The 69,933-nt window shown below is 28.8% G+C and overlaps 7 protein-coding genes and 1 long non-coding RNA gene across 15 annotated transcripts in view; 1 reads left to right on the forward strand and 7 right to left on the reverse strand.

Moving 5' to 3' along the window:
* The first annotated feature begins 2,136 nt into the window (after nt 1–2,136).
* On the forward strand, nt 2,137–2,968 carry LOC112714496 (uncharacterized). Its single transcript, XR_003811946.2, has 2 exons — nt 2,137–2,471; nt 2,730–2,968. It is a non-coding gene; the product is annotated as an uncharacterized lncRNA (long non-coding RNA).
* A 422-nt stretch (nt 2,969–3,390) lies between these two features.
* LOC112714494 (GDSL esterase/lipase At1g31550) lies at nt 3,391–5,318 on the reverse strand. Its single transcript, XM_025766100.2, has 5 exons — nt 4,760–5,318; nt 4,453–4,689; nt 4,213–4,361; nt 3,793–4,066; nt 3,391–3,675 (listed from the first exon to the last, which is right to left on the reverse strand). Exons 1-5 carry the CDS (start codon nt 5,043–5,045, stop codon nt 3,440–3,442), a joined length of 1,182 nt encoding a protein of 393 aa, XP_025621885.1. The 5' UTR covers nt 5,046–5,318; the 3' UTR covers nt 3,391–3,439.
* Nucleotides 5,319–17,181: 11,863 nt separating this feature from the next.
* LOC112714497 (GDSL esterase/lipase At1g28590) lies at nt 17,182–31,759 on the reverse strand. Of its 6 annotated transcripts, none has more exons than XM_025766104.2 (7): nt 31,002–31,139; nt 24,175–24,514; nt 23,738–23,971; nt 22,139–22,290; nt 21,776–22,049; nt 19,891–20,076; nt 17,182–18,747 (listed from the first exon to the last, which is right to left on the reverse strand). In XM_025766104.2, exons 2-7 carry the CDS (start codon nt 24,452–24,454, stop codon nt 18,710–18,712), a joined length of 1,164 nt encoding a protein of 387 aa, XP_025621889.1. In that variant the 5' UTR covers nt 24,455–24,514; nt 31,002–31,139; the 3' UTR covers nt 17,182–18,709. The 6 variants fall into 6 exon arrangements, with proteins under 6 accessions (XP_025621889.1, XP_072060495.1, XP_072060494.1 ...); XM_072204394.1 differs by lacking the exon at nt 24,175–24,514 and adding an exon at nt 31,421–31,759 and having other exon boundaries at nt 18,079–18,231; nt 31,002–31,235; XM_072204393.1 differs by lacking the exon at nt 24,175–24,514 and adding an exon at nt 31,421–31,759 and having other exon boundaries at nt 18,505–18,747; nt 31,002–31,235.
* Nucleotides 31,760–40,600: 8,841 nt separating this feature from the next.
* On the reverse strand, nt 40,601–42,766 carry LOC112718432 (GDSL esterase/lipase At1g28610). Its single transcript, XM_029289516.2, has 5 exons — nt 42,377–42,766; nt 42,083–42,313; nt 41,390–41,538; nt 41,030–41,303; nt 40,601–40,946 (listed from the first exon to the last, which is right to left on the reverse strand). The coding sequence occupies exons 1-5, from the start codon at nt 42,756–42,758 to the stop codon at nt 40,690–40,692; spliced, it is 1,293 nt and encodes a 430-aa protein (XP_029145349.1). The 5' UTR covers nt 42,759–42,766; the 3' UTR covers nt 40,601–40,689.
* Nucleotides 42,767–43,925: 1,159 nt separating this feature from the next.
* LOC114924598 (GDSL esterase/lipase At1g28610) lies at nt 43,926–46,274 on the reverse strand. Its single transcript, XM_029289517.2, has 5 exons — nt 45,586–46,274; nt 45,105–45,335; nt 44,797–44,945; nt 44,390–44,663; nt 43,926–44,257 (listed from the first exon to the last, which is right to left on the reverse strand). Exons 1-5 carry the CDS (start codon nt 45,872–45,874, stop codon nt 44,025–44,027), a joined length of 1,176 nt encoding a protein of 391 aa, XP_029145350.1. The 5' UTR covers nt 45,875–46,274; the 3' UTR covers nt 43,926–44,024.
* A 1,604-nt stretch (nt 46,275–47,878) lies between these two features.
* On the reverse strand, nt 47,879–51,136 carry LOC112714498 (pyruvate decarboxylase 1). Its single transcript, XM_025766105.3, has 7 exons — nt 50,445–51,136; nt 50,170–50,333; nt 49,268–49,829; nt 48,958–49,046; nt 48,743–48,860; nt 48,342–48,530; nt 47,879–48,241 (listed from the first exon to the last, which is right to left on the reverse strand). Exons 1-7 carry the CDS (start codon nt 50,874–50,876, stop codon nt 48,071–48,073), a joined length of 1,725 nt encoding a protein of 574 aa, XP_025621890.1. The 5' UTR covers nt 50,877–51,136; the 3' UTR covers nt 47,879–48,070.
* Nucleotides 51,137–52,997: 1,861 nt separating this feature from the next.
* Nucleotides 52,998–55,950, reverse strand: LOC112714499 (ribonuclease 3-like protein 1). Of its 3 annotated transcripts, none has more exons than XR_003159279.3 (5): nt 55,890–55,950; nt 55,010–55,822; nt 54,532–54,644; nt 53,937–54,068; nt 52,998–53,561 (listed from the first exon to the last, which is right to left on the reverse strand). XR_003159279.3 is itself a non-coding variant. In XM_025766106.3 (5 exons), the coding sequence occupies exons 3-5, from the start codon at nt 54,533–54,535 to the stop codon at nt 53,402–53,404; spliced, it is 273 nt and encodes a 90-aa protein (XP_025621891.1). In that variant the 5' UTR covers nt 54,536–54,644; nt 55,010–55,822; nt 55,890–55,950; the 3' UTR covers nt 52,998–53,401. The 3 variants fall into 3 exon arrangements, 2 of the variants coding, with proteins under 2 accessions (XP_025621891.1, XP_025621892.1); XM_025766106.3 differs by having other exon boundaries at nt 53,960–54,068; XM_025766107.3 differs by lacking the exon at nt 55,890–55,950 and having other exon boundaries at nt 53,960–54,068; nt 54,532–54,625; nt 55,010–55,374.
* Nucleotides 55,951–68,957: 13,007 nt separating this feature from the next.
* Nucleotides 68,958–69,933, reverse strand: part of LOC140175447 (uncharacterized) — a 3,726-nt gene continuing 2,750 nt past the window's right edge. Inside the window, exons 1-2 of the mRNA XM_072203998.1 lie at nt 69,352–69,933; nt 68,958–69,160 (exon numbers count right to left, since the gene is read on the reverse strand). The exon at nt 69,352–69,933 is cut by the window's right edge and continues 2,750 nt beyond it. The gene's annotated coding sequence lies outside the window, so the exon portion shown is untranslated. The remainder of the gene's footprint in view (nt 69,161–69,351) is intronic.

The following is a 69,933-nucleotide window of genomic DNA, read 5'->3' on the forward strand; positions in this document are numbered from 1 at the left end:
TAAAAAATTTTATTAAAAAATATTCATGAGCTATTAAAAATAGACAAAAGAGTATTGTATGGAATTCGAATTGATAGCTCATTAATATTTTAAAGAAATCTCATAATTAAATATTTTGTTAGCTTTTTTTAATGTATAAAATAAAAAATATATTTTTTATTTTTTTAATTATTAATTTTTTAATAAGTTTATAATTCGAACCCAGATGGTTCGAATTAGTGTGTGCTTGTGTTTGTGTATAATTCGAACCAAACTGGTTTGAATTATGTAGAAATGGAGTTCGAATCAGACTGGTTCGAACTACATATAAATGTGCATTGGTGGATTTACCAAGCAGATTTTGGTTTGACAAATTTGTATAAAATTTTGTTTCCCTTAACTTATTTGAGTTTTTTACCCAAATAAATAATTTTGATAATTATAAAAATACATTTTTTTAATCCTAATATCTCTCCACATTTACTCTCGTCTAGGTTAAAAAAACACTTTTTCAAAACTAAATTCCACTAGTAGTACATCTTTCAAGTATATTTGTTTCTCCCATCACATTTAATTTTAGAGTTTTATTTTCTAATTTTTTTATGGTTAATTATGGACAAAGTAAAGAGCTAAATGTTTAACTATTCTTAAATTAAAATAATAAAATTCATATACAATAAAAATTACAAATTTAATAATAATAAAATTTTCATTTTTTTACTTTACCAATTTTTTACTATATATCCTCTCAAGATTTTTTCGCCCAGCATCAAACCAAAAATTTCAAGTGCATTTTTTTCTGTTTAGATTAATTTTAGAGCATTATTTTTTATTGTTTATAGTCAATTATGAGTTTTATTTTAATTCTAAAATTTTTTTAGTTATATGTAATTGCAATAAAAATGTCTTGTCTTTGTATAATTATGAATATAGTTTAAAAGCTTTTTAAGAATAAAAAATCATACAAATTTTATTTTTTAATATGTCTTTTATGTTACTTAATTAAAAAATTATTTTTTTATTCAAATAAAATTACAAATACTTTTAATATTAAAAAAAATTAAGTATGATCTAAATGTTAAATAACTTTTTAAATAATTTTAAAAAATATTGTTTTTCCCAATATCCAATTGGGAAGTGATTCTTCCCTTCTCTTTTTTAGGTCAGAGATTCTTCCCTTTTCTGTTTTCAACGCAATTTCAAATCCGGAGTGATTTGCTATATAAATTGCGAAAAGCACAGCATTCGATTTCAATTTCCAAGCCTGGATAAGAAGAAGAAGCAGAAGCACACAGGGAGCAAACCAAAACAGCAATCGACGATGGAGAAGAAGAAGAAGAAGCAACAGCTGAATGAGAATCACAAGAGCAAGAGCATTGACGACATTCTCCCTCTTGAGCTGATTCACAGAATCCTAGTGAGGGTTCCGCTCAAACATCTCGGTCGCCTCAAGTGTGTTTCGAAGCTTTGGAACGCTCTCATTTCCGATCCCGACTTTGCGAAATCGCATGTTCACCTCTCTGCCGCACCCACCCATGTATGCCTCTTCATAAATGAAGACTCCCAGGCTTGCTTCGTTGACATTGACGCAGTATTTCACCGCCACAAGCGTGCTACTGCAGTAAAAGAGGTATCTCTCCCTTTCAAGACGAACACACCTTTTGATTTTGAAGTTATGTGCTCCTGCAGAGGGCTTGTTCTCTTACACCGAGCCCCGCATTTTTTTATCGTATGGAACCCACTAATTGGATCCAGCAAAAGAGTTTCCTACTCTCACATTGTTTCTCGTAGTGGTCGCAAGAACTTTGTTTCCCGGTAGTGCGTATTTGTATGGATTTGGTTATGATGTTTCACAGGATGACTACTTAGTTGTTGTAGCTTCTCAGGATAAGAATGGCCAAGAGCACTTTGATTGCTTGTCTTTGAGAACCAATTCATGGACTAATCTTGATTTTGCACTCTCCAAACCCTTGGGTAGGAGGAACTGGCAATCTCGTGGGTTCTTCTTGAATGGCGCTATTCATTGGTCATCCTGCACTCGTAGAGGTAGAGATTATAGTATTCTTATATTTGATTTGAAGGAAAGAAGTTTCTCAACCATATCTATGCCTGAACAAGTGATGGGTTATCTCAATACCATTTTTCTCGCCGTACTAGGAGGGTGCCTGGCCTTGTATTCTTATGAATTAAGTATAATTACCATATGGATGATGAAAGAATATAAAGTGCATTCATCTTGGATTTTCTATCAGATTTTTAGTGGACTGTCTCGGCCTCTATGCTTATCCAATGGTAGTGACATTGTTATACTACAGTATTCTCCGGTATCTAACTTATGGTTTGCCAAATATGATGTCAGACGAGAACTCCAATTCCAACGTCTTGAGTATCGTCATCCGGAACAATTTGTAGGTCGTTCTAGTCGGTACATTGTATACACAGAGAGTCTCGTGCCAGTCCCTAGTGAGATTAAGGATAAGAAGAAGAAAATGGTATGTAACTATTCTCCTAAGGATTGCACTATGTTATTCCTCATAGTTTTCATTGCTTTGTGATTAATTAAAAATACCTAGCAAGATGCATTATGCATCAAGTTGCAATCAGATGCGGCATTTGGCTGTTTGAATTTATCAATGCTTATGGAATAATTGATCACTGTCTTGTCTTGCTTCCTGAAGCCTATTCTTGTGGTGAGGGGTTTTAAGCTATTTCTTTTTTCATGTCTAATGCCGTGCTTCTCTTTTCTATAGGCCATCAGAATCACAAGATCGATGTCAAACAAGAAAAGAGAACGACTCAACAGAGACACTTAATTATGTTGTAAATAAAGTGTTGGCAAGTTCAGCTGGAAGAAGCTTCTAGAGAACTTTGTTTAATTTTGCTTTTGCATTAAAGTATGATTTCCCTTCCAACTATGAATGTGAAAAATTGGAACATTTGAAAGTGCAGATAGAGTTTCCTCTAATGAAATCCAATCTCTTATATTTTCTGCTTGATCTTTATTCAATATTGCCTTGGTTGAGTTACCATAATCTCACACATCAGAATGAGAGATTTAACATGTAAACTGATTGTTAATTTGTCAATTCAGTTTGGTCTTTAGTAGTAAGTATTTCAGTATCTTGTTTGTTGGGATTACAGCTGGGATATTTGTGCTTGCCACTTGAATTGAATTCTTCACTGTTCATAGAGCATGTGCTTCTAGGTCTTTCTTTCACCGTAGGTTAATTGAACCACCTTAAATTTCCTATTTTCAACTTCTTGTAGCATGTTGATATAATTGCTATAATGGTGTAAATTTTACATTTTCATGTATGGCTTTCAACTTTATTTTATTCAGGTACTTCCTAGTTTATTTGTTGGTTGAGATATGTGCTTGATTACCTTATTAGGAAACAGAAGAGACATGCATGCTAAAACAGAACAGGCTTTTATTATTTGTGTGTACACATTAAGTATATCATATGTCTGAATCACATGAGATCCCAATTTTGGGGTTAGTAAATGATCCTTTTAGTAAACCTTTGGCAACCCATTTATATGCTGCTTCAGTTAAGTGTACACCATCCCAAGTTATGAACTGGGATGGATCATTACAACTAATCAACCCCGGCTCACCACAGTGCTTCGCCGGTGGATTGTGATTGTTTGCATTCTCAAGTGGACAGCAAGAATATAGAATCGATTTTGTGAATCCTGATATCACAAACAAACCGCAACTTATGAGGAATAATAGAATCATATGTGATATGTGATTGTTCACAGATGATATATCATTCAAGAAATTATGCAGAAAAAAGAAGAGTTAAGTACCAAATTGTGTTGGAGATTGATATAATTGCAGGGAAGCATGGTAATAATCTGCATAGATGATATTAACACCGGGGCGAAGCTCTCGAAGCCGATTTAGTTCAGCAAGAAGTTGGTTGTTATAGTAGTCAGCAAAATTGTTATAGGACTTCAAACATCCAGCTTCATCATAATCCTCCACATCAGTACTGGAGTGATTTCTCAAATAGACAAAGCTGCATCCGAGAGCGAAGTTTCCGGGAACCACGAGAGTTTGAGCCCCCAAATCAATCAATTTCTGACCAAGGTTCAGTTATATATGGATTATGATTCAAAATAATTCTTAAATGCTGGCTTCATAAGATACTCTCAGATTTTATATAATTATCTTAAATGCTTGCTTCATAAGATATTCAAATGTATTAATGCTTCCAAAACTCTTACATTGATGGCCCAAGAGATTTTATTAATCACAAGTGGTACATATGTGGTGGCTTCTTCTATAGGCCTGCCTAGATAGAAAAGATAGTTGAAATCATTTCCACCAATCTCACCAACAAGAAACAAAGAGCTCCCAAAAACTTGTTTACACCCTGCAAAATTAGAGGACTATCCCATAAGTTTCAATTGGAGCATTATTGCAGCTTGCATGTGCCCAATTGAAAAGAAGAACTGGAAGATTACCTGAAGAAGAGTTACAGATAGAAGGAAGCAAGTCCATGAACCAATCAAACTGGACCCCCAGAGAATAGTTGGTGGGAACAAGAACGTCATAGAGACCCTTCTCCGCAAAGAAGCTCATATCCAAAGCAGTGGCACCTCCAACTGCAAAGTTCACTCCCTCCAATGAGTTCCAATCTTTTATCTTCCCTTTCTTGATTCCCAGGTAAGGTTTTAGCAATGGAACCCCAATCTGCTCAGCTGCAAACACAAAGAAGAACATAAGAACAAGAGAGAGAGAAGGGACGACGGTTATGTTATTAGTTATTACCAAGGAAATCGATGATAAGACGGCCATCAGAAAATCTTCCAGTGGGAAAATGAAAGAAGGTGTCTCCATATGGAGGGTTCAAAACCAGATATGTGGAGGGTGATATGTCTTCAGTGTCATAGTATAAGTTTCCGGTGTCAGCAATGGAATCTCCGAAGCTGTATATTGCACTATAGCACCGGCTTGAAGCAGTAGAGGATAATACCGTGCGCGTATGAATAAGAGCTGCTACTGATAGAAACCAAACCAAAGAAGAAGAAGCAGCAGCCGCCTTAGCCATGCGCATTCTGCTATCTAATTCTGAAGGTAAAGTTCTTACATTATATTTCTATTTTCTTTATTCGGATTATTCTAAACTCAGGAAGCACCGAAGCACGTTGGTAGTTGGTACGACTAACACGATATATTCTAATAATTTTTGTCTACCACCAACTCCCGAGTCCGCACCCTTCACACGCTAAACATAATGGAAATATATTTTCTCAATGTTTGGTTGAAAAGAAAGAAAAGAAAGGAAAGAAATTGAGTAGATTTTTATTTTCTATAGATGTGTTTGGTTGGAAGGAAAATAAGAAGGAAAGAAATGTTATAAAAAGATAATTTTATTCTTATATTATAATATATATTGAAAAAAGTAAAGGGGTAGTATTGGAAATAGAAAGAGAAACATTAGTTTTCTCTTCATTTTCTTTCTAATATTGGAGAGAAAAAAAATTGGTGGGTCCCACCAATTTTTTTTCCATCTATTTTCTTTTCTTTCAATTTTCCCCTTCAACCAAACAATAAAAAATAATCATTTTCCTTCCCATTTTTTTTTCTCCCTTTTCTTTCCTTCTATTTTCCACTCAAACAAACATATAAGAAAATGTTTCTTAATAATTTTAATAGGATTAACCTGTTGACATTTTGATATTATTAAAACTAAACAAAGCTTAAACAGCAAAAGCATGATTGGATTGGAATGGTGAAGAGAGCAAAGCACACAAATGACACATGGGTTTGTAATACACTAATAAGTTTCAATCTTCCACTTGTGCACCCCATTTTCCAACCAATAAAAAACAAACAAGAGTCATTAACTCACTTCTTCCTCGTGAATTGCCAACTGCTACAAGGCTACAACCCTCTATGCATGGATGCCGTGGTCAAAGGTAGTTGGTGGTGACCAGATGTTTTCAGTGGCCAGCCGCACTACAATCGCCTTTTTTTTTTTTTGGACATCAGAACAATGACTTTCGGTTAAAGGCTATATTATTAATTCGACTCGTTACCCATGAGGCCCAATTTTCATATACAGCTTATTTATATTTTTTATTTTTAAAATTTATTTTATATTAATTTTAAAATATAAATATCAATAAAAAATATTTTGTATTTGAATTTAAAAAAAGTCAAAAAATCAAAATAAATAAGTGTTTTAATTCAAATTCTAATTAATTGACATTTTTACATATTTATAAATATATTCAAATTTTGTATTTTAATTTAAATAAATCACTTGTGCAGGGATATTTTTAGTGGCAAATTGACAACACTACTGTACGTTAGTTGATATCAACATGTGAAATTCTTTTAGAACAACTCTAATGGTATAATGGTATAAAAGTGAAGGCCCTTCTCCGAAGCATTGGAGAGAGAAGGAATTAAGTTTCTTTCACGTGGACTAAGAAGAAAAGTCTCTTCTCAAAGAAACTTTTGCATTCTAATAAAATTTTGACACCTGACAAATAATTAAAAAAATAAATTAAAATATATAATATATATTAAAATAATAATTAAATTATATTAAATAATTATATTTTTATTTAATTAAATATTTATATTAATAAATTAAATATGATTTAATTATTTAATATAATTATTTAAATAATAATTAATTAAATAATTAAATCATATTAAATTTATTAATAATTATAATAATTAATTATCTTAAATAATTATATCTTTATTTAATTAATAATTTATATTAATTATTTAAATCATAATTAATATAAATAATTATACTAAATTAATATTAAATATTATTTATATTGTTATATTAAATTATAATTAATTAAATTTATTTACATAAAAAAAGATTTGATTGAATACATATGTCAATTTCATAATATTTATTATCAACTATAGATTTTTATTATATTTTTTTATATTAAGTAATTTTATAAATTAGTTTAATTTCAAATTATATATTGTGTATTATTGTTATATATGAAGTTATTAATTTTTTAATATTAATATTTTTTAATAGTAAATTATTTTTAAATTTATAAATTTTAATAATATTATTATAAAAAAATAATAACTATATTAATTTTAATTAATTAATTAATTAAGTGAGGTCACAATAGAAACTAAAATTAATTTCTCTTAATAGAAAAAAAATACTTTAAATTTTTATTTACTAATTATAACGCAAAAATTAATATAAAATTATTTTTTATAATATGTGAAACATAAATAAATAGAAATTTGAATGAATCTTTTACGGGAGATGATCTTAAAACCTCCACGAAAAGGAGTTGGTTGAGATATGTGCTTGATTACCTTATTACAAAACAGAACAATCATACATGCTAAAACAGAATAGACTTTTGTTGTTTTTGTGTACACATTAAGTATATCATGTGTCTGAGTCACATGAGATCCTATTAGTAAATGATCTTTCTAGTAAACCCTTAGCAATTCATTTATACGCAAATTAATAGTCAAATTAGTTTTTAAAAAATAAAATATTTTTAAATTTGTTTTTAAAAATTTTTTTAATTAAATTGGTCCTTTAAAAATTATAAATTAATCATATATATTTTTTATTTTTTTATTCACAATTTTTGTCAACAATTGATAATATAAAATACTAATTGATAGCATATATAACATATAACATATTTAGTTAGACATTGACTAAATATGTTTAAAAATAATCTATCAAATTTAGTTAATATATCATATTAAGAATAGAATTTTTGTAATTGAAAAAAATGACTAAATTAATAAATTTTTATAAATATATTTGGTCAATATCTAATTAGACATATCAGATATTATATATGTTATCAATTAACGTTTTATAATATTAATCTTTAAAAAAAATTGTTGATGGAGTGAATAGAAAACAAATATACTTAATTTGTAATATCTAAAAGACTAATTTAATTAAAAAGTATTTTAGAAAAAATTAAAAATATCTTATTTCTGAAGGAGTAATTTAACTATTAACCCATTTATATGCTACTTCGGTTAAGTGTACATCCCAAGATATGTACTGGTTTCAACTAACAGGCAATTTGTGTGCAATTCTTTTATTTTTTTAAGTTTTGCTGAACACTTTATTTTCCACCAAATTAATTATCATTTTATAAATATTTCTCATATTTAATTTACTAGAAGTGGACCATAATTCACCCCTTTTTTATGGCAACCATACAAACACTGGCTGGTTACTTAGATCTGTCCATGGGCATGGACCTTTCTATCTGCATTATTGGCACGTGGCAAGTATGAAATTCAAATACAATTAACAATTCTCAACTATTAATCTAACGGATTAATAGTCAAATTAATTCTTAAAAAATAAGATATCTTTTTAAATTTATTTTTAAAAGATTTTTTTAATTAAATTTATCATTTAAAAATTACGAATTAATCATATTTATCTTTCAGTCACTTCATTAATAATTTTCTTCAAATATTAATGTTGTAAAACGTTAATTAATAACATATATAATACCTCATATATTTAATTAGATATTGACTAAATATATTTATGAAAATTTATTAATTTAGTCATTTTCTCCTATTACAAAAATTCTATTCCTAAAATAACCTAATGACAAAATTTATTATATTTTTGTAAACATATTTAGTCAACGTCTAATTAAACATGTTATATATCATGTATGCTATCAGTTAGCATTTTACATCATCAATTATTGACGAAAATTGTGAATGGAAAAAATGAAGGACATATACGATTAATTCGTAATTTTTAAAAGAGTAATTTGATTGAAAAAATATTTTAGGGGCGAATTTGAAAAATACTTTATCTTTTAGAGACTAATTTGACTATTAATCCACTATCTACTAAGTTAACTTTATCTGAATTTTTATCTTTGAAGACCCACGTATAATTATATTCACGTATGATGGTTTTACAGTGGCTAAGAGAAGGGGGTTGAATCTTAACCCCTTTTTCATTTAATAACACTTGCAGGTCTTTGAAATAACTTCTGGAGACTTTTTGATTTTTCTCTCGTACCCAGTCACGAGACTTTTTCTTTTTATATCGTAACCCGGCACGAGATATTTTTCAGTTTTATCTCCTGTGCAGCAGAAACAGAAATGGAGTAGAAGAGAGAGAATTACACCAAGATATATCCTGGTTCGGCTGCTAAGTGCAATGCAGCCTACATCCAGTCTCCATCACAACAATGATGGAATTTCACTATAATCATCTTTGATTACATATACCAATTCTCTCTAGAAACTACCCTTCCTATCCGGAACAAATGCAAAATCTAAACCCAATCCTGAACTTGACTTGGTCACTGCCAAGCTTTCAACTGTAAAGTGCTAACCCAACTTATAAGGAAATTTTCACAGAATCATGATACACAACACAGATGTACAAAGGACCTCTAAGGATATCTATGGCTTTTTCTTTTAATTTTGCACTCTCTGCCTTTTTCCACTCTATGGCTTTTTCATACAAACCTCACTGTTTGCCTTTTTCCATGAGACTAAAGACAGATAAAATTAAACAGAAAAATACAAAACAAAATACATTGAAGGAGAAGAATTTCTGTTAGCTTAGGTAGCTATGAGAATCATGTGCTTTGCACTCTCACTCCTTGCTTCAAGCCCTGGCTATTCTCCCTTATTTATATAGGGGGAAGTCTCCACGGTTGAAACCAAATAAACCAAGCTAAACTTCTTCTTCATCAAAAAAACCAGTTCGGTCAGAGAGAGAGGAGAGGAAACCAAATGCTTTAACCAATATTCAATTACCTCTGTATCTTCCCTTTACACCAAGTTTCATCAGTCCGAGCCATCCCTCCTTGCTTGCACTCCAAGAATGACTCCCTAGCCCTTGATGCTTCTTGATGCATGACAGCTCCTCCTGCTCCACTTTTGCTACCTCCTTCACGTAGCCACCTTAGCTACCTTCTGTGATGAGAAAACCCAAAAGCAGAGACGAACCATCCCTCTAAAATCTTCTTTCTCTGACCGAGATCTTATTCTTTCATTTTTGGTATGGAGAGGTTGAGCTTACTTCACCAAATCTTACCTCCTTTGGTGAAGATCTCAGCCACAGCATATTTTTTGTTTTCTTTTTTCTTGCCATCATTACAATGGTCTTTTTACTGGCTCCTTCTTCTTCTTGTTGGTAGCTTGCTAATGCTTCCATGTTTCCTTATGAAAATAACCGAGAGAGAGAGAGAGAAAAGAGTAGAAAAAGAAAAGATAATGCAATGGGTATAATGAGTGTTATCAAAAAAAATTAATTAAGATTAACTCTCCATGCTTCTTGTGTAGTAGTGTGTAAGCTACACTTAGTGCCATCAAATCACTTTGACACTTTTCTCTTTCATGTTTCTAAGATCTGCATTAACTTCACTTAATAAAATTTGAATTCCACCACAAGATGAAAAAAGAAATCCATTGAAAGCATGCAGCTATGAATCAATGAATTGGGTTTCATTACTTTAAAAGAGTAACTTAACCATAGTACCCCAATTCTATTTTTCTTTCGAACCAAGCCTTTTAATTTTGCATCAAAATTTTATTTTGGCCTTGTTTGTACTTATTCTGGCCCAATTAACATAATTATAATTCAGCCACTTAATATATCAAAAGTGCACAAGGCTGAAAACATTTTCTTAACACAATTGGACTTGTTTACCAACATATATATGACCTGCACAACAAAATTATCAATCAATATATATTAATTAAAATCAAATTGATATTTTGTAATTTTAATTAAATTAATAATGTTTGTTCATCATCAAATTAAATTAGAGTTTTTTAAATTCATCAATCTCCCTCTTGATGACAAACATTATTTAAAAATTGAAATGGAAAAAAAATCAAGGATTAGAGTAACTCCCTTTAAATACTTGGATTCTTTCCTTTCCAATTGTTACATGGCTCCCCCTTAATGTCTGCTATTTTACCAAGGAAAGCTTTATACCTGTAACAATTTTTATCAAGTCTAAGGCAGCAATATTATTCAACATATTACATGTAGGATGTTGAATGGCTTGAATTATGAGCAGAATTGGAGTGATAAGCAAAACTCATTTGTTATATCATAAATTGATTTTCTGCTCAAACTCACACAAAGCAATTGAGTATATATCAACCAAAAATATTTTTGATGTTTTAAGAAATTATTGTTCAAGTTATTTGAAAATATTTTCCAGCCAACATATCAGAATAAAATTATCATAGCAAGAAAAATATTTTTAATCAAGCATGATCATCTCAAAACACAGCAACTATCAGAATTTATTTACATCTCAAAGCTTAAAGAAACTGCCAAAAAATTATTAAACCATAAGGAAGCAATCATAACAAAATAAATCAAGTGCATCAAACAAATTATCAACCAAATCACTACCACAAATAATTGAAACATGAAACAAGGGTGATCATGAATCATTAAAAGATTTCATTCCCTGTTAATTTCAATTTTTTTAGCCATTTCTCCCTCCTTTTTTTCATCAAAGGGGCTCACCTGCAAAAAATAACATTGGCAACAAAATATCCCAAAATATAACCAACATCCAAAGTAACCAAGTGTTTAACAGAGTATCACAAAAGGTACCAAAATAGCTAACAAAAGTTCAAAAAGAACCAAATGAAACCAGAATCCAGAAAACATATTAATCATCCGAGAGATTGTATTCCGATTCAGAGTGAGCATTCTTGTCACCAGCCCTCATCTCACCTTCAAAGTTTTGAAGCATCAAGCCTACTTGTTCTTGGTATTTGGTCTAAGCCTTTTCATTTTCAAAGGCTAGTTTTCGAGTAGCCCTCCAAGATCATGATTAAGGCAACTTTAAACAGAAAACGGGCCAGACAAAGATCAAATAGATTTTTGGGGCCCAAGATATTTAATGCAAGTGCTGTCTCCCTTGTCTCATGGCCCATTTATCACAGCTCAAAATTTGTCTTCTGTTTTTTTACGAGACAAAAACACACAGAATCAGAAAATTCACAAGTTATTGATAGAATATAATTCTATCATTTCCAAATTACTTCTCAAAGTACAGAATCTGTCTTCACACAAGGGTTTAGTGAAAATATCCGCAAGTTGATCTTCGAATTTTACAAATTAAATATCAATAGTTTCCTTTTGCACATGTTCTCTAATGAAATGATATTTTATTTCAATGTGCTTTGTTCTTGAGTGCAAAACATGATTTTTTGAAATATTTATGGCACTCATATTGTCACAAAACAAGGGTATACTATTGATCTTTAATTTGTAATCCTCTAATTGAGTTTTTAACCATATTAATTGTGAACAACAAGCAGAGGCAGAGATATATTCAGCTTCGGCTGTGGATAGAGCTACTGTGGCTTGTTTCTTGCTTGATCACATGTTGAGTGAGCTTCCAAGGAAGCAACACATGCCCGATGTGCTTCTTCTATCCACCCGATCTCCCGCATAATCTGCATCACAAAATCCTACAGCACAAAACTCATCAGGTTTTGGATACCATAAGCCATAATCACTAGTTCCCTTAATGTATCTAATGATGCGCTTAACGGCTAAAAAATGGGATTCTTTTGCGTGAGATTGAAAACTTGAACATACACCCACACTTTGAATAATATTCGGTCTAGAGGAGGTAAGGTACATGAGTGAACCTATCATTCCTCTATACCTTGTTTCATCCACATCTTTTCCATTATCATCTTTTTCAAGTTTAGTGTTAGGATGCATTGGTGTTCCTATTGGTTTAGAATTTTCTAGGCCAAATTTCTTGATTAGTTATAGTGCATACTTTCCTTGGTGAATAAAGGTGCCACTAGGAGTTTGTTTAATTTAGAGAACAAGAAAAAAAGTTAGCTCTCCCATTAAACTCATTTCAAACTCACTAGTCATGAGTTTTCCAAACTCTTCACACAAGGACTCATTGGCCGATCTAAACACAATGTCATCCACATAAAACTTGAACTAAGAGAATATCATCATTAGATGCTTTAATAAATAAAGTAGTATCCGTGGTACCCCTTTGAAATTGATTTTCCAACAAGGCACTAAGCCTTTCATACCAAACTCTTGGAACTTGTCTAAGTCCATTAAGAGCCTTAGAGAGTTTGAAAACATGGTTTGGAAATTTTTTATCTTCAAAATCGGGGGGTTGTGCCACATACACTTCTCTATCATAAAGCCATTAAGGAAAGTACATTTAACATCCATTTGAAACATTTTGAAACCCTTATGGGCAGCATAGGCAAGAAGCAACCTAATTGCTTCCATTCTAGCTACCGAAGCAAAAGACTCATCAAAATCTATACCTTCTTCTTGATCGTAACCTTGGGCCACTAATCTAGCCCTGTTACAAACAACTTTTCCATCCTCACCAAGTTTATTTTTAAAAACCCACTTAGTACCCGTGACTTTCTTACCATCCGGATGAGGTACTAGTGTCCAAACCTCATTTTTGTCAAATTGAGCAAACTCTTCTTGCATAGATTTGACCCATGATGGATCTTCAAGAGCTTGTTTTACATTGTTGGGCTCTATTTATGACAAGAGGGCAAAATTGCTAGGTTCGGATTGCCTTTTTGTTGAGGATCTTGTTGTTACACCTTGAGAGGGATCACCAATGATAAAGCCATGAGGATAACCCCTCATGGACTTCCATTCTCTTGGCTTTCAGAGTGGTGTTGAGCTTTGATGAGCTTCTGTGGGTTACTCTGTTCCAGATTCTCTTGCTAGCTCAGGAGACAAAATGGAAATGTCTTCTCCATTCTGACGAGACAAAACTAGACGGACAGATTCTTCATTTTGAACAGACTTGGAATTTTCTTCATTGGTTTCTTTATTGACAACATCTTCATAATCTGAATCATTATCTATCACAGCACTCAGAATTGAATTAGAATCACAAAATGATACATGTATGGATTCCTCTATGGTTCTATGCTCTTTGAGGTAAATTCTATAAGCTTTGCTAGTGGTGGAGTATCCAACAAACATTCCCTCATATGATTTTGGATCAAATTTACCAAGATTTTCTTTGTTATTAAGCGCAAAACATTTGCATCCAAAAACATGACAATACTTAAGATTAGGAGGGTTCCTTTCCATAGCTCATAAGGAGTTTTCTTCAACCCTTTTCTAATTATGGTCCTATTCAAAATATAACAAGCTGTATTCACAGCTTCAGCCCATAGAAATTTTGAAACCTCATTTTCACACAACATAGCCCAAGTCATCTCTTAAAGGCTTCTATTCCTTCTTTCAACAACCCCATTTTGTTGAGGTTTTCTAGGGCATGAAAAATTATGAGCAATTCCAAAATCATCACAGAATTTTTCAAAGTTTTGGTTTTCAAATTCCTTTCCGTGATCACTTCTCAAATGGGCAACTTTTAAATCTTTTTCATTTTGAATTCTTTTGCAAAGGGTTGAAAAGGCATGAAAAGCATCATTTTTATGAGTAAGAAAAAGTACCCAACCGAATATAAAGTAATCATCCATCACCACTAAGCCATAGTGTTTTCCTCCTAAACTTTGAGTTCTTGTTGGTCCAAATAGGTCAATGTGTAACATCTCTAATGGCCTCTTGGTTGAAATTCCATCTTTTGCTTTAAAAGAGGATTTTACTTGTTTACCTAATTGACAAGCATCACAAGTAAGATCCTTATCAAATTTAATATTTGGAATTTCTCTTACCAAATTTTTCTTAACTAGTTTAGAAATTTGGTACATGCTAGTATGACCCAATTTCTTATGCCATAGCCATTTTTCTGATTCAAGAGAGGTAAAACATGTTATTTTTTTATCCTTTAAATCCTCAAGAGTTAATTCATACATATTATTACACCTTTTAGCCTCAAACAAAATATCTCTAGATTTTTCACATACAACCAAACACACAAACTTTCTAAAAACAACTTCAAAGCCAAGATCATACAATTGGCTAACACTAAGTAAATTATGTTTCAGACCATCAACAAGAAGAACATTATTTATACAAGAAGAAAAACTTTTACCAACTTTTCTAATGGCCACTATTTTTCTTTTACCATCATCACCAAAAGTGACAAACCCTCTATCATATTCATCAAGCTTTATGAAGAAGGTTGCCTTTCTTGTCATATGCCTAGAACATCCACTGTCCATATTACCACATATTGTCTTTCCGCTTGGATACTAGACAAACCTACAAAATGAGCTCAAGTGACCTTAGGTATCCAAATCTTCTTGGATCCTTTCATGTTAAACCATCTCCTATGTCTCAAGCCATTGTAGTCAAAAACAACTTTGTAAATTTTGTCTCCAATCATTCTTTCACCAAAAAAATATTGAATGGGAAAGTGGTCATTTCGGTTGCATAGTCTACAAAACTTTGGAGTTGCTGTTTTGTTACAACTTGTTGGGTTTTGAAGCCTTGTATCATTTGAAGATGAGGCTATGTTTTTAAAATAAGATTTTTCAACAGATTTGAAATTCTTGTGAAACCCCAAGCTAGCTTTATCATACAATGATTTTTGACTAGCTAAGATTTGATTTAAATTTTCAGAACTTTGAGTAAACTTGGCTAAGTCATTTTCAAGATTTTCAATCTTTTTCAGAAACTCTTCATTTTCTTTAAAACAGTTTACATATGCAACAACAGAATGGTCACTTTCACAGCTTCTAAGTTGGGCTTTTAACTGCTTATTTTCTTCAACAAGATCACAAGCAGTTTCGGCCTCCCTTAGCTTATCCTTGAGAAAACCATTTTCAGCTTTTAAGATGGTAATTTGTTACTCAAGATCTTGGTTTTCAAGCAGAAAACATCTAATTTTTTCAGAAAGGTGGTCTATCATAAGATGGAGATCTTCAGTGTCAGGGTTGTGAAAGATTACCTTATCAATGTGATCTGCCATGAGACATGGTTATGACTTGGTTTCGGATTCTTCATCATCATCTGAGTCATTTTCCAAGTCCTCCCATGAAGCCATCAGTCCCTTTTTCTTTCCTCTCTTTGGCTTCTCTTCCTTCTTCAATTTAGGACAATCAGATTTAAAATGCCCAGTCTCTTTGCAGTTGTAACATGTTACATTGCTGAAATCTTTCTTTTATTTTCTTGAGCTGCTTCCCTTGCCTCTTTCCTTGAACTTCACCATTTTCCTGAATTTTTCGGGAAACAACACAAATTCATTTTCAGAGGAATTATTATTGGATTCATCATCCAGGGGGTTAGTAACAGATGTAAAAGTAATTCTTTTTTTTTAATCTTTTTTCAAATAAGTGTTTTCAAAAGCAAGTAGGTTTCCTCTCAAGTCATCATATGTCATGAAATCTAAACTACTGCTCTCAGAAATGATTAATGCTTTAGTTTCTCACTCTTTAGTGAGACATCTCAAAACTCTTCTCACAAGCACAGAATCAGGATACGTAATTCCCATAGCATCTAAGCCAACAATAATGATGTTGAATCTTTCGAACTGTTCATCAATAGATTCTCCTTCCTTCATTGCAAACATTTCATACTCTCTGTTTAACATGTCTATCCGAGTCTTCTTCACTATGGTGGTTCCTTCATGTGTGATTTGAAGTTTGTCCAAAATTTTCTTTGCCATTGTGCATCGTGATACCCGTTGATATTCCTCGAAGATGATAGCATAGTTGAGCAAGTTGACAGCCTTGGCATTGAGCTCCACCTTCTTTCTGTCTTCTTCGGTCCAGTTGCTTTAGGTTTGAGAGAGATTACTCCTTCGGCACTTGTGGTGGTTGAAAATTGAGGACTCTCCAGAATAATTTTTCAAAGTCTGTAGTCCACTCCTTGCACAAAAATCTTCATTCTCTCCTTTCAATAGGTGTAATTTTTCCCATTGAAAAGAGGAGGTCTGTTGCTTGACTGTCCTTCTGTCAGGTTATAGGACACCAGATTAGAGCGACTATTTTCTGCCATCTGGATCTTTTTCTCCAAGTTGCAAAGCTTGATCTCTTTGAGACCAAGCTCTGATACCAATTGATGGTTTTACAGTGGCTAAGAGAAGAGGGGGTTGAATCTTAGCCCCTTTTTTACTTAATAACACTTGCTGGTCTTTGAAACAACTTCTGGATAGACTTTTTTATTTTTGTCTCGTATCCAACCACGAAACTTTTTCTTTTTATCTTGGAACACGGCACGATATATTTTTTAGTTTTATTTTCTGTGCAGCAGAAACAGAAATGGAGTAGAAGAGAGAGAATTACACCAAGATATATCCTGATTCAGCTGCTAAGTGCAATGCAGCCTACATCCAGTCTCCATCACAACAATGATGGAATTTCACTATAATCATATTTGATTACATACACCAATTCTCCCTAGGAACTACCCTTCCTATCCGGGACAAGTCCAGAATATAAACCCAATCCTGAACTTGACTTGGTCACTGCCAAGCTTTCAACTGTAAAGTGCTAACCCAACTTACAAGGGGATTCCCACAGAATCATGATACACAACACAGATGTACAAAGGACCTCTAAGGACTTCTATGGCTTTTTCTTTTAATTTTGCACTGTCTGCCTGTTTTCGCTCTATGACTTTTTCATACTAGCCTCATTGTTTGCCTTTTTCCATGAGACTCAAGACAGACAAAATTAAATAGAAAAATACAAAACAGAATACATTGAAGGAGAAGAACTTCTGTTAGCTTAGGTAGCTCTGAGAACCCTGTGCTTTGCACTCTCACTCCTTGCTTCAAACCCTGGCTGTTCTCCCTTATTTATATAGGGGGAAGCCTCCACGATTGAAACCAAATAAACCAAGCTAAACTTCTTCTTCTTCAAGAAAAACTGGTTCGACCAGAAAGAGAGGAGAGGAAACCGAATGCTTTAACCAACATGCAATTACCTCTGTATCTTCCCTTTACACCAAGCTTCATCAATCCAAGCCATCCCTCCTTGCTTGCACTCCAAGAAGGACTCCCTAGCCCTTGATGCTTCTTGATGCATGACAGCTCCTCCTGCTCCACTTTTGCTACCTCCTTCACGTAGCCACCCTAGCTACCTTCTGTGATGAGTGAACCTAAAAGCAGAGACGAGCCATCCCTCTAAGATCTTCTTTCTCTGACTGAGATATTCTTCTTCCATTTTTGGTATGGAGAGGTTGAGCTTACTTACCAAATCTTACCTCCTTTGGTGAAGATCTCAGCCACAGCATACTTTTTGTTTTCTTTTTCTTGCCATCATTACAATGGTCTTTTTACTGACTCCTTCTTCTTCTTGTTAGTAGCTTGCTAATGCTTCCATGTTTTCTGATGGAAATGACCGAGAGAGAGAGAGAGAGAGAGAAGAGAGTAGCAAGAGAAAAGATAATGCAATGGATATAATGAGTGTTATCAAAAAGAAATTAATTAAGATCAACTCTCCATGCTTCTTGTATAGTAGTGTGTAAGCTACATTTAGTGCCATCAAATCACTTTGATATTTTTTTCTTTCATGTTTTCAAGGTCTGCATTAACTTCACTTAATAAAATTTGAATTCCACCACAAGATGAAGAAAGAAATCCCTTGGAAGCATGCAGCCATGAATCAATGAATTGGGTTTTATTACTTTAAATAAAAGAGTAACTTAACCATAGTCTCCCAATTCCATTTTTCTTTCGGACCAAGCCTTTTGGTTTTGCATCAAAATTTTATTTTGGACTTGTTTATACTTATTCCGGTCCAATTAACATAATCATAATTCAGCCATTTAATATATCAAAAGTGCACAAGGCTGAAAACATTTTCTTAACACAATTGGGCCTCTTTATCAACATATATATGACCTGCACAATAAAATTATCAATCAATACATATTAATTAAAATCAAATTGATAATTTTGTAATTTTAATTAAATTAATAATATTTATTCATCATCAAATTAAATTAGAGTTTTCTAAATTTATCAACGTAAAATTAATAATTAACTGTAAAATTAGATGATTTAATATATTTAACTAAATTAAAATATAATAATTTTTAAGTATCAATTTTCTATAAAAACAATTATACGTGCGTTTTCATCGTTATTTACTGCAAGAAACTAATGGTTTTGTCAATTATTGACCCTTAAAAATTTATGCTCAATTATTCATCTTGAACTTGTATGAATCGAAATATCTCCATCCTTTTTATATTAATATTTTTATTATTTTCAATTGTTAATATTAATGAGTAGCACATTTTATTAAAACATAAATAAATACGCATATATCTTTTGTACAAGTACACAATGATATATCCAAAAATTTAGGCAATTAAAATAAAAATGATAGATAAATATAATAAATAATTTTATTTAATTAGTGAATGATTCAAAGTTAATTTTTAAGTTGTTTAATAAACTTATTAATTCTTGCACTTCTTTTTGGAAGCTTTAGCCATTACAGAAAAATTAAGGAAGTCCAAGGTCGGCCATGATAAGGACGTAAAGAATAATTATCTGAAATAATTTAAAATTCTTACTTTGCTAAGACCTCTTAGCATTTGATTGGAGCCTTAGGGTAATGCTTATCAACACACCAACCACATACTCAATTTGATTACATTTATATTACAAATAATATATTATTGTTCTCAATTCTTACGCAGTAGTAATTAATATAACACTACAGGACAATGGCTGGTCTCAAGGTATGGTAGAGTTTAATATTAAAACCTCTAAATTAAACATAGCAGCTAATATGGTCGAACTTATGTGCACACGATTTCACGTGAAATTAATATTTGAGAATTGTTAGGTAAAAATTTAGTCAAATTAATTAAATTATCTATTGGCTCTTAGGTATCAATTTCACGTAAAGTCGACTTCATCAGAGTTTTTACTAGCTAATATATATATACATACCAAAACTAGGGTAAATATGGTAACATCATATCATTGAATCACATGACGATGAGATACTAATTTTAGGCTTAGTGTATAAACCTTTCAATAGAGCTTTGGCAATCCATTTATATGCTGCTTCAGTTAAGTGTACACCATCCCATGAAATATATTTGGATGGATCATCACAAGCAATCACCTCTGGATCTCCACAACGCACCGATGAATCGTAATTATTATTCACATTTTCGGGAACACAACAAGCATCATGAGTTGAATTTGTGAATCCTGCGTTAGCACGAAGAAACAACAGTACAATTATTGATAATTAATTAACCACGAGATCCTCCATTGTATTGTAAATCTAATATTATATAGGAAATAATAAACAAAACATGGGATAGTACATTATATTGGAAGCCAAAATTAAATAACCACCACATGAAACACATGCATGTGTTGACCGGTGAATAATCTCAAGGAGATCGCAAAAACTCTATTATTTTATATTATTAAGTTTACCATTAGAATGTGTCACGTATTATTTTTTTATTATAATTGAACTAAATTTTTTTTAAATTAAAAATTTTTTTTATTCTTTCACTTATTCTATTTATCTTATATATCATTATCAATAATGACTAATTACAAATTTAAAAATTAAAATATAATTATATTATATATTATTAACTAATTAATTTAATAACTAAAAACTATCACATGACATTTTTTTATTAAAACTGAGAAAAAATATTTTTTTTTAAAATTAATAAACTCTCTTCTTACATTTGTTTATCTACTTCTCTCTCTTTTTCTATTTTTATCTATCCTTCTTACTCTATATATAATTTATATTTTATATATTATATTAATAATTTAACAAATCAAAATATGTCACCAAATATTTTTTATTACAATTAAAATAATTTTTTTCTAAAATTAACAAATTTTCTCTCTTATTCTTTATCTTTTTCTCTCTTTTTTTATTTTCTATTTTTCCTTATCTTTTGTTCTACAAAAAATAAATTAATAAAATAATATAATTTAAATAAAAATATTATTATTATATACATATTTTTTTATTTTTTATTTAATTTTAAATATTCACCGCTTATCTTTTTAATTTATATATTTTTTTTATTATTTTTTTCAAATATTTATTACATATAATTTAAAAAAATATTAATGTTATAATTAAAAATTAGAATTGAGATTCAATTATATTGTTAAAAAAATTAATTTTTAATTAATTTTATAAGTATCAGTATAATCTTTTATGTTTAATTATATTTTTAGATACATATAGAGAAAAAAATACTTTTAAATAGCAAATATAAAAATTAATTATTTTTATTTATACAACAAACTTAACACCTAATTAAATATAAAACTATACATGCTAATTTTTTTCAAATTTTAGATAACAAATATTAAAATTAATTATTAGTAAAAAATTAAACTCTTTCACATAAAAATAATAACTAAAAATCTTAATATTTTTATTTTTTTATTTATGGCGAGATTCTGGCCTTCTTAGTCGACGAAGACTTTTATCCCCTACAACCTTTTTGTAAAAGTAGTTTGATTCTATAAATCTTTTGTGTCATAATCTACAATGTCATATCAGGACAAAACTGACATAATTTTAAAAGATTTATACTCCTATAATATTTTTACAGATAAAAATACTAGTACATATATATTTTAGGATTTTTTTTATGATATCACTAATTTAATAGATTAATAACTAATTTTAGAGTAGTATTTGAATTTTCGACAATTATTTAAAAGAATAAATGAGATAATTTTCACCAATCCAAATTTATTAAGGTTAAGATTTAGAATTTAAAATTTAAAATTTAGAATTAGAAATTTAAGATAAAAAATAATTTCAAAAAAATTACTGGAAAAAATACTCTCTGGTTAAACTTTTAAACAAAATAAGCAATACAATAAGCAAAAGAAAGATAAGAGATGAGTTATGCACCAAATAGGCTTGGAGATTGATATAATGAGTAGGCAGCATGATAATAATCTGCATAAATGATGTTTGTATGGGGATGAAGCACTTGAAGTCGATTGAGTTCAGCATAAAGCTTCTTGTTGTAATCTTTAGCAACCTTATTTAACCATTTGAGACAACCAGCATGATCATACTCTCCCATGTCAGTAGTATGGTATATATTCAAATAGAAGAAAGAGCATCCAAGAGGAAAGTTTCCGGGAACCAATAGAGTTTGAGCCCCCACATCAATTAATTTCTGAAAGCGATTATATAAAATAATGAGACGATTATGTGTTATAGTAGCACGTATTTATATTTGTATTTCAATAATAAAATATTACATACATTGATAGTTGAAGAGATTTCATTTATCACATTTGGCACATACGTCCTCATTATTTCATCTACACTCGTATACTGAAAGAGAGGATGGTTGAGATCGTTGCCACCAATCTCCCCAACAAAAAACAAAGACTTTCCAAGAATTTCTTTACAGCCTGCAAAATAAGATCATATTAATTTGCTCCTTACTTATATTTTAAGTACTGCCAAAAACAGTTAAGCTATTCTGCTGTTCATATTGCATCGACTTATTAGTTTTCTTTTGTTATTATTAGGTTTAATTAGTTGGTTAGTTTACGTAGTCTTATCAAAATTTTAATTAGGTATTTATATTTTTTTAATTAAATTTTTAAATTATTTTTAATTTTATAATTAAATCATTTTTATATTAAAAGTATTAAAATTAATAAAAATATTTTTGAAAAAATATATATGTGATCAAAGATGTAATATCAAACCAAATCTATTATTTGTAGAAATAATAACCATGTATTTGAATGTCATTTTTTATTAACTCTAATATATTAAACTTTAACGTGAAAATATATATTGATAATAGCATGCATAAAACAATTAAGTATTAATTGAATTAAAAAAAAACACACAATCATAAATAATAAAAAAGAAAATCTTACACCACCCATCTAAAAACGAAAATAAATTAATTCTTCAGGTCCAACCATAATGAATAATGAAAAGTATAGTAGTGGGTTCGTTTGTTTAATTTGACTTGTCAACACTCCCAAAAAAAAAAAAAAAAACTCTTTTCGTAGAAAGTAATAATTACTTTTTTATGTCGTGGCCTTCTCCCCAAAAAAATTGTTGATGTTTTGTTTTATTTATTTATCTGCTTTTCTTTAATTCACATCATGTTATTGTTGAAGATAATTTTTACTTTTTAGGTAAAATATAATTTTCTTTGCCATAAAACAATTATTGAATCCAAAACGAAATCGCTTATAAAATATTTTCTTTCTTGATATTATTAGGTCTATTTAAAAAGTTTTAAAAGTAATATCTTTAAACTTTTGACTTATAAAGAATAGTAATATTAATGTCTGATATAATTTTTAAAATTAAATTGCAGTTTTTTAATAAGTTATTTAAAAATTTATAAAGAAGTTAAAAAATGACTTCTTTTATAATAAAAATTTTTTTATTATATTTTTTTAAATAAATATTTTTAAAATTAAAAATTTAAATATAAAATAACTTATTTATAAACTACTTTTAATATGGTTATTTATTATTTAAATTATTTTTCAAAAAGAATTTAATTAAACTGTTTATCCAAACTAAATTTTAGTGGTTTAATAGCAACTACTAATGATGTTATTATTTTGTAAAGAAGACTGTAGTAGTTCAGTAATTTTAGTTATTATTTCATTATTATAAATATTAAATTATTTTTAATAAATAAATTTTATTAATTTATAAGTATAAATTTTAAAAAATATGAGTATAAATTATATTGATTTATGTGTATAAATTTAAATAAATATAAATATAAATTATTATTAACAAAATATTAAACCAAAATGATAATATTTCAATATTTGTAATCTGAAGGAAGAGTGGGAGAGAAAAAGGAAAAATGATTACCTGAAGAAGAATTACAAATGGAAGGAAGCAAGTGTTGGAACCAATCTAGCTGCACTCCGAGAGAATAGTTGGTGGCAATATCATTTATACCCTTATCCACGAAGAAGCTGGGATCTAAAGCAGTGGCACCTCCAACTGCAAAGTTGACTCCCTCCTCCATCGGCTTCCAATCTCTTATCTTGCCATTCTTGATTCCCAAGTATGGTTTCAGCAGCGGAATTCCCATGTGCTCAGCTATATACACATACATATATGAGAAAGTTTACGGGATTAAGAATTTTTGTATTTTGTGGCCAATATTTAACTATCAAAAGAAAAGTGAGTGATTTTTTATTATGATATATAATTTTATACTATTAAAAATACTGTTGATAGCCAATTGATGATTACAAAATATAAAAGAATATAATTAAGGAGAAGATCGAGCGAGATGTTACCAAAGAAATCGATGATAAGGCGGCCATTAGACCATCTTCCAGTTGGGTGATGGAAGTAGGTTTCACCATAAGGAAGGTTTAATACGAGAGATTGCGACGGTGGTATGTGATGATCGGTGTTAATGTCAAAGTATAAGTTTCCGGTGTCGGCAATGGAATCTCCGAAGCTGTATATGGTTGTGAAGCAGCGGCTGGAAATGGAGGAAGAAGCAGCCACGTGGAGGAGGACGATAAGAAGCTGAAGCGGTGCTGTCAAAAACTTGAGCCATGAAGAAGCCATGTGCTGTCCCTCTCACACCTCCAATTCTCTCAGTGCCTCCTCTTTTGCTCTTTTATAATCCTTTACGACCACAATCACCGTAGCAATTATGACACTCAGTTTTAATATTTTTTTTAACAAAAAATAGAAGACTCGAATTTGTATATATAAATTATATATTTATTATATATAAATTTTTTATAAATATAAATATAAATTATTATTAATCAAATACTAATAAAGAATAATAATATTTATTGATAGTATAGTATTGCACTCTACATACATATTAATTATTTACCATAAAATTGACACACCACCTAACATATACACGTTATTTTTTAGGAATCATTTTCACCTGAACCGTAGTAATTGTCAATAAAATGAATTTTCGTTAATATTTTTTTATAAATAACTTATTGACTTTAATAATGATTTACATATTTCTAGCAGTTGTAAATTGTGATAAAAATAAAATAAATTATGTATATTAAAGTTTGTAAAGTTTTTTTTTCTCATTTTTTATTAATACCTTAAGTTAATCTTAGACAAATATGTAAAAGTATTCAGTTATATATGGTACCAAATTAAAAATGTCTGTGTTACATATAACTTCAATGCTACACCTACCACTTTATAGTTATTATTGTAGAATATATTATATCAATACATTGATTGTATTACGAAATCTATAATGAAAATAATTTATCCTAGTTTTTATCAAAATTAAATTCTACTTATGAGTAAACACGCACATTTACAAAAACAAATTAGATCAAACATTTTAATTTTTAACAAATTTTTGTTTTCTAAAAATTCTCTAAAACTACTATAATGAAACATTGGTCTTTTCATTATTTTAAATGAAATTAATTTGTCTTATAATAATATATTTTAAAATTAATTATTTTATAATAAATTTTTTTAAACAAATTATTTATTTGACATTGAAAATTTAACTGAAAGTGATATATATTAATCTATCCAAAAAGAGAAAAGCTCTGCATACAAGTCGTTAGGGCTTGTATACTTTACAAGTTAATTAACGAATAAACCCCAAAAACACGATGCAAGGTCTACGTTCTTCTTCTTTTTCTTCTTCCTCTTCTTCTTCTTCTTCTTCTTCTTTTCATAATCGTTTGGATGTATTTCTATAATCGTTTGGGTGAATTTCTGTAATCCTTTGGGTGTATTTCTGTAATCGTTTGGGTGTATTTCTGAAGTTCCATTATCTTCAAATTTGGCAAGAAAATTGTTTTTATGGAGGAAGAAGAAGAAGAGTCGTTCATAATGCATGGTGAATAGCGCGCTTTGGAAATAGGAAGTTGTTGAATAACGTGCGTTTTATTTACTCTTGAATATGGAAGTGTGTAATGCGTTAATTAAGTGTAATGCGTGTGTTTTATTGAACTTGTAAGACTTGTAAGTAAAAAAGACTTATATGTGTAGTATACCTCGTCCAAAAAATAAAAAATTGTTGAGTAAAGTGTTCATTCTAATTTTTTTAGACCAATTTGAGTGTTTAGTCAACTCTTATTTATACATGTTTTAAATACATCATATCATATTATGATGATTTTCATTGATATAAAATAATTTTATAAGTAAAATATATATACAAAATAATATTATATAAAAAATAAAATTCATTATTTTTTAATAATACTCTAAACATCAATAATATAAAAATAAAATATTGATCAAGATATTTTTCATTTATAAATTCTAAAATTTATAAGTCTGTTAGCTACAATTCACACATGCCATTTCTACTATTGTAATTCTCGCTTAACAAATTAAAGCAAGCAATCTTTTTTGCTATTTTCATCAATATAGAACATAGTCAGATGAATATCATTGCTCAATTTTAAAACAGTACGGTATCACGCATCGTCATCAGTCGTCACCTACCTCACCAGATGTTCCATGGTCACAATTCTTTTATTCATAAAAGGTTGTTACCCATCACTTTCGATCTTTATAGCGTAATTTTACAAATATAGCCACGTGGCCAAGAGCATGTTGAACCAGAGAAAAGTGAGAGAAAAGATGAAAATTTACATGCAGTCGATTTTACGTGAAGTTAATATTTAAGAGCCGTTAAATAATTTAACTGATTTGACTAAATTTTTACTTAACAACTCTTAAATATCAATTTCACATGAAGTTGATTTGACATGAGTTTTTACCGAAAGAAAAAAGAGTAATGAAACTTGCAATAACGAAGACTCTCAATTATTACAATGCTAATTAACTACCTGATAGATATAGCAAACTGTACAAGTTGTCATAACTACTTACACTGGAAGCAAAATGTGTAACAAACTTAACATAGTGTAAATAGCAATCACCTAGCTAATTCTTGACCACAAACTTTGATTGACTTCTTCTATTTCAAACTGTTTGGGGTAACTGCTGATGATAGTAAAGTAAGAAGGTTAAGCCGTGGCAGTAGTGTTGTCATTTCTGAAGCTTCACTGATTTTGGTTGTCTGCCACTTTGATCTCAATTGCTTTATGCGTGCTGATTGTGAAACGTGGGAAGCGTCACACTCACACTACGAACTGAATAGTGATGATTATTCTGTTATCCACTATTGATATTAAATATTAAAAATGAATATTTCCTATATTTTATTCTAAAGTTTTACATACACAAGCCCTACTAATTATTGCCTCGTGCTTCACGCGGACAATAAAGAAGTCTCGTCCAATCTCAACAATTTTTGGTTTGGCCTACTAATAGATATTAACATATGAACATATATGATGATATCATCTCTATCAATTTTTTTTTCATTCCATCAATCACATTTTAACTAAAATTTTTATATTAATTTTTTTCTGACCATCTTTATATATATATACTATTCATTAATTTTAAATTCACATACGCATCAATTTAATGCATGCCCGTGTTGTCTCTTTAAATGTTTTTCTCCCCCCCCCCCCTCTTTTCTTTTCTTTTCTCTTTGGTACTATTTATTATTACATCTTTTTTAAATTTATTATTTAAAAAGAATCACATAACATACAAATAATATATACAAGCATAATTCAATAAGCGAATAATTAAATTAGAATTTACAAGAACAATTTCAAATTACAAGGTGTATATATATGACTACATACACCAATAGTTCAATCTAATTATCTAATTGCGTCTTTAAGGATGCTACTAAATGTGGTACCTTGGTTGATGATCTCAACATATATATATATATGGAAGCCTTTCAAACTCTCAAAAACAAGTTGTTTGAACTACTATATATACTTCTAACACTTTAAAAACAAATAGATTTGATATATATATATGTTATTGTTATATTTCTGAATCACATGAGCTAGCAATACTAGGATTGGTATATGGTCCATTTAATAAACCTTTTGCAATCAATTTATATGCTGCCTCAGTGAGGTGTAAACCATCCCAAGAAATAAATTGGGATGGATCATCACAAACAACAGTAACTCCTGGTTTGCCACAATCAATTGGTCCCTTGATTTTGTTTGGAATCCCAGCAGGTGGACAACAAGCACTAAGTAATGATTCTTTGAATCCTGCAAAACCATGAATTGATATATAATTACACTCAAAATCCTCCTAATGAAATTAACTTTGCATATGTGTGATATAAGCAAAAAGGATAATGGGGAGTTATATATTATTTACCAAAATGTGTGGGGGATTGATATATTTGCAAGGCAGCATGATAATAATCTGCATAGATGATATTGACATTGGGATGAAGCACTTGGAGTCGATTTATTTCACCATAAAGTTGCCTGTTAAAGTATTCTGCAAACTTGTTTAACCACTTGAGACAACCAATTTTATCATATGCTTCACTATCTTCAGTCTTGAACATTGACAAATAGACATAATTGCATCCAAGAGGGAAGTTTCCAGGAACTAGGAGAGTTTGAGCTCCCAAATCAATCAGTTTCTGCCAACCAAACACAAAATTAAAGAAATATATAATTCACCAAAGATTCAGGGACGCACTAAGTTACAATTGAAATAGAAATTAAACTAATAAAAAAGAATTGCTCAGAGAATCAAGAGACAGCCTCAAATAGACAGACACTACTTCAACAAAAACGACAACCTTAAGACAAATAAGTCATAACTCATAAGGGGGAGAATACAAAATTCACTAACCATAATTTATATTTATTTTATCGGTTTTGTTAGGTAAACAACGACTTTTGTAGACAATATGAATAATAGACTCTAAAATTGACTCAATAAAGTAAAAAAATACTCTACCCTCAATTTACTTCATAAACCCTAATATTATGATAACTATATGCACACCTAGTGAATTGAACATCCAACCATTGTTAACTGTGCATGAGTAAATCGAATAAAAAAAAAATTATCTAATTAAAAATGATCAATATAATCATCTGCATACCTATTAAATTAAATATTCAGTATATCCATTGTTTATATTGTTTAATTTTTTCATTGTCTCCCTATACTTTATTTTATTTTATTTTTTATTTATTTATTATAGAGTATATTAAATAAAATAAAAAATAATAAATTATTTTTAATTAATATTTTTTGTTATCAAATATTTGATTCACTAAGCACAAATATCTTCACATTCAAATGTTGAAAATAAATCAGTACTACCATATATAAAACAATAACAGCCAACAATTTCACACTTTCCAGGGAATTTTACTTCTTGCTATATTATATATTTCATTGCAATAATTAACTATGAACGATATAATTCGTTAGAATTCAAATAAAACAAAGATGTATGTGATTGGTTGATATAACGTCATACCATACATGTCAGCACTTATGCCATATTAATTGATGAAAAGTTAAATAAATAATTCAAATAAACTGTTTATCTAGAGAAGAAGGGAGTGGATATTTTTCAGTGAAAAAAAAATTGGATGATGTTAATTATGATCTCTCATTCTTTATTATTCTTTCTTATATTTATTTTTAATCTCATTTATAAAGTTAATAATGAGATATTACACTTTATTTCCTTAAATGTTAAAAAAATTGGAGAAGATTCATTTCCGATAAGAAGATATGCCATGTATAGGAGAAGCATAGACAATTACTCTAAAGAAAAGTTTAGAAGGCCAACAGTTTTATTAAAATTTGGCCCGTATTTAACCAGTAAAATTAAAGTGAGTGATCTTCTACCTTTGAATGAAATTACCAATGATAATTAATTGATAACTACAAATCACAAAATTTACTGTCTCTTAACACTCCTCTTATTCTAATATATATTTATGTTTTCAAAAATATTTAATAACAAAAAATAATTAATTAAAATTAACTAAAATTTATTTTATTTAATATTTATTAATTATCTGCCTGTTTTTTTTTTCATTTTTTTAACATTGTCGTCACATTTTTATATATTTTTAAAATTCTTACCCTGATAGCCAAAGAGATTTCATTAATCACATTGGGTACGTATGTCCTGAGTTCTTCAATACTCTTGCGTAAAAATAGAGGATGGTTGAAGTCATTGCCACCAATCTCACCCACAAGAAATAACGAGCTCCCAAGTACTTCTTTACACTCTGCAAAATTAGACCATAGTTTAATTTAATTACTCGCCTTGTAATTGTGTGTGTTTGTAAATTGGTTTAGTTTTAAGGTGTGTGCTTCACCCCTCCTAAAAAGTTATTTTTTTATTAGAACTTAAATATTTTATACCACATCAATTAGATATAGTTAACATCAAGAATAAGTAATTTTGTTTATAGAAATAAAAGATGAAATAAGAGAAATTTTTGGATGCTTCGAGAATAATTTAGTACTTTTATTATGATTTATTAATTGTCTTTGGTGAGAGTATTTTTCGACTTAACTCTTCTTTTACTCGGCATATCCTTGTAGACTCTATAAAAAAAAGCATTATAAATTTATTATTTTTATTTGAATCTTAAAAGTTAATAAATAGAAACTAAAAGCATACAAATAATGAATAACTTCAATAATTCTATCAACTGATGATAAAGCTAAAGGTTATATAAAAAAATCCTGTTAGGAAGACAATGATCTATTTGTACAATGAGCTATTGAGTTACAAAATGAACATTCTCGATCGAACTCTTGATCTTTTGGATTTAGTACTATAATATTATATAATAATATCATTCATCCCAAAAATTTCAGTTGATCAGAAAAGATAACACTAATGATTATATATCTAATACTCCATAAATCTCCATTGTAAATATTGTATAAGTATTTCATTGGCTCCTCATACTTTTTTTTTCAAAAATTATTTTATTAAAACATTTAAAGATTAAGTGAGTTCTATGGTGCATTTGTTATAGTGCCTAAATTGCCTAACTTTCTTTTTAAAGTAAAAAATAAAATGTTTAAAATAAAAAATAAATCATATAAAATTTATTAAATATAATTTATTTACTTCTTTTAGTAATTTAAGTACAAAGTGATAGACACTATAATATTCATTGATTAAGTGAGTTCACCTCCTACTTTTTCTATTTTGGGGGAAAAGAACTTTATGTAGTTAGAACACTTGAAAGTTGAAAGTGAAATCTAAAGTTACCTGAAGGAGAATGACAGATAGAAGGGAGCAACTCCTCTGTGAACCAATGTAACTGCACTCTCAAAGAGTAGTTTGTAACAACATTAGAGATCCCCTTCTCTAAGTAGAAGCTTGAATCTAAAGCAGTGGCTCCTGCAACAGCAAAATTCACCCCCTCCGTTGGCTTCCAATCTTTTATCGTCCCGCTCTTTATTCCCAGATACGGCTTCAGCAGTGGGAACCCCATCTTCTCAGCTGCCAAACCCAATATATTAAATTTTTAGGATAACTAATTTCATAATATAGTATAAGAATTTTGTTAGTTACACAATGATTGTTGTGAATACCGTGAACAATAGATTTTAAAATTAGCTCTATAAATTAAAAAAAAAAATAGATACAAAATCAAACAAACTAAAATAAAAGTCTGGATTAGTTACCGATGAAATCGACGATAAGGCGGCCATCAGACCATCTTCCAGTGGGGTGATGGAAAAAGGTTTCTCCATAAGGCACGTGTAATGCCAAAGTTTGTGATGAAGAGAGTGTATGATTAGTATCATAGTTGGAGTTTCCGGTGTCGGCAAGAGAATCTCCGAAGCTATATATTGCTCTGTAGCACCGATTTGAGGAAGATAATGGTGTTGCCCCGGCAACCACGTGTACGGCAAGAACCACCAGAAACCAAACCCATGATGAAGAAGCCATGCAATGCTGAAGATGAGGGAATCTAATGATATAGTGAATCCAAGTGTTATATTCTTACCATGAAACTTACTCCTGCGAAGCGACTTATATAGATGAGAAATTTTGTGCCGTGGTAGGATTCTATCGCTATCAGCTTTTTATTATTAATTTAATCGGTAGTACTAGCTAGCGAATAAACTATCCACAATTAATATATAGGTTATATTAGGTGTATATCAAAATCTGTCATCAAAATCAATCATTAGTATAAAATATATATTAACAAATATACATAAAAAATAAATTAAGCCATATATATATTTATATACAAATATATAGTCATTAATTTAATTATACAAATAATATTTCTCCTAATATATAGATGGAACCACGCAATTAATAGATGAGAGAACGTACACCTCAGATCTAAAATGTTAAAAATTATACAATCTTTTAAAAATAAATTCCAAATCCTTATATATATATTTTTATTGTTAACCACTTAACCCTACAAAATTCTGCACATTTTATAAAAAATTCAAACATTTTAAATTTAATTAGTTTCAATTTATTAAAAATAAAAAATATTCAAAAATTATTAATTTGTAATATAATAAAAAATCTGTTTCAATTTATTGATTATAAATGTTATATATTTAAAATTATAAATATTATATATTTAAAATTATAGATATTAAATTAAAAATATTTAATAATTTTTATTATATAACTCATATTTTTAAATAGAGATTATTATAAAATAAAAATAAAAATAAAAAATAAAATACGAAAAAAAATTATAAAATAAATTTTTAAATAAAATTATTAATTCATCATATTAAAATTAATAAATAAGCATATATATAAATATCAAATAAAATTTTAAATTAATTTAAAATCATGAACTATTAGCACATATATAAAATAATTTGAAATATATAATAAGAGGTATATAGTGTAGAATTGGATAATATTAATTGTAAAAATTCCTTTAATTATATATAGATATTAGATGTTTAAAATTATGGATGTTATGTGTATAAAATTATAGATGTTATGAGTGTAAAATCATAAATATTATGCATGTAAAATTATGGATGTTAATTTAAAAATATTTTTATAAATATTATTATACAACATACTTTTATATATTGATTGTTATAAAGTAGAGAATAGAAATAAAATATGAAAGAAAATGATAAAATAATTGATACTTAAAGAGATTTTAGATAAAATAAGCAATAAAAAAATATAAAAAATATAAAAATGTGAAACAATAATGGGCACCATCTAACCAAGGCTCTATGTTAACGGCAAATTCAAATATCATAAAATATTAGTAATGAAATATAATTCTAAATTAACAAATTTGAATGTTAAATTAGTTATTTTTAATGTTATAGTGGTTGAATTTTGTATACTAATTTACACGACAACAACAATAATAAAGATTGTTAGATTGATCATCAAAGAAACATAGAAAAAAAATATAATTTGAGTTTTTACAAAATAAATAATTGCGTGCACGTAAAGTTGGATTAAAAATAAAAATAGTAGAAGAAATTGTGCAATAAATTAAAAGATATTGAATCCTTTATAATTAATTACATTAAATGATTTTAATTAACATTGATTGTGTAACAGTAGCACTAATTCTTATTAGATAAGAAGGCTTAAATTCGCAATTTCTTATATGAATATGAGGAGATTATACCATTTAAACTATAACTCATTAGTGAATAAAATTGTATCTTTAAAATATGCACATATAAAAATTTATATTCACCGCTATAAATTATATTTGATTGAAATTGTTCAATCTTAAATATCATTTATTTAAATTAATTGATAATGCTAAATTCTTTTGTTTATCAAATATTTTCTTTAATTTTATTATTATGCTTCGAACCACGGACGCACTTATACGTACATAGTATACCATTATACGATACCAATAATATGCTAATGTATTATAATATATTTTAAAAAATATCAGGGGATCATAATTTATTAATTTTAATCATAATTTAATAATTAATTCAATTTTTTCATTTTTTTGTCTAATTTTTTAGTTAAATAATTCAACAATATATTTTATTACATATTTTTAAATATTAATAATTAATTAGTGACTAAAAATAATAAATTTTGATAATTTTTTAATATTTTTGTATAATATTAAAAATATCTTTTATTTATATTAAAATACAATTAAATATGCTAAAGTATAAGCTTAAGCTATAGAAAGCTTAGCAACTACCGTTTCTTGATTCTTGTCTATCTGATTTGACCTTTTCTAATGAACCGTCCAAATGGTTGGTGGTACCACCATTGCGGAGTGTTTGGACTTTAGAGTTATCCTTCACTACCTTCTTCAATTCATATACTATTATTACTTGTAGGCTGGTTTATAAGTATTTAATTGTTTATTATAATGTTAGTAAAACTAATTATTTTTCATTTCCAAAACTTAAAAAGAAATCGAAATCATAAATTTAAATGGATGATATAGTTTGAATTTTGAAAATGTCGCTTGAACATCATTATTAAACTCATGTATATATCATTGTCTAGTGACAATTGTAAGAAGCTCAATTTAAAAATCATGCTCACCTACCACGCTTTTCTCTACCTATATTTGGAGAACCACCTTATCTGCTTTTCCACTGTGCACAAATGCCACCTCTTTCCGGCACGTGCAACCACCATGTGCATTATTGGCCCTTTGCTTCAGGCAACGTTCTATTGGTTCCTTCAAAGCTTCAATCAATAATAATTATTACGCTATAGACTATAGTTTGTTTTGAATTTGAATTTTGAAGTATGTATGAGTATAATATAAAAAAAAAGAAACAATTATACTATGTCATAAACTTATTTATTTAAAAATATTAAATTAATAGAAAATACACAGAAAAATTATTGTTTCTATAAAAATTCATCATCTCTTAGAATAAAAGTTTCCTAGCTGATGATTAGGCCTAATCTTTTGTTTTAACATTAAAAAATGAAGTACTCATAATATATATTGACATTTCGTGAAATTGTTAATGCGTATATTATATGCCAAATTGCCAATAATTTCTAACTTTAACAATAACTTCCTTTCTTCACGAATTTCTATTTTTTTGGCGACTTCTTGTGTACGGAGAAAAATAATTGTAATGTAATTGTCATATGATAGAAAGGGCCATTATTTTAAAGAGTTGTAACAACGGCTCCATTATTTCCTTTGGATGACAAATTAAACTTCATTTAATTATTGAATTTTTTTTCTAAAACTAGAAATTTAAGTTATACGATCATGTATTCATGTGTGAAACCGATAGTTCTTTATTGAAGATTCCCTGTATGGAATCACATATACAAAGCACATTAATTAGTTGGAGTCCATGAATTCGTATATTTTGAGTGAATCGAATTTGGTTAGATTCTTTGAACAATGAATGCTTCTACGTTCCGAAATTGAAAATGATAATATTTCTCAAATGAAGTAGTTGTGTCAAAGAATTGTTAAATGCAACATGGAATTTCGATTTAAATAAAAGGAACTAAAATAAATTGATTCCGGAAAAAAATCAAATCTCTACAAGAATCACGCCTTACCATTTTTGGTGTAAGCTTATTATATTATTAATTAATGTATGTCTATATATAATTTTCTTCTTCTTCTACTTCGCATTAAAGGACGAGCACTAATTAAAAATATGGAACTTAGGAAATGAGCTAAACAATCAAACAATTTTCATAAACTTGAAATTAAATATTAGTCTTATTAGATGCATTATTATTGTGGACTATGTCTGTTTAATTTCCTGATGACATCTTTTAATTAGTTCGGATATTTTTATATATTAGAGATATAATTTATGTATTTTTTTATTAATTTAGATTTAGAAAAAATAATTTTATGATATGATCACAACAGAGTTTTTATAATAAAAAATTTTTAAAATTTATAAGGTAAATTTAAAAATAAAATCATACAATAATTCACACAAATTTCAGAAAGAATTTTGTATGAATAGGCGCATTTAAAAATATAATTTTTTATCAATTTAAATTTTTAAGTTAATTTCATATGATAAAATGATCATCTATAGTCTGAAAATAAGACACACTTAATTAGACTTATTCAAAGGTGCCATCACCACCAACTCAAGCAACGACATGCTTTTGCTCTCTTTGTATGTAATCCATTCCTTTTAAATATTGTGTGGGGCGCGTGATAAGTGCAGTATATGTATTATCATCAACAGTATTATTGTATAGATTAATTAATAATGAAGGTTATCGTCCACTCAATTATTTTGATGACCTTCTATATTATCCATAACTCGATTTATCTAGTCTTTCTCAAATCTCAACTTTTTGTACTCATGTCAAGACTTGAAGAACCATTTGCCCTTGAAATTAGGTTACATATATAAGGTAGTTAATAATTTTATAGATAACTTTGATATATTTTTACAAATGGAGTTTATTTATGTGCGAAGATTTTCGAGTAAGTTGAAGTAAAAAACTATTTTTAATATTTATAAAATATATTATATAGTACACAGAAATTAAAAAATTATTATATTTTTACTATAATTAAAATAGATTACAATTACTAATTACAAGAGATTTATACTTTTATAAACCATCTAAGTTTTTTTTTTAAAACAAAAAGCTCAACACAATCAAATAGAGTATCAATAAAAAAGTACTAAACAGATAAAATAAACTAATTTTTAATTATTTTTGATAAAAATCATCAACAACCCAAAATATCAAATATCATTATACTTTTTGTAACTCCTAATCGACTTGTTGACTATTCTTATAATACCAATTTCTTGATTCCTAAAGATTCTGTCATTCTTTTTCACTCAAGTTATTCCAAATTTAATAATTTACTTAGGTGCTAATTCAACTTAGTTAAAAAAACTAAGTGTATTTTAAATTTAATACACTTTTAAAATCAAACATTCAAACAAAAGATTAAATAATTTTTATGTGCATTAGTTATTCTCTTTATCTTTTAAATGTCTCAAAGTAAACTTAAATCTATAAATAAATAAATAAATAAATAAATACACTCAAACAGCAATGAATAAGAATTGTATGTATGTGATCAGATTATGCTCGAATAATTGCCTTTTTCTTTAATTAAAATCTTCGTGTATATATATATAACTTGAAATTTTTTTTAATGTTAACATAATTTTCTTTTTGATTAAGTTAGTCGTTGCACGTATCAATGCTCTAGCCGTTGACATTGAAGAGAGAATATTATATTGTTTTCTTTGTTTTACGTTTTCAAGTGTAGTAACTTCTCATTATATAATCTGATGATTTTGGAGTGAATTCTGCTGATTTACTTGATTATTGAATGAATTGTTTGATATTAATCTTTGATTACCCATCCATAAGTACCTATAATGTTTATAAAAAAAATAAATATAATAAAAAAATTAATGCAAGGTTTTAGTCGGTAACCCATGAACTTTCTTTCTCTTTAATCTTTAGAAGGTGAAGAATTATTCAAGTTAATACTACCACCTAACGTTAATTAATTAACAGATTATTGTTGTATTATACGTCAACCATAACTCATCATTAGACTGTCTAATGTACTGCACAAAAAAAAAAAAGTCTATCTAATGTACCTATCGTAGACGTTACATTTTTCAGATATGCTTAAGTTATTAATATTTTTTCGCACATCATAGCTATATAGTTTTTTGTTTTCATTTCCGAAGAATTCCCCGTGTTATATATATATAGCATATTATTCTCACTTTGAATGATTATATTATTAAAAAAGAAATATTTTCCTCCATTCAAAGCTAGTAAAACATCATGATGGTCCATCCATATTCATAACTAATCTCTCTCCTACATATTTAAGCTTACCTTTTCAGTTGAAGTTTTTTAACTAGAAATTTAACCAAGGACCCAGATTTAAAACCGTCATAATATATTATGTGCGAATAATATATAGAGTATATATGGTGCTTATGTTTATAGGAATTACAGTGACTATATAAATATTATTAAAATTAAAATGATATTTTTTATATTTTAATAATATCTTTTTTGGTTTTTTAAATTAAAAATATTATTTCATAAACTACCATAACCACTCTAGCATAGCATGCAATATATATTAACATAAGATAAGAGGTAATCATCCACTTTCTCTTTTAATTTTTTCCCTTATTTTTATTTTCTTTTCTCGTCTTGGTCTTTCAAGTTTCAAAAGCTTTAATTTGTTGAAGACATGACACCAACTTTTTTATTTCTCTCTCATGGTGAATTATGTCACATATTACACCAACTTCCACTCAAATCTTTTCAACAAATAAATGAGAGCCTCTCAGACTCAAGAAGTAACTACTAGTAATAATTGGTGCTTTCCTCTTATTATTGATTTTGGAATTGACTATTAAAATTTAAAAATTATTCATTTATCAAACACTCGACACCATATAAAACAACCACTATCAGCATCAACATTAAAACAGAACTACTTAGTTCTTTGGAAGCAGCCATTAGTCCATTACAACGTGTATAAAGTGATAACAAGAGACTTGATGAATTCTTCATCATTTATTTAGGATTCAATATACATATGTTTTCTAATTCAAAATAGCAATTCAAATAATCCGATATGTCCTGTTTCGATCGGTCCACGTGAAAGTTATGGATATATATTCAATTACATTGTATTAGCGTAAAATAAATCAAATCTCCATAAAAGCAAAAGAAGTATAAATCATGAACAGTCATTAGTGTTCAGCCACATATATATGACTTATCTTTCTACGAGGCCATGAAGTGACCATTGCTATAAACGTGATCACTGATATATGGTCGTACTCATATGGGGCAGGGTGTTGGCTGTTAGGTGGTCGTTGTCGTTTTTTCTCAAACAATGGTGATAGTAGAGAGAGAGAGGGAGACAAGAACGGAGATTCACCTACATTGTGGCAAATGGTTGTTTTAATTGGCAATTTTTTTTAGATATTATAAAACCAGAAGTGTAATACGGTGATATTACACTAATTTAATATAATACACTGATATGGAAGTTGTCATTGTCACAAAAAATCGTGACTAACGAATTTAAAAAGGAACAAAAATAGAGTAAAATATGATTAACCATTTTAAGTAGGCCAAATTTTTTTTTGAAATTTCTGACACTATGAAGTCAGTAGTCCTAGATTCAGGCATTAATCCCGGTCATTGATTAATAATCCAACGATTCCTTATTTTTCTTTCACTTTTTTTTTTCTCTTTAGAGAAATTGTTATTAACGATTTCTTTTAAATCGATTTTACCAATTTCTGTAGACACCGTAGTGAATCCTATATCTATGCATTAGACAGCCAAAGCCTCATTTCTCCGTATTACACAAACTTAATTGGCATATCAAAAATAAAAATCCGTTTTAATTTGTTTTTTCTTTTTTAATTTTGTAGGAGAAAGAATCTTTATATATGTTAATTATTCTCTCAAATTTTGTTTGATGAGTAGTGTTTGAGAACAGAGGCCATCATGTCGACAAAAAAAGTATTATGGTGGGAACACAGGTATAATCGATTTTATGTGAAGTTGATATCTGAAAGTTATTAAATGATTTGACTAATTTGACTAAAATTTCATCTAATGGCTCTCAGTTATCAACTTCACATGAAGTTGACTGCACCTGAACTTTCATCAAGTATTATATTAAGTGGGAAATGTTGAGTAAATACCCATAGTCGTCCCTGGGATTCGCGTAAATAGTCAATGTAATCCTTAAGATTCTGATTTTCCCATTTTAGTCCTTCAGATAGAATTCCGAGAACTCAAAGTGATTCCTGGGCATATTTTTTATGATGAGTCATCATCGAAACGCTGACGTAGTCTCTGTTTACCATGCTAGAGGGTTTCAATTTTCAATTTGTGCTCGGGTTGGTCCCTCCCTTTATGTCTAACCCTATATCCCCAAATTTTCGTAAACTTCATCTCTTCTTCTTATTCATCGCACTCTTCTCACCTCACCTCACCTCCCTCCAACATTTAACCATTGCTGATTGTCCCAAGTTGAAGAATATGGAGGCAGAAAAGCTGCCTACCTCTCTAATACAACTCAACATCTGGAGAAGTCTTTTTCTAGGCAAACGATGTCAGATGAAGGATCCACAGCTTTGGCCCAAAATCTCCCACATCCCCGCTATTCAAGTTGATGACACATGAATTTGGTAATCTAACAACTTCAATAGATATACACACTAACACTATTCTTATTTTATATATATTTATGTTTTTCATCATGATTTATACTCTACATATAAACTGATTCACAAGTTTTCATTTTTCATTCTCTCTACAATATTTTTATTCTTCATTTTTAATCATTCTTATAGATGTGCTATACCATTTTTTGCTTAATACTTGTACCTTCTCATACAGATTATCCATCGACCCAACAACACAACTTCTTCCATGAACGATTTCAGACACCTTCATTGCCTTCACAACCACACCATTCTGGCGGTTCTGATCTTCTGCTCTTGGTTGGTGTTCATGTTCGGTTTCAACTAGATGGAGAACGAATAGAGCTTTCACCTGCAGTGCTACCCCCACCCATCATCGACATGAGTAACTGCCCCCAACAGAAGAATGAGGAGAGTGCGATGAACAAGAAGAAGAGATGAAGTTTACAAAAATTTGAGGATTTAAGGTTAGATATAAAGGAAGGGACCAACATGGGTACAAATTGGAAATTGGCCAGCTCAGATAGTCGTTGAACCCTTCCAATCTGGCAAACAGAGGCCACGTCAGCGCTCCGGTGATAACTCATCACCAGAAATATGCTCATGGATCACTTTGAGTGCTCGAAACTTTATCTAAAGGACTAAAATAGGAAAATCGGGATCTTGAACTTAGGACGACTATGGATATTTACTCATGAGTCACAAACAATTCTTATTAAATGACTAAAATGATTCACTCATTCGTACAGAGTAGACTGCCCTTTCATAATAAGACATCAAGAAATGCTAAGATTATCGTGATATCCGACGTTGGCATTCATGGAGCACAAGGAACTAAGGGCAGAGTATGGTCCTTTGACTAAAGCTTGGGCAATCAATTTATGTGTGGCCTCGGTCAAATGAATACCATCCCACACAATATACTGAGAAGGATCATCACAAGCAAGCACCCCTGGCTCCCCACAAGTCGCTGATGAATTGTAGTTGTACGGACCACCATTTCCACAGCAGGCTTTCAGAGTCTTCTTAAAACCTGCATTGCCATCAAAATACATCTATTAGTCACGGATTGTGAAAGCACACTATGAACTATGAAGGGTTCAATATATATAGTACCAAATTTTGTGGGATCACTAAATAGTGGCAAAGCAGCATTGTAATAATCAGCATAGAAGATATTGACATGAGGATAAAGTCCACGAAGGCTTTGTATTTCATCTTGGAGCTTCTGGTTGAAATATTGAGTGAAGTCATTTACCCACATCAAGCATCCTGTTGAGTCATATTGGCTTTCATCTTGGGTTTCATATAGTGTTAAATACATTGCACTGCATCCTATTGGCCAAACCCCAGGAACCATCACTGTGCGAGCCCCTAGACCAATCAACTCCTGTTGTGACACACAGCATTTTAGTTTTAGGGATTTATCAAAATATCAAGTAACCTATTAAGGTAACATATGAATATTAATCTTACAGTGATGGGTGAGCTTATTGCATGGATTATTTGTGGAACGTATGACTTAACCTCTGCTATGCTCCTGTTTGCAAAGAAGGGAAAATTGAAGTCATTGCCTCCAATTTCACCCACAACAAATAGCGAATCCCTAAGTATTTGTTCACAGCCTGCCAGATTCCTTAATTAAGAAAGAGTATGATAAAGAAATAAAAGATAAACAAGACAAGAATTGAAATTGAATAAAAATAAAAAAGATAGATTAAAATTGAGTACAAAGAGAATCATTCTACTTTCTATCTAAATTCTTGACGCAACAAGAGATAACTTGTGAACGCTATAGTTTGAGAATTGAATCGAAGGAATTCCTCAATCTTCTACTCAATTCATCGGAATTTTCCGATGCAACAGCAGAGAACTTCTCAATCTCAATTGTCCACACCATGGTTTCGTCATGAAACCAAAAAGGGGTTTTGAAACCTCTAAATCATTCTATGCTACGACTATATTAACTAATGAGGTATTTATAACCTCTTATTAGGTTAAAACAAAGAAAACCCTAAAATCCATAAACATAAGACTCAATCTAATAATTAAATAAACAAAATCAAAATATATTAGATTACAGTAAAACATTCTAAAAGTATAAACTAATATTTTTTAAATAATACCAATGATAAACAACAAGAGAGAATAGAATTGGAAAAGTCGTACTTGTGGAAGAAGTGCAGAGAGAAGAAAGGAATTGGTTGAACCAGTTGAATTGAACAGAGAGAGTATAATTAGTAGCACCAGTTTGAACACCTATATCCTGGAAGAAAGTGGCGTCCAAAGCAGTGGCTCCAATGACAGCAAAATTAACAGCCTGACCCACACTCCAATCTTCCAATTTACCGTTCTTCATTCCAATGTAGGGTTTCACAGACTGAATCCCCAAATACTCAGCTGCAAACAAAATCCATCAAGATTGTGTATAGATATAAAAGAGAAGAGAAGAGAAAATGTTACCAATAAAATCAATGATGAGGCGCCCATCGGAGCAGCGACCGGAAGGATGATGGAAGTGGGTTTTGCCGTAAGGCGGGAAGAAGCAGTGTTGGTCGGTAGTTTGATGACTGAAATACAAGTTGCCGGTGTCGGTAATGGAGTCACCGAAGCTGAAGATGGATGAGTAGCATGCTGAACCTGTCACTGCCTCAGCAACTACTGTCATCAATATCACCATTAACGCACACCAGCTTCTTTCTTCAAAGGCAGCCATTACAATGACTTTAGTATCATCAATGTTGGTTGGTGCTTTGGTTGGGGGTTGCACTACACAATTTATTTTTTTCTCGACAAAAAAAAAGAAAAAAGAAAATTGCATCGGAGACAGAGACGGCAACCCCATGTGTATTTTGTGCAAGGAATTAAGTCTTAAATGATCCCTAAAGTTACCTCAAGTTTAATTTGCATACGAGTGCTAGAGATCAGTAATTTTTTGTGATTTATAATTATTAAGTAGTCATTAATAATATTTTTAATGATGTAAAATTTTATTTAATAATATAGAATTACTCATTTTTATTTTGCTAATTATATACGGATCAAAATTTAATAAAATTGTTGACCCTTTAAATTTTTTTTAATTTCTAAAATTAATAGTTGCTATATTTATCTATGAATTGCACTTTAAGATCTATAGCCGTTCTTTAAGCAATTTCTGTTAATGGTGCTATCGAAAAGCTGCTGTGAAATCTTTTTTATATATTGGGCAAGCCTAAACACCTTTTTTGTGTTAATTTGGCGCTTAATTTGTGGCACATGACGTCATTTTATAGGATCATTACTAATTTTAGACACCATTTTAAAATTTAATTTTTGTATACGTTTCTAAATTTTAATCTATTTTTTTCTAAGTATTTATATAATTTTTATATAATTTTCAATAACATATTTTTAATATATATTTAAAAAAGTATAGAAAATCAATGAGAATACAAAATAAATATTTTAAAAATTTAAAATTTTTATATTTTCAATAATTTTTTTAAATGTTTTTAGGACACAAGATAAATAAATCCACTTTTTTTGTTTTTGATATTGAGATAGTAGTGGTATTTTTTTGAAATATGAACAGTTAGAGTGTTATTCTCAAATGTGGAACTGTTTAATTAGAGAAATAAAAATTGGACCATTCAATTTATTAAAAGTATAAAAATCGAACCGTACGATTTGTATAAGTACAGAAATCGGACCGTCCGATTTGTGACACAAATCAGGCGGTCCAATTTGTGTTAAAAAAATTTAAAAATTTGAAATACATAAATATTACGGTCCGATTTATGTACTCCAAATTTTTTTTAATTTTTTAAACACAAATTGGACCGATTTATATACTTTTTACAATTTAAAAAAACACTAAAAATTACCATGTAAAGATATATCACTCTTACTACTTTCGTATCTAAATTTTTTAGCCAAATACATTATTTATATAAATAATTAATTTGCTGTTTGATATTGAGCATATGGTATACCTAATATAACTGTTTTCCGTTATAAAAGAATATAATAATAAACCATTAAAAGAATTATATTATATAATTTAAAAACATAACAAATGGTTAAAACAGGTACAAAGATATCTATTCTTCTTGTGAAGACGGAGCAGAAACTATATTTCTGAATTACATGAAATACCAATTTTAGGATTAGTATATGGTCCACTTAATAAACCTTTGGCAATCCATTTGTATGCTGCTTCGGTCAAGTGCAAGCCATCCCAAGAAATATACTGAGATGGATCCTTACAAGAAATCACCCCCGGATTGCCACAACACACACCATTATTAGAATTGTTTGCAACTCTAAGCGGGCAACAAGCACTTGAAATTGATTCCGTAAATCCTGAAATTGCATGAAGAAATCACATAAATTACTCTAAAAATACTCTTCCATTGTTATAAAACTCGTTTATTTATAATATATAATTATATATACACATATAAGTAGATAAGAAAAGATTGAGGACTTATGTACCAAATTGTGTTGGAGATTGATATAATGGCAACACAGCATGGTAATAATCTGCATAGATGATATTTGTATTGGGATGAAGCACTTGAAGTCGATTCAGTTCAGCATAAAGTTGCTTGTTGTAGTATTGAGTAAACTTGTTTAACCACTTCAAACAACCAGCTTCATCATATTCACTCTTATCTGAAGTTTCATACGTTGTCAAATACTTGAAATTGCATCCAAGAGGAAGGTTTCCAGGAACCACGAGAGTTTGAGCCCCCAAATTAATCAATTTCTGAAAATCACAACAATCATGAAAGGTATTAGGAAGGTCTTAATGGTACTAATAAGCATGTTATAGCAATTAATTATAATCATGACTTGATGAAACAAAGTAAGTATTTGTCATCATGCACAGAAACTCTTACATCGATAGCTAAAGAAATTTCATTAATCACAAGTGGCACATATGTTCTGACTTCTTTTATACTCGTATTTAGATAAAGAGGATGATTGAAATCATTGCCACCAATCTCCCCAACAAGAAACAACGAGCTTCCAAGAACTTCTTTACACCCTGTTAGATCAAATTAGACCGAAGTTTTATTACTCATAATAAAGGATTGCCGAATAAATTAGTTAAGCAGAGACTTCAATTCACTCGATTTGTATGTATAGTATTAATGGATAATTTAGATATACATAGAAATATTATTTTTCTTCATATATAGCATACCTGAAGAAGAATTACAGATGGAAGGGAGCAAGTCCATGAACCAATCTAACTGCACTCTCAGAGAATAGTTGGTTGCAACATTATACATACCCTTCTCTAAGTAGAAGCTAGAATCCAAAGCAGTGGCTCCTGCAACTGCAAAATTCACTCCCTCCATTGGGTTCCAATCTTTAATCTTACCGTTCTTGATTCCCAGATAAGGTTTCAGCAATGGAACACCCATTTTCTCAGCTGCATATACATACAGCATATCAGAACAACAGAAAATCCACTAAAACAGGAACATTATTAATTAATTGGTGAAAACTCAGGTGCAGTGGATTTCACATGAAATTAATAGTTGACCGTTAGATGATTTAACTGATTTGACTAAATTTTCATCTAACGGCTCTAAGTCGATTGCACCTAAGTTTTCACCTAATTATATTTACTGTCAAGAAACTAACTAACGGCTATTATGGTTATTTATACTATTAATTACCGATGAAATCGACGATGAGACGGCCATTAGACCATCTTCCAGTTGGGTGATGAAAGTAGGTTTCTCCATATGGAAGGTTCAATGCGAGAGTTTGTGATGAAGGGAGCGTGTGAGTGTCATAGTAAGCGTTTCCGGTGTCGGCAAGGGAATCACCGAAGCTGTATATTGCTCTGTAGCAGCGGCTTGAGGTGGTAGATGATATTGCTGTGGCAATGGAAATGAAAATGGAGGAAACAGCCACGTGAAGAAGCAGCCCTACTGTCAGAAATGAAGCCCTTGAAGAAGCCATATGCTAATTCTGCTGTGTCAACTCAGTGTTCATGCAAATGCAAAGTGATGATGATAAAAAGGAAGAATGGGTTCGTGCTTATTTGTTAGTTGTGTCCAACGTAACGTGTATGTATATATAGAGATGATGCGGACACTAATTGCATTAAAATATAATGTGTTATTTTGCATTAAAACAATTCACGCGAAGATATGTCTAAAAATCGATAAATGATTTGATTAATTTAATTAAATTTTTATTTAATAGATTCAGTTGTGTTCAAAATACGTAGTTGGTATAAAGAGAGAGTATTGCAACTACCACTTCATTCCAATCCTAGGAACGCAACTTTCCTGATTGTTTATTTATCGGTGGGTAACCATTTGATTGGTTCTGATTCAAATGCAGAAAGAGTGCGTCTGTTCTTAGTTGGTGACTCAGTGTTGTTTATAATAATGTAAGTAAAATGACTGTTTTATCTTCATCGTTCTGTTGCTCACACCTAACCTACCTACCTCTATTGTCACTCGCACTTTTTGCACCCTGCACGTGCACCTTCCTCCCTTCAGGCTCCGCTGACCAATTCCTTATCTCCTCTCTTTCCCTCTAGTTTCCTAGTCATCAAGATGGCTAATAACAAAAACAGGATAATGCTACATAGGGAGTCTTAATCGCATGTCTAGTTAATTTAACTTTATACTAAAATCAACCATTATTATAAAATACAAATTTATTATCTATTATATATTATTAAATTTTTATAACTAAAATATGTTATATGTTATTTTTTCATTATAATTAAAATAAAATGTTTTGCTAAAAAATTAAAAAATTCTCTTATTTTCAGTCTTTTTCTCTTATTAGTTTTATCTCTTTTATATATCATTATCAATGACTAATTATAATTTTAACAATAAAAATATAAAATATAGCATTCTCTAATTACAATTAAAATTAAAATTAAAATATAACTCTATTATATTACAAAAAGCAAAGTGATATATTCAAGAGTTTGTTTAGCTAATATATGCTCTCAAAGTATAATTTAAAGTTATTTATTAAAAAAGTTTTTATAGAAAAAGATGTAAATTTTAGTTTTAATATATTTATTGTGTATTTAATTATTTATTAAAATAAAGAGTTTAAAATTTCTACTAATAGTAAGTCTAATATATGTCATTAGAGACGGGAAAAGAAATCAATCTAAAACAACTTAAGGTTATTTTATTGTATATTTTAATTATTTCTAAAATAATTGAATAATTTTTTATGTAATAAATGTGTAATTATAAATATTATATGTATAAAATATATATTAAATTAAATAAAAAATTTTGAGTAATTATTTTCCCAATATTTTTGTATTAAAAATGTTGATCATGAGATTAATTATGACTATATAAGAGAAAGATAAATAAAACAAAGGAAATAAATTCTTTTAGGCAAGTAATATTTTGTAAGACAAGTCAAATATTATTATTTTGATTGTTATTCAGATAAGGATTCTTCTTTAATATAATATAAAAGGTATAAATACTTTCTAAAGGAAGAGCCGATAGAGTCACCAAAAAAAAAAAAATAGCTGATATTATTTTATAAATACTTTATTCTTTTTAGTTTTACGACAAAATAAACTATAGTGTAAATGTGTAAAGTTGAATAATTTTTTTACAAAAAAAAAATCAAAATTTCAAAAGAGTTATTTGTTTTCAGCTTTTGTAGAAATATTTTTTAAAAAATCTTTTCATATTAGACATTTTTTTTAAATTACGGTTGTAATTAACAAAAAGGAAATATTTAAACATTACCCGCCGTAATTAACGACAATATTAGGAGAAAAAAATAGTGATTATTAAAGTGGCTTAACCTCTCGTACCCAACAAAAAAGAGTGCTACCTGTTTCTTACAGGAGTCAGGAGGATAGGATATATGATAGAAAAGATTCTACAATGAGTGGAATGATATAATTACATAAATGCCAATTTGCTCAAATTTCAATCTGGATTTTTACGCTCACATCACAAATTTACAATGGCTGTATGCCAGTATCTTTATTGAAGTGAAAATTGGTTGAAGCAGGATCTCAGAATTTTTATGTTTACATGCAACAGAGCTAGTAGATTGGTAAAGCAGGGGGCAACAACTTAGCAATCTAAGCATCCCCCAAGGCTGAAATATAACACAAGAAAATATACAAATTAGAACGGAGCAAGTAATCTACTGAGGATTTGGGGGGCGGCTGTTAGCAGCAGCAACACGGGATCCCCATTCTAACAACTCTTTGCTGGTGTCATCCTTGTGCGCAAATACTTCTATAAAACATAGTGAATCTTTCTGTGCTCCTGTTGCTGTTGCAATTGCTTCTGTTAGATCTTCCTCTGTCCGTACCTACACTCCAAGCATTATAAATAGTAACTCCAGTTAATGATAATGCTCGTAATGATTGTAAGATCACAGTAACACAGGATTGTTTTGAGTTTAAGCTAACCTTGGCAGTCCAGCATTTGCCTTCTCCATTATGGATGGCTTCCACAAAGCGAGTGTAATCCCAGTTCTTGATCACGTTGTACGGGCCATCATGAATCTCAACTTCAATTGTATAACCTCCATTGTTAATGAGGAAGATGATGCTCCTTTGTCCGCTGCGGATCATTGTTGAAATATCCTGTGCCGTCACCTGATAAATAAGGAATATCTTAAATCCCTTTGTGCTTCAAGCATCAAATTGATGTTCCAGTTTACTTATACTGTGTTCAAAATGCAAGTTTTGAACTAGACGTAATTATTAGGCAAAAACAAAACATAAAGAAGACAAAAGAAGTCATATTATTATCAAATGCTTTGAAAGGTCATTTCTGTTGGTGCAACTTGTATAATCTTATTACTCACCTGAAAACTGCCATCTCCAATGCAAGCAATTACACGCTTATCTTTTGCAGCTTGTGCATATCCAAGAGTAGCACCAACTGACCAACCTATGGACCCATATTGCATCTGGAATTCATACCTGAAAGATAGATCAAATTCAGGCACGACAATATTAACCCCCCAAAAAGATAAACGTTAGCATTTTGCTAGATGCAGTTGTAAATGAATTTAAATACCCGCAATTTTCAGGTAGATGTAGCTTCTGACAGTTGAACCATGAGTCTCCAGTTTCAGCTATTACAGCAGTATCCCCACTTAGCATTTCCTGTAAAAGTATGTGAGTGGAGAAAAAGTTAATACATTTTAGTAATATAATGGGAACCACTTGCATAAACTAGCATGATTTGTACGATAAAGTGAATCCTCTGAAATTGCTATGCAGGATATGAAATCTTAGTCATGGAGCAAGGTAACAGGTAGAAAAACCTCATTGACAAAAAGAACCATTTGACCTGAATTTTTAATAAACAGATAAACAGAACATACCTGAATGTGCTTAAATAGAACATTAACTCTAAGAGGTTCGTCCTTCTCTCGCTTCAGAGGAATGCCTGGGGGAACATATATACGTCGGTAATTCTCCAAAGCTGCACCATTTTTCTTAACCTTCTTAGACAATTCAGTTAAGAAGTCAGCCATGAAAACCCAGCCCAACGAAGGACCATTGCCAATGGTCACGCGATTAGGCTGCACGATTACAGCTTTCTCCTTCTTTATCAATAAGGAGTATCCCACGGAGCTATAGTCGTTGAAGATAGGGCCGATAAAAACATATGCATCAGCAGACTCCACTATTTCGCCACAAAAGGAGGTACTAACAGCACCCCAATATGTCCCAATGAAGTGTGGATGATGCTCCGGCACTAGCCCCTTTCCAGAGGGCATACAAGCTATTGGATATCCACTGGCATTCGCAAACTCCAGAAAAGCCTTCTGTGCCTTTGCAAACCTTAGTTTTGGCCCACCAACAATGACGGGTTTCACAGCTTTGTTTAGAAATTCAGCCGTTGCTTCCACTGCTGCTTCTAATCCTTGTTGATTGCTTACCCTGCACAAATCCAAAAGATATTAGTTCCCTTAGACAGGATTCACTCTTCATAAGGATAAGATGTGAGGTAACACAATATATGCATATACAATTATACATAACTCTTTCAATCCACATTCTCTATTAACAAAGAATTACAATTGTATTAGCATGTCATTTAGCAATGAACTTAGCCAAATATGTGATTATCAAATAACTAATTCAGTAATCAATATATATATTTATATAAGATTGGATCAGTATTAAAATATTTCATAATAAAAATATATCAGAATTAAGCTAAAAAAGGGGCTATTGATTAACAATGTAGAGAAGGCGAGGAGGGGAATAGTATACATACTTAGGTGCAAGGAAAAATGGGACAGGGTCTCTGGAAAAAGTTGGGTGTGGAATCCCAGGAAGGTTGCAACTTATGCTGATGTAAACAGGCTTGCTTTCCTTCAGCGCAGTGGAGATTGCGGTGTCAATCTGCTCATGTGCATCTTCCAAGTTATTCACCACTGCCTGAAACACAAGAAATCATAATCGAGTCAGTTACCTCGAAAAACCAATCTACCTAACAGAATAACACAAGTTAGTTAAAAGTCTGCTAGAGTCGGTTACAGTCCCGCGCACCTGAAAGCACGTGATGGTTTGGAAGCAGCGGAGTTCCTGTGAGAAATCGGGTAATCCGATTGTGTGGTGGAGGATCCTGTTGGTGCCGTAGTCGTTGGAGTTGGGTCCGCCGACGATGCAGACGACGGGGAGGTTCTCGCTGTAGGCGCCGGCGATGGCGTTGATAACGCTGAGGCCGCCGACGGTGAAGGTGACGACGCAGGCGCCGACTCCCTTGGAACGGGCGTAGCCGTCGGCAGCGTAGCCGGCGTTGAGCTCGTTGCAACAGCCGACGAGGTTGAGGTCAGGATCGGCGATGAGGTGGTCGAGGAGAGTGAGGTTGAAGTCGCCGGGGACGGAGAAGACGTCCCTGACGCCGATCTCGACGAGACGGCGGGCGAGGTGCCGGCCGAGAGTGCCTGCGGAGCCGGGAAACTGGGTGGCAGCTTCCATGTGATGTTGAGACTGGAGAAAGTAGAATTGTATTTGATTATGATTAGTTAATTAATGTGATTTGTTTAACCTTGTGTGTATTGGACATTGGTTGGGGTTTATAAGGGGGTTCAAGCTTCAAAGACTGGTTTTGGAAACCCATGGGCAACACCTTGGAAGAGGGAAAAACAAAAACTAACTGTGCAAATTGATTTTAAAAGTACATGGTATATAGAATGTGCTTAAATATTTAGTATGTGCTTGAGACACCTGTTGCTAATTCAGTATTAAATATTAATGATAATCTTTCTATATAATAATACGTAGTTAGCGCATAATAGAACTCATCACTTTTACATTGTTTTTAAGTTTTTAGTTGTTATTCATAGTTGATTCTTCATAACCAAATTGATTGATAATAAAATAAAATATAAAATAGAAACTATTTATGGTTAATGAATATTTTGTATAATTTATTTAATTTAATATGTTTGACCGAATTCGTAATGTTATGTTTCCATACGAACATGTTTGTAAAAGTAGTCACCTTGTAAAAAGTACTAGTTTTAGTTTTGGACAAATTTAGGAGTATGAGGCATGTGGTGGGTGAAGAGAAATGATGGTGATCCGGATCCCAAGTGGGAAAGATGAATGCACAGCACAGACTATTCCAATTCCATGTACTTGAAATAATTAAATAGAAATTGGAAGGGTTTCAGCTGGCGTAGTCGTGGTTTTGCCGGGTGTGGGTTTGAAACAATAATCATCGTCGTGGCTAAATCCTAGTGTTTCCTTATACCTTTTTTAGCTCTTTAGTCTAGTACAATAGAAATTGAGGTGTTGTTTCAATTTGGGAGTTAAAGCAAAGCTTTACCTTGCCAAAACATATTCCATTAAGTTATAGAGAAAGTCAACAATTTTTCACATGGTGGGCCAAGCATTTTGTACCTATGGAGTGTGGATATTATTCAACATTAGTAGCTTACACACAGATTTTACTAATGCACAAATGATGATGGAAGACTAATAAAAATGGAGATTCCATGGTGACTTTTAAATTCTTGTTTAATTTATTTAAATATGATTAATTTTTAGTAATGAAAAACAAATTATAAGTTGATTCATTCTTTTATATTTATGTTAGATGTTTAGTAATAGACACCATAATAAAAATTTAGACATAAAATTAATAACAAATATTATACTAACGAAATAAATTTATGTGAGAGATGACATAATAAAAAATTAGCTTAAAGAATAATACCACGATTAATATCAAAGAACCAACTTTATTTAGTTAATATCAATTAATTTTTTAAAATTATTTTATTTATTTTAAATTCTAAATTTTAAATTAATTTTTTCTTAAATTTTTTTATATCAATTGATATTGTAAATGTAATCTTTCAAGTATACTTATTAAGTGTGATAAAAAAAACAACAACAATAACAAAACATTGTTTTACTAAGTGAGGTCGGCTTAAGTGTGATAAAAAAAACACATAAAAAATAAATTAAAATAAAAAATTAAAAAAGATTTATTTTCTGTAAATCATATATTTTTAATCATAAATTTTAAATTATAAATATTATATCCTATATCTTCCACAAAATAACAAATTTTAAAATTAAAAAAAAACTTAAGTAATATTTACAAATTAAAAATTAATCCCTATAGGGAAATGACTGTAGGGAATCTCCTAAGAAAGCATGGTCTTCTGAGATTTGACAACCGAGTCTAGAGAGCATCACCGAAGAATGAATTAAATTTGGGGGCATGCCAAACCATGTGTGTTGATGATATCCAGTAACATAATGTTTTATTGGTTAGGGGTGCACATGGGCCGGGTGAAGCCGAGTTTGATGTGACCCAAATCCGGTCCGAAATATACACCGGGTCTATTTATTAGACCCAAACCCGGCCCTAGACCCGATGAAACCAATACACTTTCGAGCCACAATTATACCGGGTGAAAACCGGACCGTTAACATTACATTACGTTGATACCTTCTTGTAAACTAGCATGTAAAAATATCCAAATTTCCAAGGCTCCAACCATTAGTTAACATGGTAAAATTCACTTAGAAAAATATAACAAGAACCAACCATTCTTCAAAATTAAAGCATAACCACAATCAATATTAAAGCATAACCACAATCAATACTAATATTGTCTAATAATACCAAATATTTAAATCAATACAAATAACACAATCTTATGTATTAGTCTAAAATCTTATGCATTCTAAACATAAAACATTAACTTATAATCTTATAATAACTAATAACACAAAATATTAAGGTTTACAATACTTAAATTCCACGTAAGAATAGTCATGATCCATCACTAATAACACAAAATATTAATTGTGTATGATGACCGGGCCACCGGGCCGACTTCGGGTGACCCGAGCTATGGCCCGGACCCGACCCGAAATAATGACCGGGTCTATTTTTGAGACCCGTACCCGACCCTAAACCCGATGAAATCACTCCAAATTAGTTCTTAAAGTGTTCGGGGCCGGGCCGGGTCTGTGCACCCCTATTATTGGTTCTTCATCTCATAGCCTATATTCTTTAGGTACCACAAAGCTCCCTCAGCTGCATCGTCTGCGGCTGTTTTCTTTTTTCGACGAGGGGCGCCATAGCACTCTATAATGTTCCTCGATGCATCTTCTATCTCAATAGTAACCTTGAAGGTATACCTGTAAAAGATATCTAGTCAATGAAAATAACAAAAATATTGTTATGATGCACTTCCTTCTGTTTCCTTGCATTTGTGTCTGACAAACAGAGGCAGTAAAATAGAATAGGTTGAATATTAGAATATCATGATAAAGCCACAAGGCACGAATTATTAAAATCTTGGATGATGCATGATCAAGCAATCATCAAACAACTTGCCCAACAAAGACTAATGAAGGCAAATTTTGTTACAACTGCTTGGAAGTTGAATGTACATATCAGCTGGATAATTACATGAAAGAGAATAAATCTTGTAAACAAAAATGAAAAGTAATAAATCTAGCGAGTATCATTAAACACTAAAATACTGAATTATTGTGTGAGAGTACGCGTACTATATCATAGCCGGAAGAATTACATTATCTGATGGCATGGACCATCCTGTTTGTAACATTCAAATAGCCGCCTCCAATGGTTTGCAGCACAGATCTCGTACAAATTTGATCTCGCAGGTCTTTTATTCATACCTAGAACCACAAATCAAAGCAATAATTAAGAGCCAGCAACTACAAATCAAAGCAAAACCAGCAACTACAAAACAAAGAAGTATCCATAACCAGATACGAAATTAAAGACCAGCCACAGCACATTGAAAGTAAAATAATATAAATTTTAAAATATCATCCAAATTAAAAGTACTTGCATCAACCACAATGTTGTAATCTCATCTAAATACAAACTTAAAAGTCAAATAAATAGCAAAGGAAACAATCAAACATGAAATGCCAACATCAAAATTTGTCATCAATAATCAAAATCCGCAAAAATTTGCTCCAGATTTACCAACAACCTAATAACAGATATAGAAGATATAGTGAATGAAAATCCTGTGAGCAAAAATTTAAAGGCTGAGCTAAGGAGAGCTACGAAAATAGCAATAGAAGGCTAGAGAATAATGACGAAGGAGTTAGCCAAGCCAATCAAACTCACCCATCGGAGGTGCCAGAAGAAAGCAATATTGTTGTTCAGGACCATGAACTATTGGAGGAAGATCAAGATAACCCAGTAAGCTCCGACGCACAAGCTGTATAGGTAGTGAAGATCTTAACACGAGCAAGGAAACAAAGCACGGAGCAACGAAAGACAGAAGCAGAACCATATCAGAATCAAACAAAATCAGTCAATCACTGTAAAAACTAAAATTCAAAATAGAAATTAAAGACAATAGAACTACAAATTATCAATCCTAAACCACAGACAACAATAATTGAAGAAGAAAAATGAAAAATCAGTAAATCACAAATTCAAAATTATTAATTAACAATATTCAACCATTATTCAACCTATTATTCAACCTAGGAATTCATAGATTAATTAACAATTATTCAACCCATAAGGCCATAACAAGTTCAGAGATTATTCAACAATAATTATTCAACAATTATTGTTAAAAAAAATAGTAAAATACCTAGAAGAACAGAGCTGGCGACGGAGGCATGAACAGAACTGGCGACGGAGACAGGAACAGAGATTGCGACGGAGGAACAAAGCTACGCGACGGAGGCAGGAGGCGAGCCCAGCAACTGTGCTTCCACTGCTGAGAGTCTGAGACGTTAGCTGAGTGAGGGACCGAGTGAGCTTCGAAGCTCCAACCGGCGACGGCGTCAGGAGCAGTCCGGCGGCTGAGCGAAAGGGAGGGATTGAACTCGCCGGTGTTGAGAGGAACGGCCAGCTCGAGGGTGATGGGAGGGACGAGAGAGGGAGTGTGTGCTGCACCGTTGGAGAGTTGAAGGGAGTTAGGGTTGGTAGGGTTGGGGTGTTTTACTGAATGCTAAACGGCTGCGTTTTGGCGTTTTGGAGGAAAATAAGAAAATTGGCCGGGTTTCGGTTCGGTCCGACCGACCGGTTTTCGATCAGTTCAGAAATTTAAAAGTGATTTTAATTTTGACGGTTTTTTATGTTGAATCAAACCGTAAAAATTACCGTTTGCAGGTAAATCGGTCAGATTGATCGGTCCGATCCAGTTTTTAAAACCATGATTTTGAGTAACCCAAAAGAAATCCACAGAAACACAAAGATGGAGAGAACCTACTTCAAATTCAAAGTCCTAAAAGAGAATGTATATCTTATTCATGTGGAGACTGGGAGGACGCGTTGTTCTCATAATTCACAGGTCACAGGTGTCGCCCTCTTACAAGAAAATGTGTTCTAAGATGTCATTGTCAGAATCCATCTTTACCACTTTAGCAGCTAGTTTGAAACCAGAATCCTTCAAATTACCCTGCAAACTAAGAAGCTGAGAATTCGCACATACCAATTTGAAAAAAAAAAAAGGGAAAATTTACAACCTCCACCTGGGATCGCAAAGCTTTAGAGTTCTACACACTACAGACACATATATGGCAGCGTGACAAGTAATAAGCATGTGTAGTATATATTTCGTAATTTTTTTAAACTTAATTTCTCGTTGATAGCTGGCTGCGTGGTAAATAATAAGCATGTGTAGCATGTATTTTGTAATTTTTTTAAATTTAATTTCTCTTTGATAGCTTGGTTGGCTAAAAAATTTAGTTATGCAAGTGCGATGAATGATATATCTTAATATTATAATGTTTGGCCTTTTTAAAAATTATGAGAGATACAAATTGGAGGGTCCGATTTATGTTTAAAAAATTAAAAAAATTTGAAGTACACAAATTGAAGGATTGTGTACTCCAAAATTTTTTAATTTTTTAAACACAAATTAAAAGTTTTGATTTTTGCTCTAACACCGTAACTGCGTAAAGCACCTATACACTCTATAACTTGCTTCTTACACATTTCTCCATTCCATCTTTAAATTAAAAAATGCTAGTAGGTTATCTACTCATCTCACCATCTATTTATAATATAACAAAAAAATAAGATAAATTGACAATTATTTTTGAACATTTAAAATTTTTTTATTATACCACTTCATATTTTTTTTTAAAGATGGCATAATCTAATTTTATTTTTTGTATCATAACTTATGATTTTTTTTCATGATTGATTTTTTTTATTTTTATAATACTTATTTTTTAAATATTTTATATTTTTGTAAAGTCCACAGAAGCACAAAGATGGAAAGAACCTACTTTAAATTCAAAGTCCTAAAAGATAATGTGTACCTTTAGGGCTGTTAAAATAGGCTAAACTCATTGGGTCATTCTATTTACCCGTTAAAATGGGCGGACTTTGCCTCTAAAATTAAGCCAATTTAAATTTCGGGCTAAACGGGATGAGCCCGATTAACCCGAAAAAATAACGGGTTAAACGGACTAGCCCGCGGGCTAAACGGGTGGCCCGTTTAATTTTTTTTTACATTTTTTAAAAAAAATAGCACTTTTAGCTAATATTTCTTCCGATTCGACCCGAAAATCCGACCCATCAACTAAAAAATATTATTTTTTAATGATTTTTTACCTAAAAGTGATATTTTTTGTCAAAAATATTTCTAAAAAAAATAAAATGATAAACGGGCTGACCCGTTTAACCCATTGGACTGACCATAAACGATCCGGATTAAAAAATTCTGCCCCGCAAATAAAACGGGCTTAAACGGTCCAGCCCGTTTAACCCACGAGTTTAACGGGCCTGGCCTAAATGGGCGGGACTAGCCCGTTTGACAGCCCTATGGTACCTTATTCATGTGGAGACTAGGAGGACGTGTTGTTCTCACAGTTAGGGGTGGTAAAGCGGGCTGGCCCGCCCCAACCCGCTTTATGGTGGATTGGCGGGCTAACTCGCTTGAATCTTTTTAAAAAAAAAATAAATTTCATTAAAATTAACCAAAAAATAATAATTAAAAAATTAAAAACAAATAAAAAAGAGTCAAATTATAATATAAATTTTTTACTATTTTTTTTTAATTTTCAACTTTAATAAAATTGTTTAAATTAATATTTGTCAATAGAATCATCTTTATTTTAAAAAATAAGTCACATAATTTGAGCATATATACGAAATTGTAAAATAAAATAAATAAAATTAATAACTAAAGAAGAATAAAAACAAAAAATGAAAAAATGTTTAAAAATTTTATAATTATTAATTTTATAATAGTAATCACTCTTTTATTTAATTAAAAAAATGAAAAATAAAAAGTCTTCGGCCCGGCGGACCGGCCCGCCAAAACCCGCCAATTTGGCGGTACGAGTTTGACAAATTTTTTTAATTTGGCGGGCTCTAAATCCAAGCCCGACCCGCCTTTTTAGCGGGCTTAACAGATCGGCCCAACAGGCTCGACCCGTTTTGCCACCCCTACTCACAATCACAGGTCACAGGTGTCGCCCTTTTGCAAGGGAGTGTGTTCTAAGATGCTCTCGTCAGAATTCATCTTTACCACTTTAGCAACTAGTCTGAAACCAGAATCCTTCAAATTACCTGCAAACTTAGAAGCTGAGAATTTGCAAATACCAATTTGGGAAAAAGAGAAAATTTCACAACCTTCACCTTGGATCGCAAATCGGTCGAGTTGAGAAAGCAGCTTTAGAGTTCTGCAGACTACAGACACATATATGGCAGCGTGACAAGTGATAAGCATGTGCAGCATGTATTTTATAATTTTTTTTAAACTTAATTTCTCTTTGATAGCTGGTTGGCTAAAAAATTTAGTTATGCAAGTGAGATGAGTGATATATCAATATTATAATTTTTGACATTTTTAAAAATTGTGAGAGATACAAATTAAAGGGTCCGATTTATGTTTAAAAAATTAAAAAATTTTAGAGTACACAAATTGAAGGATTGTGTACTCCAAAATTTTTTAAACACAAATTAAAAGTTTTGATCTTTGCTCTAACACCACAACTGCGTAAACCACCTATACACTCTATAACTTGCTTTTTATACATTTCTCCATTCCATCTTTAAATTAAAAAATGCTGATAGGTCATCTACTCATCTCACCATCTATTTATAATATAACAAAAGAAATTAAGATAAATTTTACAATTATTTTTAAACATTTAAATTTTTTTTATTATATCACTTCATATTTTTTTTAAAGATGGCATAATCTAGTTTTATTTTTTTATCATAATTTATGATTTTTTTCATGATTGATTTTTTTGTTTTGTTTTCATAATACTTATTTTTTAGATATTTTATACTTTTATATATTTACAATTTTTATTTTTATGTATATTATTTTATATCTCTAATATTAATATTATTTTTTTAATAAATATAAGTTAAATAATAAAATCTAATTTAATATTTTCTTTTGATATTAGTTCTTATATTTATTATATAAATTAATATTTATTTTATATTTTTTTATTATTTTTATTTTATATAATATCATGCTTCTTATTCTATTACTTAATTCTTGCGCATGTTTTCAACTAAGTATTTTAAGGTTCTAGTCAATGACTATAATCTTTTTACGTTTACTAAACATATGTATTCTCTCGTACTTTTTTTCCCTTTCATTCTTATTAATACTAACGTGAAACTCCGTGCATTTGTACGGAATTTTATTTTAGTTAACATGTTAAAAAAAATGATTTAACATTCTCAAAAGAAAAAAAATAATCTAATAGTTCACATTTATTTACAGAAACTATTCGTAGCATAAAGTAAAAAATAACATAGACTAACTAACAAGTTCACATATTATCTACTTAATATATTAAAATTAGGTTTTTTGATGTGTTATTCTTGGTAATTTCGTTTTTTTTCCAAAATAAATGAAATTTTTTATCTATTCTAAATTATTTTATAAAAAATATCTTTATTATAATTATATTATAATTAATATTTATGATGAATAATATATAATTATACTAATTTAAGAACATATTTTCATTATAATTATACCAAATCAATATTTAATACACTATTAAACTACTTTTCAATTATCAATTAAAAATACTTTTAATAATAATAATAATAATAATAATAATAATAATAATAATAATAATAATATATGATAATGATATGATAATGGTACCGTCGTGATAATCGTGATAAAAATATTTGATTCTAATCATAAAATAATCAAATCTTATGATATTAATAACGCACGTTGATTTTAAATATTTTTAGTTATTTTAATTATATTAATTATAAAAATATTGATATAATTTTAATTTTTATTCATTATTCAATAATAATAATAATAATAATAAATTGTAATAATAAAATTGAAATTATCACGTGGGTAAAGCAACAACTTAAAATTATAATAATTTATCACGGATAATCGTAAAAATTATAATAGGGTTACGTAAAATTATTTTTAGTATTAGCATATAATAATTGTACAAGTTATTATTTTATTACTTTAACCCGTTATAATTCTATTTTCTTATGATATTTATTTCAAACATTTTAAGTTATTAAACCCGTCCATGATAATATATTTCTACCCCCTTTTTTATTTCAATCTGTGTATATTAGGTATATTATCTATCTACTTAATATACTAAAACTGTGTTTTTCTCCAACTAATGGAAGTGAGGTATCGATTTCTCATGAATATATTTTTCTGCCAAAATGAATGTACTATTTTCTCTTCTAAATTTATTTTATAAAAATATTTTTATTATAATTATACTATAATTAGCATTTAAGTAATAATGCATAATTATACTAATTTAGAAAAATATTTTTGTTATAGTTATATAAAATTAATATTTAATATATTATTAAACTACTTATCAATTATCAATCAAAAATATTTTTAATTATTTAATAATAATAATAATAATAATAATAATAATAATATGATAATTATATGATAATGGCATCAATTATTAATAACCAATTTATGTTTTTTTAAATAAATTTATTTTAAAAAAATATCTTTATTATAATTATATTATAATATTATAATTAATATTTAATAAATAATGCATAATTATGCTAATTTAAGAAAATATCTTTATTATCTATCTATTCTATTTATTCGATTATATAAAAATCGAATTTTTTTCACTTAATGATGGAACTGATGTGGCATGCTCTTGAGATGTTTCTTGATTTATTTCATTTAATTGTTAAAGCAAATCAATTATAAATAATTAATCATATCAATTAATTAATTTGATTAGACATTCAAATCTCACCATTTATTATAATTTATATGAATTGATTAATTATATCAATTAATTAATTTAATTAATTATATTAATTATTTGATTTGGTCGGAGTAAATATCAAATTATTTAATAATGAATTTAATTAAATTATTTTTCTCAATACCATCTATTTATATAAGATCAAATATTTTTTACTCATTAGCTCTCTTTTCTCTCCCTCTCCCTCCCTCGCTCCCTTCCCCTCTCTCTCGTGTTTAAGGTACCATTTTTATAATTTCTTTAATTTTTGTTTCTTTTATCTTTATTTATACATTTTATTTTTTATTTTTTTAAAATTTTTGTTTATTTTAATTTATTATTATTAGGTGCATACTTTTTTTTCTCTTAACTTCTGATTAACAAAAAAGATATGTCATCTTTACGTTATTTTTAAATAATCTTACTAATTTTATTTTGTAATATTCTATTTTGTCATGTGTGACTTCAATTCATATATATATATATATATATATATATATATATATATATATATATATATATATATATATATATATATATATATAGTATTTTTTTTGTGATTCACAATTAATAGATACATTGTTCGTGCATGTATATAGTTTATATGTTAATGTTTTTATTGATTCTCTTTAATTTTTTTTGTATCTCTTTGTTGTTCTTTATTTGAGTTATATTCGTTGATTTCTTTGTATTGATACTCTTTTTATTTGAAATATCGTGACAATTTAGAGTGTATATTGTGACCCATGTGATATTCGTTAATTTGGTGTATTTTTTTAGATGATTTATGTTATAATGTGTTTAAGGAGTTGACTTAAAATTATAATATGATTTATGGTATACTAAAATATTAGGATATTATCATATAGATATTTTTTATTTGTCCATTAGATTTAACTATATAGGATCTTGAAAATTATGTAATTATGTAATTAGTTGTTTCTTCGTATAATTATTGTATTGATCATTTATATTAGTGAGACTATTTTCATTATTAATATTTATAAATTGTATTGAAAGAATATAATATATGATATTTAATTTTTTACTATTTATTAAAAAAAGCATAATTACTTAACGATATTTATTTTTTAAATTCACTATGTATGCAATTTTTTTTTCTGACAAAATTTTACTCATGATGGTAATTCTTCTAATGGTGTAAATGCGAAAAATTATATTTTTATTTTTGATATAATCGATATATATATATATATATATATATTATTAATAATGAATAGTAATTAACCCTTCATAATTTTAATCAAAGCATTTTGACGATAATTTCTATTTATAGATATTAATGGATGATTGTTTCTTTAAAAATAAAATGCATTATGATTTTAGGTTATTTCATAATTAACAATAATACTTGATTATTTCTTTAAAAATAAATTGCATTATGATTTTAGGTTATTTCACAATAATAATTAATGTTCATAATATTGAATTACTCTAAATTTTTTATTTTCTATTGTTAGTAGTTAATCCCAAATTAAAAAGATTATGTTGAATTGTTGAATAGTCCAAGTATAACCGGAGTTAATTTAGTTTATTTGTTTATTAATATAATTGATTGAAAGCATAAATGATAAATAAGACAAGCAAATAATTATAAAAATAGAATGTTAGTAATTACTTAAAATAGATAACAAAATAAGTTATAGGGTATTACTTTATTTAAATTATTAATAATTAAAAGAATAAAAGGTCAGTAATTATTTTTAAAATAGACATTAAATTTAATTTTATGATACTAATTTATTTGAGTTGTTAATAAAATTTTATAATTTCTATATTTATATATACTCAATTTATGTATTTTATTTTATTCTACTTTAACAAAAAATTGAGACGTGCATTTTTAATTATTTATTTAGAAAGTATAGCGAAATGAGTTATTTCAATTAAAATTAATTATCGATAATTGATATCAATTAATTAATTGTATTAATTTGTAAGATGAATAATGTATAATAAATGTTGTGAAATTAATTATAGTAAATTAATAATTAATAAAAAAATAAAAGCGACTTTTTTATTGCTTTTTAATGGCTACACGTTTTTATAATTTCACTTTCTCTTTATCTCTTCCTTTTACATTTATTTCTTTTAATTTATTGAACTAAATCAATTATACTAATTATTTGTATTAACTAATTAAGTATTTTTTAATGGGTTATTATAACTGTGTCTTTAGATCATAGGTAAAAAATATTATAAAAAATATTTTATAAAAATTGTTGAAAAATAAATATTTTTAAAATGTGTCCTTAAAATACAAATTAACTAAATTATTTTTTAATTTAATGTGTTTGATTCATTCAATTGTATTAATTATAACTAATCAATTATGTTATTTGATTTGATTAAGATAAATATCTTATTATTTAATATTTTATTTGATTCATTAAATTACATTAATCATAACTTTAAATATTTGATTTAATTAGAGTAAATATCAAATTATTTTAAATTTTGTTTGATTTATTAAACCAAATTAATTATAACTAATTTATTATTTAATTTGTTCGAGATAAATATTAAATTATTTAATAAATAATATATAAAGCAACGAAATAAATGAACTCAATTAATTTAATTTATTATCTTATTATTTTATATATCCCTTTTCTTTCTCTCTATTTTGTACTTTAGGTAAAATATTTGTAATTTTTTATTTTTGTTTTTTATCTTAATTTTGCTAATATTTTTCTATGATTTTATTTTATATTAATTCTTTTTTTATTTATTTTGATTAATAATTCTTGAAGGTATTATTATTCTATTTAAAGATAATTTAAATTTTTCGTAATATTTTTATAAAAGTTGATTAATAGGTTCTTCTTTAAAATATTTTTTTTGAAATTTTTTTAATAAAATCGTATTTTGATTTTTATCTTTCATCTTTTGTATTAATTAATTAATTATATTAATCTTCTATTGCAATATATTTTATATCTACTACACACATTATGTTTTCTATCTTCTTTTAATTTTTTTAGTTGCCATTTTTATATTATTTTTAATTATTTATTTTACTTTTACTTCTCATATATAAATTTATTGTAATTCATCACATGTTCTTTTTGAATTTAAGTAATTTTTTAGGTTATATTTTACTATTGATGCGTTTTATTTTGTTTAGTGTGTTTTTTTAGTCTGTGTTTAATATAATAATTTGTAAATATCTATTCTATTATATAGAAATTAAATTTCTGCACTTAATAATAATACTGTCATGGCATGTTTCTGATGGTGTTTTTCGATTTATTTCTTTTAACTCATTAAATTCAATTTATTATAATAAATTAATTATATCAACTAATTGAGTTGGTTAATTATTTAAATATCATGTAATTTATTATAATTTCTATCAATCAATTAATTATAATTCAAATTGAATGATTATTTTATTATGAAATTATTATTTATTAATCTATTTATAGGCAATAGATATATTAATTATAATCGCAAATTAAGCTATTTTACATTAAATGATTTATATAATGGTCATCTCATCTATTATCATAAATGCTGAATTAAATAAGTCATTATTATTTTTTATTTAGAATTAAATGAGAATAAAACCAGAGAATCAGAAATACTATTTTATTTGACCTTTAGGGTTTAATAGGTGTCACACTTAGATATAAATAGTGACTTCCAAATTTTGGTCTCCAACACGTCAAAGCCACATCTGTAACTCTTTTTTCACAAAAGGAATTACGATTCAACTCTATTAGGGATATGGAAGGTTTTCAAAGAACAAGGGAATGGTTTGAATTTGCATGAATTTTAAATGTTTGAACTTACGATGTTGTTTCAGTTGGTTGTCGTTACGAGAATGACTCTAATCTATACATATCTAAGAACTAGAATAAATTAAATATTATTTAAGTAATTTATTTCTAATATGAGTATTTGATTAAATTAGTTTTAGAGAAATTTAAATTGTTGACTCAATTTATATATATTACGACTATTCTTTTTGAATATATTATTTTTATATTTTTTAATATAATTTTTTTTCTAATTCTTAAGTTTATTTTCTTTCTTGGATATATGTATCACATTTTTTTTCTCATTCTATATTTCAGATTAATAATGTAATTATTAAAAAAATATATTAAAAAAATGAAATATTAAAACATCACTATTTAAAAAAAGAAAAACAAAATTAAAACATCACTGGAAAAAAACCTTTTAATATGCATATGAATGGGGTTGGGATTGATGAATATATATGGATATAAAAAAAATTATTGTACGATTGTAGAATAAAAAATAATCATATATATAAAATGAAATAATTATAATAAAAAATAATTAATATATTTGATTTCAATATTTTTAATAATAAGTAACATGGAGTTTAACAAAATATAATTCATATATTTTTTATTTATGTATATGTATATATATTAAGAAAAACTGCTGTAATATATATATATATATATATATATATATATATATATATATATATGTATATATATATAGAATTATTTAACAAAATTAATATATACATATATATAAATAAAAAAATATTATAATTTCTAAAAATTACACATAAACTCTCTTTTTCTCTCAAATAAATTTTTTCTAATTATATTACAATTAGCTCATGAATAATGCATGATTATATTAATTTAAAAAAATATCTTCATTATAATTATTTCAAATCAATATTTAATACGTTATTAAACTACTTATGAATTATCGATATTTTTAATTATTCTAATTATATCAATTGATATAGTTCTAACTCTCATTCAAGTGCAATAATTTTATTAGGAGATGATTGATGCACACATTAATAGTGACCCATTTAATTTAATATTAATTAGTGGATAACAATAATAATAATAATAATAATAATAATAATAATAATAATAATAATAATAATAATAATAATAATAATAATAATAATAATAATAATAAGGTCTACATGGTACATGCATTATATTTTAAAAAGGTAAAATATATTTTAAAAAAATTAGGGTATCAATAATCAATTGTGATTAATATCAATATCAGTAATTAATTTTTATCATTATTTTTTGTACTACTAAAAGCTACATATAGTGTTTTTTTATAGAATAAAAAAGGTTGTGATTCATAACATTTTCATAAAGTTATATTGTATAAACACAAGATTAATTAGATAACAAATTGAATTTTACTTAATATGTTTTATTTTTTACTCATATTTTTTCATTAATTATTTTACTTTTTATATTTACAGTAAATATTAAATGTAAAAAAGAAAAAAATAATATTGAATGTTATCTATTTTATTTATTTAGAATCATAATTAAATTTGATATAATTATAGCAATTATCTATAATTAATAATAACACGATAGTATAATTTTATGTTGTATAATATAATAAAAAAATATAGCAATTTATGTATGCTTTCTATATAGCAATAATATTATATATATTTATATATCTCCTCTTTTAGCTTTTTCCTAAAAATATTGGCATATAATTAATGTCGATAACATATATATTGAGTAAGTATCTCTATTGAATTAATCATAAAGGTTAATATATATATATATATATATATATATATATATATATATATATATATATATATAAGGATTAATAATGAATTGTTACAATTATTTATTATCTAGAAAATTCGTACCTCAAATATAGAACTTCTTCTGTTTATTATTTTTCGTACCTAAGGGATACTAACTACGATTCTATCAACAGTATTACCTATGGTGTAGATTATGTAATGAAAAAGTTTGAAAAATAAAGGCAAGAATTATAAGGTTATGGAAAGTCCCATCTAAATTTGACAATAACAAGACGACTTACATAGAAATGGTTCTCATGGATGAAAAGGTAAGTTGATTACCTTCCATGATTCTTTCAAGTGATGCTAGGTTCATTTTGTAAATATTTTTTGTTCATATTTTAAGTTTATTTGATAAGTAAACTCTTACTCGAATAAAAGACAGTGCGATTTTATAGATTTATAAGTGCGTGCTGATAGCCTTTATATTTAATTTGTTTTATAGTATGATAATAGCTAATATATTTATTGATGGATTTAACTATTACTATATTATTTATAATCACAATCGGTATATATGTCTGATTTATTGAAGAAAGTAGATTATTAAAACCAATTAATAACTATTTTAGAGTTAATCTAATTAACATGATTAAAAAAAATAAAAAATACATAACATATTAATTTTTTATTAATCAAATTATTATAATTTAAATTAATTTTAAAAAAATAATTTAAAATTATAATTTCAATCTTATCACATGCATGACACAGATAATTATACTTGTACATATTATGTATTCTAGAGGATGAAAAATTAATGTTCTAAAATATGATACACATCCCAAAAGTAAATTAGAAAGTTGAGAATCCACTTAAATAATTACTTTCTAGTTACAGAAATTTGAATTAGATGATTTTTTTTTTCAAAACCATCTTAAAAACACATGAGTATACAACTTTAAGTTTATACATTTTCACAAAATTTTTCTATTTAAGACCAATTTTGTTTTCTCAGTTCCTGCCTTTACTTTAGCTTTTAGCACATTCATTGCAAAGTTTTTAGTAATCTCTAAGTCCTTAATAACAAACTTCTAATATTCTGATCTTCCAGTATTAAGTAGTAACCTAGTAAAGTGATATGAGATATGCTGTGTAAAAAAAGTAATAATTAGTCCATAAAAAATAAAGTAACCAATAAACATGAAAATATAATTATACAAATTTATAAATCGATCAATTTTGACATCATACTTAGTCAAGGTCTTGTCATAATGTAGAACAACATATCTATTTATTTTAATGTTAATTTATAGAAAAAATATCATAAAATTAAATATTACAACAATAAAAAATGTAAGATGATGATATATAAAATATTCTAAAATGCAAATTAACTATTCTACTCAATACAGTTTGAATGTAACAAACCTAACCACTAATTAGTTTACATTAAGAGATATAAATTCAAGAACACATGTAAACTAATGTAATATTAAATCAGAAAAGAATAAAAAATAATATAGAAATAAAAATTAAACATAAAACATGTAATTCTAAAAAATTTAAAAGAAACTAATATGCAAATATTTAAAACATATGATAATACTTGATGCTAATAAATTGTGTTAGACCACCGACATCTCGATCAACACCTATATTATTTGACATTTAAAAAAATAAAAAGAACATTCAAATAAAGAAAGAAAGAAGATAGTATTAAGAAAAATTATTAAAAAAAAAAAGAAAGTCCATATATAAAAAGATCATAATTATAATAACAAGAAATATAATAAGTGAAAAGAAAGGAAAAGTTACAATATTTAACCATTAGAAAAAAAACACAACGTATAATATTTGTGGATGTAGTGCTAGGTAACGAAGAAATAACATTTTCAACAAAATATCACAAACAATAAGCACAATACAATATATACTATATCTAACACTTGGTTGAGAAATACATGAAAAGAAAAATTACACGAATTATGTGAATATTGAGATTTTTGACTTCGTTTTTTTTAAACATTCCTTTTTATATAACCTTGCTAAAGCACATAATTGAAACATTTAAACTTGATTTGTCTCACAAAAATAATAGAAGATAAATATACCAATATGTAGCAAAAAATCTTCAACATAATACTTGAGTCATTTTATTTATTAAATAATACCAACCAATCATTCAACAAACAAAACTATACACATATATAAAGACACACACGTATATAGATATATCTATGAAAAAATATTTAAAATTCAGATATCTAATATGCATCTGAGACTCATCTAAAAAAAATATGTAAAAAAACCTGACTCCTAAAATGTAGCATCAAAGTTATACCCAATAACACAATATATCTAATTACATAGCTAAATAAAAGAATAACATATAAACTTGTTTCAAATTCACAGTAATCTTATATGTTTTACCCTTTGATATGGATCTTGCTATTATTAAGATGGCCATTATTATTATTATTATTATTATTATTATTATTATTATTATTATTATTATTATTATTAACAAGATATGAGATTAAAAAAATACCTTGTTAGGATACTCAAATAATTATAAAATAACTATTAATAAAATTAAAAATACACACTACACAAATAGAAAAGTTGCCAGATTTCATTTACTCTTGTGTTTTCACATAAACATACATATACATATACATCATAGTTAGAAATAAAAAAAATAAGGCTAAAATTCGTAACCTGACTATATCACATCATTTATACAAGACATTGTGTATAATTTCTAGCAAAATAGAAACAAACAAAAGGGAACTATCAAACCATGTTAGTCTTTGGACACAGTTCAAAAAAATAGACGGGATAGAAAGACAGCATCTTTATACTCATTTGTAACATTGGATTTAGTGCCTATAGAAATTTTCTTCAGATTTTTCTTAACCTTTGCACTCCTAGAAAGATTTTCAGCAGTCTCTTTCTTAATCACATGAACAGGGGATCCATCAAGAACAACAAAAAGTACTTCCTGTCATGCAAAAGAATTGAATAATTAAATAAATGCATACAAGAGAGAACATGCAACCATATAAAGAGGCGCATCATCCTAATTTTTCAGCCCAAAAAAATTTACAGTCATCCCTAATTCCTGAAACACAGTAGATAATTTAACCAACCAACACATTCATAATTTAAATCTCTCCAAAATAAACAAATTACCGTAGTTTCAGTCGGAGGAGAATTCAAGAGGACCTCAATTTCGAGGTTGCACTCCCCATCAACAGGTACACTATCATCAACAGTTTTGCCTTTCTCTTTCATAATATCAACTTCGCTGCTTATATCATCCAATCCAGAAACTCCAGCATCCTTTTCACCAAGAAAATCAATAAAAGGTCCGCAGTTTGTCTTCACATTGGAACAATTTCCATCACAAGAAATACCATTGCCCAACACCTCACACGGATCCTTCTTGCCAACAATATATGGTTCCGTCTAAATGGTTCCGTCTGAGCTTTTAATCGATCAATGGTTCCGTCTGAGCCGACCTTAATAGTATAGATCCAATGACAACCCATAGTAGATTTGTCCGGTGGCAATGGAACAAGATCCCGGTACCAGTAGAATGTAAGGCAGACATCTCCTCAGTCATAGCTTGGCGCCACCCTGGATGTGAAAAAGCTTTTGCTGTTGTTTTGGGTATAAAAACAGAAGACAAAGAGGAGGTAAAAGCATAGTGCGAAGATGATAAACGATGGTAACTAAGAAAATTATAAATAGGATTAGGATTACGGGTGGAAC

This window comes from Arachis hypogaea, chromosome 10 (assembly GCF_003086295.3).
Source record: "Arachis hypogaea cultivar Tifrunner chromosome 10, arahy.Tifrunner.gnm2.J5K5, whole genome shotgun sequence".
NCBI lineage: Eukaryota > Viridiplantae > Streptophyta > Magnoliopsida > Fabales > Fabaceae > Arachis > Arachis hypogaea.

What these genes read in the sequence shown, in the direction of transcription:
- LOC112714494 (XM_025766100.2), bottom strand. Translation starts at nt 5,045, where the DNA reads ATGCGCATGGCTAAGGCGGCTGCTGCTTCTTCTTCTTTGGTTTGGTTT. An exon ending in TCTTATCATCGATTTCCTTG is followed by an intron (nt 4,690 to 4,759) that starts GTAATAACTAAT and finishes TTGTGTTTGCAG; the next exon opens with CTGAGCAGATTGGGGTTCCA. An exon ending in TATCTGTAACTCTTCTTCAG is followed by an intron (nt 4,362 to 4,452) that starts GTAATCTTCCAG and finishes CTAATTTTGCAG; the next exon opens with GGTGTAAACAAGTTTTTGGG.
- LOC112714497 (XM_072204392.1), bottom strand. Translation starts at nt 31,688, where the DNA reads ATGGCTTCTTCATCATGGGTTTGGTTTCTGGTGGTTCTTGCCGTACAC. An exon ending in AAATCTCTTCAACTATCAAT is followed by an intron (nt 22,050 to 22,138) that starts GTATGTAATATT and finishes AATCGCTTTCAG; the next exon opens with AAATTAATTGATGTGGGGGC. An exon ending in TCAATCTCCAAGCCTATTTG is followed by an intron (nt 20,077 to 21,775) that starts GTGCATAACTCA and finishes GTGCTAACGCAG; the next exon opens with GATTCACAAATTCAACTCAT.
- LOC112718432 (XM_029289516.2), bottom strand. Translation starts at nt 42,758, where the DNA reads ATGGGGTTGCCGTCTCTGTCTCCGATGCAATTTTCTTTTTTCTTTTTT. An exon ending in CCTCATCATTGATTTTATTG is followed by an intron (nt 42,314 to 42,376) that starts GTAACATTTTCT and finishes TTTTGTTTGCAG; the next exon opens with CTGAGTATTTGGGGATTCAG. An exon ending in TAGTGATCCCACAAAATTTG is followed by an intron (nt 40,947 to 41,029) that starts GTACTATATATA and finishes ATGGCAATGCAG; the next exon opens with GTTTTAAGAAGACTCTGAAA.
- LOC114924598 (XM_029289517.2), bottom strand. Translation starts at nt 45,874, where the DNA reads ATGGCTTCTTCAAGGGCTTCATTTCTGACAGTAGGGCTGCTTCTTCAC. An exon ending in AAATTTCTTTAGCTATCGAT is followed by an intron (nt 44,664 to 44,796) that starts GTAAGAGTTTCT and finishes TGTGATTTTCAG; the next exon opens with AAATTGATTAATTTGGGGGC. An exon ending in TCAATCTCCAACACAATTTG is followed by an intron (nt 44,258 to 44,389) that starts GTACATAAGTCC and finishes ATGCAATTTCAG; the next exon opens with GATTTACGGAATCAATTTCA.
- LOC112714498 (XM_025766105.3), bottom strand. Translation starts at nt 50,876, where the DNA reads ATGGAAGCTGCCACCCAGTTTCCCGGCTCCGCAGGCACTCTCGGCCGG. An exon ending in AAACCATCACGTGCTTTCAG is followed by an intron (nt 50,334 to 50,444) that starts GTGCGCGGGACT and finishes CTTGTGTTTCAG; the next exon opens with GCAGTGGTGAATAACTTGGA. An exon ending in CCATTTTTCCTTGCACCTAA is followed by an intron (nt 49,830 to 50,169) that starts GTATGTATACTA and finishes GGATTTGTGCAG; the next exon opens with GGTAAGCAATCAACAAGGAT.
- LOC112714499 (XM_025766106.3), bottom strand. An exon ending in GGTCCATGCCATCAGATAAT is followed by an intron (nt 53,562 to 53,959) that starts GTAATTCTTCCG and finishes TATCTTTTACAG; the next exon opens with GTATACCTTCAAGGTTACTA.